This window comes from Nicotiana tomentosiformis, chromosome 2 (genome assembly GCF_000390325.3).
Source record: "Nicotiana tomentosiformis chromosome 2, ASM39032v3, whole genome shotgun sequence".
NCBI classification, from domain to species: domain Eukaryota; kingdom Viridiplantae; phylum Streptophyta; class Magnoliopsida; order Solanales; family Solanaceae; genus Nicotiana; species Nicotiana tomentosiformis.
Window position 1 is genome coordinate 15,191,138 of NC_090813.1, and position 72,089 is coordinate 15,263,226.

Below are 72,089 nucleotides of genomic sequence, written 5' to 3' on the forward strand. Positions count from 1 at the left end.
TAGCCTATCATCACTGACACATATTAAGATCCTTCTGCTTGAACAGATGCTGCAAACTCCGGTGATCGGTGTAGATCTCACAAGGAACACCGTACAAATAGTGCCGCCAAACATTCAAGGCATGAACAATAGTTGCTAACTCAAGGTCATGGACATGATAGTTCTTTTCAAGCACCTTCAGTTGTCTGGATGCGTAGGCAATCACTCTACGGTCCTGCATCAACATCGCAGAGAGATCAACCCGCAACGCATCACAATATACAGTATAAGATCTTGAACCTGAAGCCAATACCAATACTAGAGTTGTAGTCAAAGCTGTCTTGAGCTTCTGAAAGCTCTCCTCACACTCCTCTGTCCATCTGAATGGAGCACCCTTTTGGGTCAGCCTGGTCATAGGTGCTGCAATAGATGAGAAACTGTCACGACCCAAACAGATGGGCCGCGACGGGTACCCGGTACCTTACTCAATCGAGTACCAACATAACATATCTTTTCGTATCATACTATCATAGATAACCGAGCCAGAGAGTCTGCCATGAGATAAGTAGAATACAACATGTAATACCAACTTATACATAAGACATATGGGCCTCTAAGACCAAAATAACCACTCGTACACTGAACATAGGCCGACAAGGCCATGCGATCTTTTACGTACATGACATCTATCTACAAGCCTATAAGAATACATAATTGTCATAAAGGTCAGGACAGAGCCCCGCCAAACCAAACAATACACATCTCAATTGTACTGACCAAACAGGCAACTCCAGAGCAAATGGAGTGCACCAACATCTTCCGCTGAGCCGATCTCCTACTTGGAGGAATCTCGACCTACCTATCGAGACTTGCGGGCATGAAACACAACGTCCCCAGGCAAAAGGGACATCAGTACAAATAATGTACCGAGTATGTAAGGAATAAAAATCAGTAAGTAATAGACATGAGAGAAACATAGAGTAAAAGACTCGACATGTACGTCTGCATAGCTCTGTGGATCATTTCGTTTTTATAATGTCATGCATATGCGTATAAATGTCATACCATGCATAGGTATATGCGTTCATAACATCATCAAGCCTCTGAGGGGATCCCGTCATATCATTTCGGCCACTGTGGTAAAATCATCAACGTATACCAGATGATCATGTGGTGGTACGCATATATATATATATACGCGTATATAACGTCATCTGTTCATGGGTTAATGTATATGTATAAATGCATGAAATGCATAAGAAATATGTTAATAAGATTTCTCGGAATGTCATAAAAATAATATGTATGTCAGATAAACTTTATCAAATACGTATTTTTCTGAGACCCATGAACAAAACATATAATAATAATTCACATGGGGAATCAAGAATATAGAGACCCCTAGTATTTCTATGAATAGAGTCATTTATGAAAGTAGTATATTTTGCTTGTTTCATTTGTATTATTTGAACCATGCCAAAAGAAAGAAGGGATAGCCTTAACATACCTTAGTCGATTCTATTGAGAAAAATTATATTGTACTCCCTTAGAATTGCAAAATCTCACGTTAATTTGAATTGTTGAAGGTCTTGGGCATTGCTTATATGATATATAATATGCAGATGCATATTAGAATGGTTTAACGTTACTTGTGTAAGGAAAGCTTGGCTGAACTCTTTCTTAAGAGATTAGGAAATGATTTTGATCTTAGGATGTTATTCTTAACTTTAGGTGAGCCCCACATCCTAGGTGACTAAGCCCCATAATTTACATAAATAAGCCACCTTTCAACCACAATATAAGAGTCATAACTTTGGGATGGTGGGATGCCACGTATTGGGGGGAGGGGGGATTAAGCTAATCAAAATGTCCTAATTATTTAGCTAATCTTCCCCCAAATATTATTAATTATCCAATCAATTCCTTAATTAACTAGGTAATCTCCCATTACCCATTAATCCATATAATTAGGAATTATCTCAAATTACCTAAAGTACTACTCACTTTTAACACACTTTGTACACCTTACTATCTTGGTCATGTGGTACCTTGTATGGTACTAGTCCATAAGTACCGGATATTATAGCTCGGGCCGTATTTTATCCCAAAATGTCAAACTTTGACGAAATTCCTTTTCTTTGATTTGCTTCCCTTTTCTCCTTCACGAATTTACTCATCACGTGTTTGAAATAGAATAATACTTATAATTTCAAAATAACCTCATTCCCGAATTCACGTCGATTAACTTATGACGAAATTTTAACGTACAAAAATGCAGGATGTAACATTTTATTTTCGACCTTTCATCAATTTCTTTAAGGCGTACTTTCACGTACGAAAATATAGGGTGTAACAGAAACCCTCTACAAATCGACTGTAATACCCCGCCAAACCAAGAAAACTCCAGATCTCCATAGCTGAGGACGGTCTGGGACAACTCTGCACTACTTCAATCTTCTTCGCATCCACCTGGATCCCATCACTCGATACTATATGACCCAAGAATGCCATTGAGTCTAGCCAAAACTCACACTTTGAGAATTTTGCTGTTACATCCAGCATTTTCGTATGTTAAAGTTTCGTCGTAAGTTAATCGATGTAAAATTGGGGGATGAGGTTATTTTGAAATTATAAGAATTATGCTATTTCAAACACGTGATGAGTAAATTCATGAAGGAGAAAAGGTAAGAAAATCGAAAAAAGGGAATTTCGTCAAAGTTTGACATTTTGGGATACAATACGGCCCGAGCTAAAATACCCGGTATTTATACACTAGTGCCATACATGGTACCACATGGCCATGATAGTAAGGTATATAAAGTGTATCAAAATTGAGTAATATTTTATGTAATTTGAGATAATTCTTAATTATGTGGACATTTAGTTAATTGTGGATTTTTGGGGAAAGATTAGCAATTAATTAAGAAATTAGTGGATAAATCTTTTGGATAAGCCCTTGAACTTTAACATGGCAGCAAGTGAAGAAGGGCTCAAAGCCCAAAATGTGACTCTTAAGTCCATAATATAAGGTGGCACATTAAGAAAGTTTATGGCCAAGTCATCTTTAAAGTAGGCCCCACAACCACATTAATAAAAGGCCTCCCTAATTCAATTCATAAAAGGGAGATACTATGTTTGCAAAGTGACAGATGAGAGCCACAAAAAAATTCATACGATTCTTCACAATATTCATAGCAATGTAAGAAGCTTCAGCAAAGCTAATGTTGCAATAATAACGAAATTGATTCAAATATTTCATGCGAAGTCTACCTAATGTTATCGCAATGTATGATTTTGATTCTAAGGGAGTACGGTACAATCTTTCTCAAGAATATCATACGGATTTCTCCCTACTTCGATCTGCCATTACGTATTGTCACAATTGACGCGTGTTAGAGGGATTGTCAAGAGATTCGGCTCGGGTATGTTAAGGCTAAGCCCTTCCATCATTTTGGCATGATCTTGTAATTACATATGTTTGATAACGAGGCATAAAGAGAAGTTCATAGTCCCGAATTTATATACATTATCCTCGTCTCATAAATTACAGTATTCTCCTTATCGGGACTTCATATTTAATTGATTATTGTCTTCTTCCAGTCAGGAGAGTAAAGAGCCTATATATATATATATATATATATATATATATATATATATATATATATATATATATATATATATATATATATATATATATATTATTACAGTATTTTTATTAGCGTCGAGCTATAATCGATGGGCAGACCCCTATTGGGCAACCTCTAATCAGATGGTAAGTTATAAACCGAGCCTACTGTGGCCCGGCGCCTATGAGCGAGCCTAGTTGGGCGAGATACAGAGCCTAGTGTGGCCGAGCACCTATGAGCAAGCCTACTATGGCTGAGCAGTTGTATATATACCGAGCCTTATAGGGCCGGGCAGTTCTTTTACTTACTATATTGAGAGAGTTGAGTCGGTATCAGCAGGTAAGCATATCTTCATATTCTCTTTAACTCCCAATTACTTTCAGTTATTATATTATCAGTTCAGTTTTAACTTTCAGTATATTGCCTTACATACTAGGTACATTATTTTGTACTGACGTCCCTTTTCTGGGGGCGCTGCATTTTATGCGTGCAGGTTCAGACAGACAGACGGGTAGACCTCCTCATTAGGTGTTGCCCGAGTTCAGCTTGATCGGTAAGCTTCATGCCCTTCGGAGTTGCCGGGTCTAGAGCTTTATATACATCTTGTATATATATATGTATATATGTTATGAGTAGTTTGGGACCCTGTTCCGATCACAGTATATCCATCAGTAGAGGCTTGTAGACATATCTTATTAGTTAATGCAGTATGTTGGCCTTGTAGGCCTTTTATGTATATTTTGTTAGTTTTCCAGTCGTAGTAGTTATGATAGCTTTGTCGGTCTAGCTTTATATTGATGTTTAGTCAGCATTCGCAATTGTCTTGCAATGTGACCCATGGCCAAAGTATGAAATTATATGTTCATAGTCCCTTAGTCGCAAGTTGGTACGCAAGATTAGATGAGGCACCGAGTGCCGGTCTCGCCCCCCAGGTTCGGGGCGTGACAAAAGTGGTATTAGAGCAGTTCTGTCCTAGGGAGTCTACAAGCCGTGTTTAGTAGAGTCTTGTTTATAGTTGTGTCGTGCACCACACTTATAAGCAGGGGGCTGCAGGGCATTTAGGACTATCACTTTTTCTTCTTACTCTAGATCGTGTGGTAGAGCTCACTTGTAAGAATTCACATTCCTAAATTTTATTTTATTCATAATACAATGATACCTACATCCAAAAGCACAGTTGGTAAGAGATTAAATGTGGCTGTGGAAGAGTTGAGTCAGAGAAACTCGATTTTTCCTAATGCTTTTGATGAGTAAATGTAAGGTCTTCAATAGACCATGTGTGTACTAAGATGTGTAAGCTTCTTGATAAGGATCCCTAAGGCAAGAATGTCTATCCACTCTTACAGTAAAAAGGAATAAGAGAATCAGAAGGTAAACACAAGTTTCAGCAAGTAAAAGAAGCAAGGTGAAGAAGGGTACGAGGTACCCAGTTAATGAAGATTAACAGTATTTACAATTCAAGCAGAGAAATATAAGCATTTTGAGTTACCTTCAACAGTAACAGAGGTATGTACAATTAGCCACACCCTTCTTAGTTCTGCCCTATGGTGACTAATAGAGGTAGTATAAGAGAAGGAAGGATATCAGGATTCGGCTTGGGGTAGAGTAACCCAGAATGGTAAATGGAATGCTGCCCTGGTATAAAGTGAGAGTGTGATTGTGATAGATAAACGATGATGTTGGGCCTTCGATTGAGTAATGACTTGAAGAGGATTTCATGAATTATACGGGATTAAAATACCCCTATAAGGTGAGTCATATTGGGATGCTATAAAATTTGATTATGAAAATATAGTATCGCCCCTAGGTGGATCAATCACGTGAGCCCTAGAGGCAGTGTTACATAAGAGATCAAGTTAGCGATGGTAGATGATAGATCAACATTAAGGTGAATCAACAATGGATGGACAAAAAGTCACAAAGTATGAGGTGAGATTAGGTCATCATTCTTAATATGAACAGTCGTGAGGAAGCATTAAAGGACATAGATTTATACATATGGGACGAACAACGAACGTAAGCTAGAGTTTGGTAGCAGACCTCAGTAACGATAAATCGAAGTAAAAGTTATGGTATATTATGACCTACTTAGATGCAGTAAAGTCATGCGGATAGATAACCAGGCCAATGAAATAAGATATAGCAATATTCGTAAGTTCGACAAAGTACCGAGCGAAGAACTTCATTATACTTATAGATTCACATAGGGACATCTTATTAAGGTCTGTATATGTTCACAAAATGAGGCCAAGGGATTGGCTAAAAGCTGGAGGAAAAAGGAGAGAAGAGTCGCATAGGCGCACTTACAAAGTCAGAGTCGTACATGTTGCATTATAAAAGATAGCAACAGTTACAAGATTGGAATATTATGTTATCGCAACATGTGATTTTGATTCTAAGGGAGTACGGTACAATCTTTTTCAAGAATATCATACGGATTTCTCCCTACTTCAATCCGCCGTTACGTGTTGTCATAATTGACGTATGTTAGAGGGATTGTCAAGAGAGTCAGCTCAGGTATGTTAAGGCTAAGCCCTTCGTTCATTTTGGCACGATCTCATAATTACATATGTTTAATAACGAGGCATAAAGAGAAGTTCATACTCCCGAATTTATATACATTATCCTAGTCTCATAAATTACAGTATTCTCCTTATCGGGACTTCATACTTAATTGAGTATGTCTTCTTCCAGTCAGGAGATCAGAGAGCCTATATATATAGTATTACAGTATTTTCATTACCATCGAGCTATAATCGATGGGCAGGCCCCTATTGGGAAAACTCTGATCAGATGGTAAGTTATATACCGAGCCTACTGTGGCCGAGCGCCTATGAGCAAGCCCAGTTAGCCGAGATACAGAGCCTAGAGTGGCCGAGCGCCTATGAGCGAGCCTACTATGGCTGAGCAGTTGTATATATATATCGAGCCTTATAAGGCCGGGCAACTATTTTACTTACTATATTGAGAGAGTTGAGTCAGTATCAGCAGGTAAGCATATCTTCAGATTATCCTTGACTCCAGTTACTTTCAGTTATTATATTATCAGTTTAGTTTCAACTTTCAGTATATTGCCTTACATAGTCGATATATTATTTTGTACTGACGTCCCTTTTTCTATAGGCGCTGCATTTCATGCGTGCAGGTTCAGACAGACATACGGGTAGACCTCCTCATTAGGTGTTGCCCGAGTTTAGCTTGACCGGTAAGCTCCATGCCCTTCGAAGTTACCAGGTCTAAAGCTTTATGTACATCTTATGTATATATATATATATATATATATATATATATATATATATATATATATATATATTATGAGTAGGTTGGGGCCCTGTTCCGATCACAGTATATCCATCAGTAGAGGCTTGTAGACATATCATGTCAGTTAGTGTAGTACGTTGGGCTTGTAGGCCTTTATGTATATTTTGTTGGTTTGCCTGCCGTAGTAGTTATGACGGCCTTGTCGGCCCAGCTTTATATTGATGTTTAATCAGAATTCGCAATTGTCTTGCAATGTGGCCCATGGAAAAAATATGAAATTATATGTTCAGAGTCCCTTAGTCGCAAGTAGATACGCAAGGATAGGTGAGGCACCCGGTCCCAGTCTCGCCCCCCGGGTTCGGGGCATGACATTTGCATATAACCTCTTTTTTCTCAGAGTCTAAAGCACAGTTATCAGGTGCTGCTCATGATCCTCCCGAGTCCGGGAGTACACCAGAATGTCGTCAATAAACACAATGGAGGAGTCAAGATAGGGCCGGAACACACTATGCATCAAGTGCATAAAAGTTGTTGGGTCATTAGTCAGCTCAAATGACATCACAAGGAACTCGTAGTGACCATACCGAGTCCTGAAAGCAATCTTCGGGATATCTAGCTCCCGAATCTTCAACTGATGATAGCCTGAACGTAAGTCAATCTTGGAAAACACTCTGGGACCCTGTAATTGATCAAATAAATCATCAATATGAGGCAATGGATACCTGTTCTTCACTGTAACTTTGTTCAGCTGGTGATAATCAATGCACATACGCATAGAACCATCCTTCTTCTTCATAAACAAGACAGGAGCTCCCCAAGGTGACACACTGGGCCAAATGAAGCCCTTATCAAAAAACTCCTATAACTGCTCATTCAAATCCTTCAATTCAGGAGGAGCCATACGATACGGAGGAATAGAAATGGGTTGAGTGCCCAACAACAAATCAATGCCAAAATCAATATCTCTGTCGGGCGGCATACCCGGAAGATCAGCTGGAAACACATCTGGAAAGTCCCTCACTACTGGAACTGACTCAACTGTAGGGGTATCAATACCAGCATCTCTCACATAAGCTAGATACGCGTCATACCCCTTCTAAACCATTCATTGAGCTTTAAGAAATGTAATAACTCTGCTGGGAGTATACTCTAAGGTACCACTACACTCTAATCGCAGAAATCCGAGCACAGCCAGTGTCACAGTCTTAGCGTGACAATCAAGAATAGCATAATGGGGAGACAACCAGCCCATGCCTAAGATAACATCAAAGTCTACCATATTGAGCAATAATAAATCGGCTCTGGTCTCAAAACCACTAAGAGCAATCAAATGTGACCGGTACACGCGGTCCACAATAAGAGAATCTCCCACAGGAGTAGAAACATAAACAATGGAACTCAAAGAACCCTGAGATACGCCCAAATACGGGGCAAAATAAGAGGACACATACGAATATATTGAGCCTGGGTCAAATAATTCCAACGCATCTCTGTGACAGACCGGAACAATACCTATAATGATAGAGTCGGAATCAACTGCCTCTGTACAAGTCGGAAGAGCATAATATCTGGCCTGGCCTCCCCCTCTAAGGCAACCTCGATCTCCCTGACCTCCACCTCGAGTTGGCTGAGCAGGTGGGGCGGTAGCTGGTGCTGGAATCATAGCCTAAGGACCTGGTGGAGCACGCAGTGGATGTGAAGTCTGTGGAGGTGCACCCCTCCTAAGTCTGGGGCAATCCCTCACCATATGAAGAGTGTCGCCATACTCAAAACAAGATCTCGGAGAGTGTGGCTGATGTGACTGGCTCGGGCCAGGTCTGCTAAACTGACCGCTAAAAGAACCCTGTGCAGGAGGTGCACTAGATACTGGCGGTGCATAATAAGGTTCCCGGGGCCTTGAAGGAACCAGAATACCACTGGCAGCTGGAAGAGCTGAATGACTGGGGCAACTTCTATAGCCCTGTTGCTGGGGCACGAGTACCACTATAAGTGCCAGACTCTCGAGACCTCTTTGCCTCCCTTTCCTCTCTCTCTCTCTCCCGAGCAAGCATATCCTCCAATCTCCTAGCAATACTCACAACCTGATGGTAAGAAATATCCATCTCCAACTCCCGGGCCATGCTAACCCTGATACTAGGGTGGAGTCCCTCAATAAACCAACGAACCCTCTCTCGAACTGTGGCAACCAAGGTCGGTGCATGTCGGGGCAAATCACTGAAGCGAACTGCATACTCTGATACAGTCATAGCACCCTAGCACAACTGCTCAAACTCCGCGCGCCATGCGTCCCTGAGGCTTTGAGGGAAATTTTCTCTCAAAAATATGTCCGAGAAATGAATCCATGTAAGTAAAGCTGCCTCAGCTGGACTGCCCAACTCATAAGCACGCCACTACTAATAGGCTATTCCTCTAAGCTGGAATGTAGTAAAAGAAATCCCACTCAACTTTGCTACACTCATAGTACGAAGAATATGGTTACAATCCTCCAGAAAACCCTGGACATCCTCTGACGCCAATCCACTGAAAGTAGGAGGGTGGTACTTCTTGTACCTCTCAAGTCTGAGATGCTCTGCCTCAGAAACTACTGCCCTAACCTCGGGCTGAGCTGGAGCTACCGGCTGCACCGGTATGGTCTCTGGATCTTGGTCTACCTGAACTCGCTGCACTAGGGTACCGGCGATGGGAGTCTGTGCTCCTCCCCTGGTCTGAGATGTGGAAGGAGCAAGGGAATCAATCCAGCCTGAGCTAAGGTGCTGAACATGCTCAGAAACTGGTCTAAAGTCTCCTGGAGAGCTGGTGCAGCAACATGTACCTCAGGTGTCTGCCCTCCAACTGGAGCTACTGGGGGCTCCTCTATGGCAGCTTGTGCGGGTGCTTTGGTTGCACCGCGTGGGCGTCCTCTGCCTTTACACCGGCCCATGCCTTTGATGGCTCTAGTAGAGGGCATGGGTTCCTGGTTATCAGATCCTCCGGTACGGGTCCTCACTATCTGTGAGAAAGAATGGAATACAAAAGTTTAGAATTTCTTTATGTCAACAATTTCGCATGCGAGGAATAACAGAAGGGAAAATTTTCCTAACAGTTCCATAGCCTCCCGAAGATAAGTACAGACGTCTCTGTACCGATCCGCGAGACTCTAATAAAATGTCTTGTGACTCACGACACCTATGAACCTAGAGGTCTGACACCACCTTGTCACGACCCAAACATCCCTCCGAGACATGTCGTGATGGCACCTGGTCTCTACGACTAGGTAAGCCTAACAGATTGCGAAAATATCAATAATGTAAGCAAAACTAAACAGCTAACTGCATTAGATACTAAATAACCAATAATAATGTCTCTCGGCATATACAATAACCAAAACACTAGACGTACATAGTTTCCCAAAACCCGAAACATCATAAGTCACAAGCTATATAAGGAAACTAGTATCTCCATACACCAGACTCTAATAAAAGAAGTACTGAAGGTAAATGACATAGGAGAGAATAGAGGGGGACTTTGAGGTCTGCGGATGCAACAGATGCACCTTGAAGTCTTCGTACAGTAGCAAGCACTCTCAGCTAATTGCGGGGCTGATAAGAAGTACCTGGATCTGCACACAAAATATATGAAGAATAGTAGCATGAGTACACCACAACGGTACCCAGTAAGTGCCAAGCCTAACCTCGATTGAGTAGTGACGAGGTCAGGTCAAGGCCCGCTAGTAAATAATAAATAAGGCAGGATAATATACAATATAATAAGAGACTAGAATTTAACAAAAGGAAACACATCAAGGCAGCAGTACAACACACAGGGGTAAACCGCAGGGGATCTCCCAAGATACTATCTCGTAGTCCCACAATGAATATACAGGGAGCACTCCCGAGGTACCGCCTCGTAGTCTCAAAAGTAAATATACAGGGAGAAATCCCGAGGTACTTCCTCGTAGTCTCAAAAGTAAATACGCAGGGAGAACTCCCGAGGAACCGCCTCGTAGTCTCAAAAGTAAATATGCAGGGAGAACTCCCAAGGAACCTCCTCGTAGTCTCAAAAGCAAATGTGCAGGGAGAACTCCCGAGGAACCGCCTCGTAATCTCAAAAGTAAACACACAACTCAACTGATAAATACAACAGTTAACAACAAGATTTCTACAGTTATACTGATAAAGAACAAGGAAAAAGCAGGAAATCAACTAGGCATGCTTCACATAGTTCAAATGAGCAGTTAAAGCACGTAGACATGTGAAATTAGACTAAACAAGATAACTATACATATTGGAATAACTCAATTAAGAATGAAAATTGACTAATAGTCATTTAAACGGTATAACTCAAATTTAAGGAAAAACAGGTTGCTACTTAGTAAAATAAATCGGGTTTTACAACGAATAGTTTGTGTACTCGTCACCTCGCGTACACAGTGCTCACATATCACAACAGTACCAAATCCTAAGGGGATTTTCCCCCACACAAGGTTAGGCAAGCTACTTACCTCGAACCAAACTCAATCAATCGGTAACAATACCTTTTTCACGAATATCCGACTATGAATGGCTCAAATCTAGCCAAAATAAATTACATACCATAAATACAACTATAAGAAATTAATCTAATTAATAAAATCAAAGTTAAAGCAAGAAATTAGAAAATCGCCCCAAAAAGTCTTCCCTGACCCACGCCTGGGAACCGGGTAAAAGTCACAAAATATGAACACCCATTCCCTCACGAGTTCAGTAGTACCAAAATTATCCAAATCCGATGTCAAAATCTCAATAAAAATCCCAAAATCTTAGTTGAAGAACTTCTTCCCCTTTTCCCCAAAATTTCAACCCAAATCCAAATTTAAATGATGAAATCAACCATAGATTAGTGGAATATAACCATAAATAAATTAAGAATCGTTACCAAAAAGTTTTCTCTGAAAATTCTTCAAAGAATCGCCCAATCTGAGCTCTCAAAGTCCCAAAATCGAAATGGAAAATCAACCCTCGAAATCCTATTTTTTGCCCAACAAACTCGCTTTTGCAGCCTTCAACCGCACCTGCGGAAAACTCATCGCAGGTGCGAAAATAGCTTAAATAGATGGCACCGCATCTGCGAGCTTTGGGCCGCACCTGCAAGCCCGTTCCTGTGACTTGACTTCCGCACCAGTGCACTTCACTCCACATGTGCGATCCCGTACATGCGGTTTCCCCACCGTAGGTGTGAAAATACCAGAAACCAGAAGCTTCAGCCATTTGCCTAAGTCCAAATTCAATCCGTTAAGCATCTAAAACACACCCGAGTCCCCCGGGACCTCAACCAAATATACCAATGTAACGACCTGACTTGTCGTTTTAAGAATTTATGCCTTGTTCAGTGACTTAAAGTCTCGAGCAGCTTCGCAATATGTATTATGACCTGCGGGTGTGGTCGAGTTTGATTTTCGGAAGATTCAAAATTTAATTAAAAGAACAATTCTTATTTATAAGCTTAAAACGGAAAGAGTTGACCGGAGAATTGGCTTTTAAATAAACGACCTCAGAATATAATTTTGATGATGTCAGTAACTTCGTATAGTGATTTCGGACTTCGACGTATGTCCGGATTCGGATTTGGAAGTCCGTAGGACAATTCGATGCATTTCGCAAAAGTTGGAAAATAGAAGATTTTGGAAAGTCCGATCGAAGGGTAAATTTTTGATAACGAGGTCGAATTTCGATTCCGTAAATGAGAACAGCTCCATTTCATCAATTATGATTTGTGTGGAAAATTTGAAGTCATTCCGGATTGATTTGATATATTTTGGCATAAAATATAGAAGTTGGAAGATTTGAAAACTCAAATTTTGATTCAATGCGCGATTCGTAATTTCGGCATTGTTTGACGTGGTCTAAAGCCTCGACTATGTTCGTTTTGTGTTTCAGGATGTGTTAGGTATTTTTGGTTGAGGTCCCAAAGGACTCGGGTAAGTTTCAGAGGAGCTTTAGATCAATCGGAACAATTGGGCAAAAGCTGGTGTTAGGCAGTGTTCTGGTGAATCTGCATCTGCGGAGATTTGATCGCAGATGCGGAGCCGCTTCTGCGAGGTTGAACGTCTCTTCTGTAATGTATGGGGCAGTCAAGTTGCGTCGCTACTGCGAAAAGGGGAGCGCAGGTGCACGATCGCACCTGCGAAACATGGATCGCAGATGCGATGCCCAGCATTTTCGTCGTCCGCTTCTGTGGCATTGATGTCGCTTCTACGAAAGCACAGATGTGAAAGGTCCCCTCGCAGGTGCACAAACTGGGCAGAATGTTAAGGACCAAAAATGGTCATTTCGCCATTTTCGTTTTGGGAGTTTTTGAGCTCGAATTTGGGCGATTCTGGAGGGATTCTTCACAAGCTTGGTTGAGGTAAGTGTTCTATATCCTAAAATGATTATATTTCATAAATTTATGATTATATTCTTAGTTTAATTCAGATTTAAATTGAAGAAATCAAGATTTTTACAAAATCTTCCAAAAACGAAAATTTAAGATTTGGAGGTTGAGCTGTTATTGGAATTCGATAAAATTAGTATGGTTGAACTCGTATCGAAATGTGTGTTCGGATTTCATTAAATTATGTTGGGTTCCACGGGGAGATCCTCGCGTTGACTTTTGTTGACTTTTTGGAAGAAAATTTTAAGTCGACGTATTATTATTCGGAATTATTTTCGAAGAATTTTAATGAAGTTATGCAATTAATTTCGATAGATTTGAGCTATCCGAAGGTCAATTCAAGTAAGAAGGCTATTTTGGAATATCGACCTAACGTCAAAAAAGGTAAGTATCTTGCCTAACCTCGAGTGGGGGAATTTTCCCTTAGGTATTGAGTCTTATGTGCAATTTATGTAATTGAAAACCATGTACGCGATGTGACGAGTACGTACTTGGTTTATATGTGCAAATTTTATTAGTTAAAAATCCTTAGACGCCCTTATGTATTAAATTAGAAATTATTGGTACTTATTAAATCCTCTATTTGTCATGCCTAGATCCTTGTTTGTTGAAATTATTTTTGCATGATGCTTTGGTGTGATTGCCACCTTGATTTTTATGTGAAATATTATTTTGTTGAGTTGTTCACTTCCGGATATTTTGTTAAGAATTTGTACACATTATGGTCGAGCCATGGGCTCCTTATTGTGAAAAATAAGGCATTGTTGATTTTTATGGTAAGTTGTAATGTTTGAGCACTTGATGTGCAATTTGTGATAAGTTGTAATAATTGAGAATTTGATGTGCAATCTATGATATGTTGTAATATCTGAGCACTTGAGGTACAGTTTGTGAGATGTGATTTTGGCACGTTATATTGTGGGAGTTATGTTCGGGTATTTGCATGAGGTTTTCTGCCGTGCAAACTCTATTATAAAATGAGGGCACGTTATATATATATATATATATATATATATATATATATGGGAGGGGAGTGATTTGAGCATGTGGCGAGATAAGGTGGGAATATTATTGTGCGCGTGTGGCGAGACAAGGTAGACATTCACTTTACTATTGCACACGTGGCGAGACAAGGTGGGCTATGTCGGGGATTGAATTGTGATGACTTGTGATGGCCTGGGGGCATTGTTGTTGTTGCATATTTACTTTTGGGACTACGAGACGGTATCTCGAGATTGCCTTTGTTGACATTCTTTGTGGTTGCACTTGTCTTTGGTTATTTTTTTATTTCCGTGATAGGTAAATTGTTGTGTTCTTCTATGATGTAATATTTGATTCTATTATGTGTTTGTTTTTCTTGTTTTAATGTGTTGTCTTTGGCTCTTGTACGAGACTCTGAGGATTTGTGGTTCTAGTCTTTATTAGTTTCAAGGTTAAGTATTTTTGAATAAAAGAAATTATTGTGTGCTTTAGTCCTTATAAGTTTTACATCCAAATCAGCAACTATCGGGTGCTTCATTTTAATTGAAATGTTATTTTATTCATCCAAATGATTTCTAAAATAAATTCATTTCTTTTTAGATTTTCTTACATGATTTAAAAAATTTAAACTTACTTTATCAGAAACAAATTGATCGTGTGGATCTTATATGCATTGATAATGATATTTGGCACGTGAATTGTTCGTGCAGTTATGATATAAAATGAGGGAACGAGGTGCCAGAAAAATATGATGATTTAATTATGGGCACGAGGTGCTGTAGAAATATGAAAAATGGGTTGAGACCCTTATTTACAAAAAATATGAAAATGGGCTGAGACCCGTATTTTTATGATTATGAAATGAGGTGTCACATAGTGACTTTTTAATTGAAAGAATTATATTCAAAATATTTATTTGGAAGGATTCTTATTTAGAAAGTATTATATGAAAGAATTATATTTGATAGATAATTATTTGAGAAAATTATATTTGAAAGAGAGTTATTTGGAAGAATTATATGTGAAAGACACTTATTTGAAGGACTTGATTTAATTGGGTGTAATTATATTTATTAATGGTATTCTTGTTGGCTTGCTGTGCATATCACTGGTTGTTTTAGGTTTCCCTTATTGTTACTTATTTCCTATTATTTTGTATATTATGTTACACAGGCTATTAGACTGGTGAGTGTCTTGACTGTACCTCATTTCTACTCCACTAAGGTTAGTCTTGATACTTACTGGGTACCGACCTTGGTGTACTCATACTGTACTTCTGTACATTTTTGTGCAGAGATAGGTATTGGAGATATCGGACTTGAACAGAATTAAAGCGGGATCGTAAAGATTCAAGGTAGAGTTGCTTGGTCGTCGCAGTCCCTTGGAGTATTTTCATTTCATTGTACTGTTAAATTATAATCAAACAGTATTGTATATTCGGTCCCCGTGATCATTCCATGTATTCAGTTAGAGTTCGTGACTTAGTATTACCAGTCTTGGGAGGTTGTATATTCATATTTGTTCCGCTGTTAGTTTTGATTACTTATTTAATTAAAATAAAATGGCTTCAAAATGTAATTGAAATCGGCTTACCTAGTCTTAGAGACTAGGTGCCATCAGGACGCATGAGGTGGGATTTTGGGTCGTGACAACCAACAAGTCCTAAAACACCATACGAACTTAGTCAAGCCTTTAAATCATATCAAACAATGCTAAAAATACGAATTACCCCTCGATTCAAGCCTAAAGAACTTCAAAGTTCTAAACTTCCACAACCGATGCCGAAACCTATTAAACCACGTCTGATTGACCTCAAATTTTACACACAAGTCATATTCGATATTACAAACCCACTACAAATTCCGGAAGTGGAATCCGACCCCGATATCAAAAAGTCCACTACCGATCAAACTTTTCAAAAATTCAACTCTCGCCATTTCAATCCTAATTTAGCTACAGACCTCTAATTCATATTCCGGATATGCTCCTAAGTCCAAAGTCACCCAACGGAGCTAACAGAACCGATGAAACTCCATTCCAGAGTCGTCTTCATACAGTTCCAACTACGATCAAAATCCTATGACTTAAACTTCCGTTTAGGGACTAAGTATCCCAATTCACTCTGAAACTACAACAACAACCTCCTGGCAAGTCACACAAGCAGAAAAAAGTATGGGAAAAGTAGTAAATAGGGGATCGAGGCTAATACACTCAAAACGACCGACCGGGTCATTACAGACAGTTTGCTTGGGACTTTATTGGAAATAGACAAAAAGTCAAAGCATCATGTTTCTTTCACTTGGAAACCTAATGCTTTATGCATTTTTCATGGACCATACACATTCTTATAATGGTAAATCAACCCTTGAAGGGTAATGACTTTATTTATCCTCTTTTGTAGGTAGAACAAATTAAGAAAGAGAAGACAGAGATAGTGAAGATCTAGACCTTACTTAAGAAAAATATTGAATTGTTGTCGATGTTCTAGGAATCTTTTGGTATCAACATTTGAAACTTACTCTAACTCTTGTAGTGTTGAACTGTAAAACTTATGTGATTGGGTTACAACATTTTGCTTTTATGGATATTATTAGCTTATCGAACAATATAGATTATGAAGTATTTTATTTTTTTATTTATATAAATTCCAGGTTATTACAAATATTTACATCGTTGCAATAAGCACAAATGTCGTTGCCACAGACAATCTAAACTGTCCCCCAATAAGTCTTGCAAACCGTTTCAAGATGTGCGACAAACCGATGCAATAGGTAATTCAAACCGATGCAATAGAAATAAAATCGTTACAGTAGCGTAATGAAACCGTTAGTATATCAGTAAATAAACGTTGCACTATCTTATATAACCGTTGCAGTATATTATATGGTAACGGTTTCCAACTGTTGTAGTAAATAATATGATAACAATTTTCAATCTTTGCATTAAACTCTATGGTAACGGTTTTCATCAGTTGCAATTGAAAAGAATACTCGTTGTTTCAGACAGAGGAAAAAACACTGCGATAGCTGGACTTATAGCAACGGTTTGGCCAACCGTTGCAAGAACCATTGCTCTAGATCTATTGGCATGCGGGCTGGTGGAACGGCTGCTAAACCGTTCCAATAAATCTATGGCAACAGATTACCTATCTTTTGCCATTTTCCAGTAGTGACACACGGGTACCTATCACTCAGTGAGAAGTTAAAATAATGAAATGGATAATTACCTAACTCAAAAAAGCTACAATAGTTTTTGAAAATTCGGTCACAGATTCTCTGTAAAGAAATAACGGAAAGATTTTTCTAAGCCAAGATAATTCTGCCTATTTATGCTTTCAGTGTGTCTTAATTCCATTAGGTTTTAAAGCAGAGATATCTGAAATTCTCATGTGCTGACTTTCTTACACAAAAATTCCTTATACATGAAGAGAGGAAGAAAGTGTTCTTCAGGTTCATATATATCTTTACAATATTATATACGTTACATAATAAATATCATTATCATATTATCTTTTAGTTATATTATTAATATGACAAGATGATGAAAAAGTACTTGGAAAAGATGATGCACTTAAAAGGTACGAAAAAAGGTGCATAAATGAAAAGTACTCTGAGATAAGAAAAGTTTAAAAATCAATCTGAAAGGGGTGAGAAAAGCTAACAACTTTTTTGGTGTTAAAAGGGCTGTCCACTTTCTGCATTAATACTTTAAAGAATTTCAGTCATTAATAGTTTCATGCATGGTGGAGAATCTCACTTTGCTTCCCTTCTTTCCTTGTGACTTGTGTTCGGATGAGAATTCACTATTTAAATTTAATAGGTTCAGTTTTTAAGATTTTTAATACTGAACTCACTATACTGTTAAAATTATGAGTTCAAATCTAATATTTATTGAAATTTTAGTAAATATTTACATAAAAATTTATACTCCATATCGAAAGTTATGAATTCAGTTGAAAGCCTACGTCCACCCTTGCTTGTGTTCCTTTTGATGGACATTAATCTAGATTACTTATAACCTCTTTCACATCTCAATAATCTGATAGATGTGTTTATATCTATAGTTTATGCCGACCAATTTTTTCCTTCTTTTTTTTTTTTAAGTGTTCGTGTGACGTCTATGATGGAGGACGAGTTAATAAAAATGAGATCAACTCGCCGACTTTTAGATTGACAGGTTTCCAAAGAAAATTAGATGCATATAACATTTTAGACAAATCGTAAATCGTAAAGGGAAAGTAAAATGTTATAACAGTCCAATATATAAGATGTGGGGTTGAAGCTCCGAAGCAGGAGCTACCCTTCAAATGCGAGCGGAACTTTCATTCTTCTTTAGGAGAGCTATACCTTCTTTTTTCAGCCCAAAAAAAAAGAGAATCAAATTCCACGTAATTCACAGTTAATCAGTTAAATAGATCGCTAAGGTAGTCACTTCTTTTTCTCCGGTATTACGCTCCGCCAGCAATGAGCAGATGCATATAAATTTTTTCGAATATCATGAATCGCCGTCTGTCTTCTATTTTCCATAGATAGTCCATTTCTTTTCACAAATTCACATGATACGATGTAAGTTTGGACTTGATGCATAAATCAAAGAATAAATTTGTGAAATTTGTTGGATCAAAAGCAAATAATACGTACTATGAAGCTGTGCACTTCCATATTTTTATTTTTTGGACCAATGATACTTGGTGAAAGTGACTATCCTTTTGACTTCCAAGAATTTTAAAGCTTATTTCCTAGCTAATTACTACTCCCCATCCGTTCACTTCTAATTGTCCACTATACTAAAAATATATTCTCACTTTTATTTATCCATTTTATTAAATCAAGAGGAATTGAAGACAACTTTTTCTTCTTCTTATTTTACCCTTATTAACTACTCATTCCCCAAATTATTTTCAAGACCTTTTGAAATACTATCATTATTAGGGATTATATGATAAAATATATACAATAATTATTATTTCTTAATAGACATAAAAAATTCAAAGTTGACAAGTAAAATTGAACAGGTGGAATAATTAGCTTTTGTAGCCTTCTTTTCCTTGGATCAACGGAAATTAAACTCTCATTTATTAGTTCTTCCTGCCTTATCTCTTAAGTTGATAAAAACATATGCCACGTACCATGGGATGATTTCTTTTATTGTGACTGGCCTTAATCTTGGGCCACACCCATTAAGAAATACAAAATTCTAGATAAAAATAGTTAACGTGATTAAATTACCCTTAATTAAATATTGCAGCATAGTTAGTGTGATAAGTAAAACAAATTAAATTTTTTTATATTATATAAATGGGCACTTATTTTGGACCAAAATAAAAAGGTAAATTGGTCACTTATTGTGGATCGGATGGAGTAGTAAAATATGCTGCTACTATTCAAACTTGCTAATATCAACTTTCGATTTTCTCCCAACTTTTGAGTGATGTAATAAATTATGTTTTTAATGTTATTTTTAAAAAATCATTTTTTCCGGAGAACATAACACCAAGCTGCCCAAGAAACAAAGAGCGAAAAGAGACCACAACCCATTTTTTGCATCGCCATAATGCCAAAATAATTTTTTCCTTTTTCTTCTCAAAGAGGAACAAAACGAATTACGTATCTACTTTGTATTCTACATCAGTTTAATTTAAATTTATTTTAAAGTGAAGTGATTGTTAGTAGCCACTATATTAACTTTATAAAGCCGGGTATTAACTGACATATTCCATTCTTATGATATAGATTTGATTTAAAGTGGTGAGGCTTATGCTTTTGGCGCGATAAACTTATTTTAAAGTTAAAAGGGAAAAACTAAAAGAGAGACAGAGAGAGAGAGAGTAAAACAGCACAGCTTAAAGTTAAGAGATTCTCACAAAATTTTACTACCTTTTTCTTTCGAAACTCTCATTTTTAATTAAATCATTTTAGATTATTTTAATTAATATTTTTGGGAATAACACGTTGCTAATATTCTACAACTTTTTCACGTAATGCTTTCTGGAGATAGGAATGTTGGGTTTACGAAGATCATAGTAGTAAGAAAAAGTGATTCTTTTCCCAAAACGAATCACAAAGCATGAAAAGTAGTGCTCGCACTTTTGATATTTCTTATTTCTGTTTTAGATTTTCCTTTTGTTTTCCTGGAAAAAAATCTGATGTTAACAAAGTGAAAAAGTTGATCCTCCTTTGCAATACGTAATCGATTAAAACACTATATCTTATTTTGTGGGTTTCGACATCCAATAAGTACCTTTGCATTTTAAATAAAAGCCAATAAAAGAGGTTAGTTTTTATAAAACAAATAGAAACAAAAGTGAGGTAAGATATTCTTTTTCCCCGGTACTCGAGATTGGGGCCAAATTTCCTTCACTCTGAGGACTCAAACTCCAGACTTTTTGATTAAAAGTGAAAATATCATATTTATTCTACAATATTAACCTTAAGTGGAGATAAGATGCAGTTGAAATTTGCTGAGTTTAAGGTATATAGCGAGATTTAAAAAAAATTCATCGATCATCTTTACATAAATTCATAAGGTGAAGAGTATCTTGAATTAATCTTGGGTTATGCGGATAGACGTATAAAGAGCTTGAAAACTAGATCAAATTTAGTGGGAGATTGAAATTTGAAAGATTCTAATAACATGTCTTTCTTGTTTTTCTCTCAAGCCTTGTCCCTATAGAATATAGAATTATTAATCAACAATCCAAAAGAATTAGATTACTACCCCTATTATTAACTCAAAATGCATAGCTGGAGAGTATATATTTTTTGGTACACTGGGAAAGATAAATAAATTCTTTAGTATATTTCATAATTTAGAGGACTTTATTATATCGCCTAGGAGAATAAACTTTATTATATTACCCCACACGAAATCCGCATCAATAAAACAAGTGAGATGTGCTGAGTATATAAGTAGACAAACCTTAGACCTTAGTGACACATTTGAAAATCTTGCGGTACTAACCATAAATCAGATAATATTACTAGTGGGTTGAGTTGTTACATATATGATATCAGAGACACACTACGTGTAACCTTGAACGATGATGGGTAAACCTTTCAACGGTCAAATAAGTATAAGGTGAACCCCACATCTTTGACAAGGTGGTGGGACCTAGCTCAGCGAGAACGCTGCGTCTCTAAGGGGAATCCCACGTCTTTGAAAAGGTGTATTTGACACCTCTGGTGAATCCCGTATCGACAAAGTACCGGGAGATGCTAGGTATATAAGTAGACAAACTTTAGACCTTAGTGATACAATTTAAAACCGTGCGAATCTAGGCCTAAAGCGGACAATATGTATTGAACCGTTACAATTTCCTTTTAACATCTTTCCAGATTAGTAAATTTACTTCATGTTTGTACCCTTTGTTTGCCAAAAAGTGATCAACACTTTGATTTACCTACCTTCAGATATGTTTAATGATGGCCTTGTTAGCTCCGACAAATATTTACAATCTTAGATAATAGTTGGCTACATATGAAACTATTTGATTGAAGACAAATGTTCAGATGGAATACTCGCTTTCTCTATTCTTAGTTCCTAAAGGAAAAGTCTTTCTTAATTCCTAAGCCAGATGCTAATCGAACAAAATGATTATGTCTACATTTAGAATCTTACAAGAACATAATTATAGTCTCTTGGCTTTCTGATTTATGCTCTCATTAATAAAGCAAATTTCAAAAAAAGAAAGTAAAAGAACATGGAATTTGAACAAAGAAAAAGAAAAAAGAAGAGGGAAAAAAAGGCAAAGGTGAAAACAACAATACTTTTACTTTTGGTCTGTAAAAACAAATTTCTTAAGGAAAGTTCATTGGGAACGGTTTTCTTTGGGAAAAACAATTAACGAAAAGAAGGAAACCTTATCCTTTTTCTTTTATTCCTCCAGTCTAGAAAAGGAAAAAGAATGAGAAAAAATGTCGGTGACATTAATGAAATTTTTCTTTTTTCTTTTTTCGTGTGAATTTTAACATCCTCTGATGCCAATGATTATCACAAATTAAAGCCTGTGAGCATCTCACAGCTCAAGTACTCAAGAAGAAGGGAAAAAAAAAAAATCTAAACATGCAACTTTCTAAGTGTTAGAACTTAGAAGCAGCAAGCAAACTTTTTCACTTTTTCTCTCTCGAAAAATCAATGAAATGACTAAGAAAATGGAAAGTGATTACCACTGAAAAATAGTTGCTAAAACTGAAGTATGCATCTATTCGTTTTTTATATAATCGTGGTGTTTGTATCAGTTTGTACGCATTTCAATTAATTTCACGAGGTATCTCCTACTTTTCACCGGCACAAATATTGAGTAACTATGTCAATCAAAGTTTGGACAGATAAAAAATAATCTATCTATTCGATTCTAAGCATTTTACTGTGAAGATGTGGATTTTCAACCATTTTCCTTTTTAAAAATTTATTTTACACCTTTTTCTTAAGAGGAAAAAAAAAACTTAAACGTTAGAGTATTACTTATTATCTATTATTTCGTTTCAGCATGGAAATATTGAACTCCCACCATTTAATTTTAGCATTTGCTATTTTATTCATCAAATTACAAATTTGGATGTCTAATTATAGAGTCCATTTGTACGGTGAAAGGTGAGACACGACAGACTTTACCATGATAATGTCATTATATGCTATTCTTGGAGTACACTATCAACACTACTTGTTCCTTTTCTCCTAGGAATTCCCAAAGTAAATAGGAGTATATGGTTCAAATCTCATTATTGTTTGGTGTAAAAACCTGGTTACAAGCCTAAATTTTGTATTACTTTTTCTATGCATTTGTGATATGCTTGAATCATTCAAGGCAAGAATAGTAATAGAGAGGGTCCACCCTTCATAATTTTACTGTAAAACAGTTCTAGAAAGGAAGGAACTGATGATGTTTGTTTGTTATCTAGTTAATCATACATATTGTTTGTATCTTTCAAATCATTCAATAATAATGATATCAAGCATCATAGTGATCTTCTTAATCTTCTATTTCTTTTCTAAAAAAGTCATATCATATGTACTTAGAGGCGGATGATGTAATATATGACCTAAATATATATGCGAAAAATCTTTGAAATTTTAATAAATACTAAATCTTAAATAATTTGAACTCATATATAATAAAATTTTAATAAATATTATAAGAACATTAAACTTGAACTCATAAATAATTTAAATTTTAGATTTACCTCTGTTAATGCAATGTAACTATGACGGTATGACGATCATCACGGATAAGGATTTTTACAGGCATTTTATTTCTAAAAGTATTCAAGTTTTGTGGCTCATAGTTTTTTTACCATCAAATGATGCTTCAATATGTGCAATAGCTCGCTATCGCATTCTAATTGGGCAAAATATAAGCATACAGAACAAAGCATGCCATTGATTAATTATATATAATTTGATTGACAAATCGGTATCTAAGTAAGTATATTTGGTAGAGATTTTGGTCCAGTCCGCCTTCGCATTTGTTATCTTTAATAAAACCCGGGTCTATTACAGCTTGTTTGGATGGTTGTTATCTATTGTATTGCATCATATTGTTACTTTAAATATAATATTTGTTTTGATTGTTATTTAAATTATATTGTATCATATCGTTAAATTCGTCGTTGCGTAACTATGAAAAGTGCCACTTTATGTAACGACCGATTTGGTGTGGTCGCGTCGTTACCTTCCCCCCCCCCCCCCCCCCTTCTTGTCCTTCTATATTATTTTTGAGGTCGAGTATTAAGATTGTAGGTTAGGAGGTAGTTGAGTCTCCCTTACTTCGTACCTTTGTGAGGCTAGTCTTGTAGGATTTTTGTCGATGTCATCTAGTGGCAATGTTGTGTCTTACTACTCCTTTGTTTACTATAGTGTCGGGTCTATGTATTGTCTATCGCATTTGTTTTGCATCTACTTTCTCATTTCCATGGTGTTATTTTTCCTATGGTTTCTATTGGTGATACTGATATTGTCTCCTTTTATTTTCTTGAGCCGAGGGTCTTTCGAAAACAACCTCTCTACTCCCTCGGACTTGAGGTAAGTTCTGCGTACACACTACCCTCCACAGACCCCACTAGTGGGATTTCGCTGGGTAGTTGTTGTTGTTGTTGTTGCCTTTCTATAATATTAAATAATTCTATTTCATTCTTTATCATACCTTTTTATATAATAATTATACATCGTACCTCACTTTTTCATTGTAATATTGCAAGTTTATTTTTCATATTGTTGGTTCATGACATCATAAAATGACGGCAAATAATACAATTTATCCAAACATTGTATATATCAAATGATACAGTACAATACAATATATTATGCAACGATATATAATAACCATCCAAACAAGTTGTTAGTTACCAAAAAAACGATAGGCACTTAGTAACGTAATAGCATAAAAGAGGTTTTTAGGCCATGAGATCTGAGGTTGCAATGGTGGAAAGAGAAGTAAAAAAAAATTGGAGGAGAAAAGAATCTTGGATGAAGAATCATTTCTCGATTTGTGCGTGTTATTTTTATACAGAAGTCATGCTAATCTTATCTATATCATTTCAATTTTATCGGATGTCCTAAAAGGATGAATCTTGAACGAAGAGAAGTAAATATATAGTATTAAGGAATTAATTCTATTTGGAAGTTCTATTTACAAAAACTTTAGTACAGAAACAAGAGGTTGTCATAACTCTTTGACCTTCTGTTTGAAAGAAAAGAAACACATGCATAAAGTAAAAATGAAGAAATTAATAAAGAAAATCATCTCATCACCGAATAATAGCTATCTAGATTCTATTCTTCTACAGCTCTTGAATTTTGGAAAAAAATGCATCTGTCCACACTATGAAGAAGCCCAATATCATCAATATTGGACAAATCTTCATCTCTTTCTTGATCATAATCAATGGAGATATTCAAATCCAAAGAAAGACAAGGACTTCTTGTAGTTTCTTCAGATGATTTTTGCTTCACAGTAGGAGAACAAGCTCTTGACTTAGAACTAAAATTCTCACAACTCAAAATGATAATGGCATCATTTAGACTCAATTCTTCACCACTTGAATTTGTGACAATTCCTCTTTCAATAGCTTTCTTGATTCCCCTTTGAGAAAAATAATCCACTTGTTCAATATCTTCTAAGAAGAAAACACAACGAGAATTATTAGAAGAAACTACTGCTTGAGCAAATTTGTCAATGTAGCTCCAACTTTGTTCATTTCTTGACCTTTTGTTCCTAAAATCTTCTGTTGAATCTGCCTTAAAACTGCTCAAAGCAATTGATACAAAATTAGAATATGATCCAAACACAACCTTTGCCAATTCTCTAGCAATTTTCTCCTTGGCTTGAACATCAGGACCTTGGAAAAATAACCAAGTTTCTTCTTTTGCTTCACTATCAATATTTAGTGATTTTTCTTTTCTTCTAATCATTCCAGACCTGCATTGCAATATTGTGGCAGCAATTTCATGGACAATTTCCTTTTGCCATGGGACTATTTCCTCTAATGCATTGGACAAAATGTTCAAATTTTCAGAATTGAATTCCTTCAACTTTGGAACACACTCCATTTCCATAATAACATCACTTGAATTAGAAGCAGAATTAGGGGTAGAGTTTGGAGTAGATGATAATAATGCAACATTATTTCCTTTGTCGTTGTTGTGGTCAGGAATGTAGATTCTTAAACTTGTCTCACATGTTTTCCTATTGGCCCAAAATGGCAAATTATGGTCCAAATTTGCATTTGAAGAAGGAAAGGACAAACTTCTTTCAAAACTTTTAGTCTGTTTATGCATAGAACTGCATGTTGTAATCCACTTGTTGTGCAGCTCTTTGACCGATACACAGTTCTGAATTGGAAAAAGAAAAGTTAGTTTTCTAGAAAAAAGAGAAAGGAAAAGAAGAAGGCGTTGTTTTGATGTGTGGAAAGCTAAAGATTCGAAAAATAACCTGATCATTATTAGGAGTAGTACTATTTCTTTGCATCTCATCTTGAAGCCATGAAGGTAGACTTGACAACGTAGACTCACTGTTAAAAGCACTGTTTTGTGTATCACTGTTAAGAAAATTCAAAGGCAAAAATGAAGTATGTGTTTGATATAAACATTATATTGCTCAAGAACAGCATGCAACCTTTTTTGTTTGTTGGAGAAACTAAAGGGTCATTCACAATTAAATGGGAGGAAAAGAAAGTAAAGGAAAAAAGAAGAAGATCGAGAAACAGCGATGCTTTTGAGGAATGCTTATAGAAAACATAAAAGAGGGTAATGCTTTTCTTCTTTCTAGATCTTTTATCTTTTTCACCACAAAATCTTGGGTTACTCTCTTCAAAATGAATTCCAAGAAACCTAATTTTATCAGTTTTTGGGTGTAAAGTTATGTTGCTCGATTTCTCTAAAATTTTAGTTGCACTCTGTGTGTCGAATGCTAAAAAATGCATAATATTTGAAGGATAAAAACAATATGACTGACAATTTTAGAATATCCGAGGAACATAGTCGGTAAGGCATATGGAAGATGGAATACTAAGTCCAATTTAAAGTAAAAATTCAACAAAACAAAAAGGCAAGAAAAGAATGAATTCATAATTAGTCAGTCAAAAACAGTTATTACCTGTCAGGTTTAAGACTGAGGCCCAAACTGCCACCAGGGACTGTAACAGGATGCAGACCCCAAATAGATTCCAATGAACTGTTACCACTTTTGCATCTCATGTAAGTTTGAAATGTTGCAATTCCCACAAGCCAAAAATTTTCATTTTCCCCAAAACTACATGCCAATCTCCCAAGTTCCATAATCATGTGCTCCACAGAACAATAGTAGCTAATTCTCCCTTGCCCACCACAACTATTAACCCTAAAATCAGCAATCCATTTAAGATCTCCTAAGTACAAAACAACTCCTTTTGCTACTAAACTCTTGACAAGACAAGTCAACTCTCCTATTCTTTGTTCAACTTCTTCTCTTTGGATATTACCAAAAGTTAAAAGTGGTAAACTAATGAACTTCACTTCTTTTAAAACTTGAGGGACATCTCTATTATCAACTTTATTCATCACCCCTTTAATCACACCTTCTAAACTATCAAGACATTCACCAACTATCACAATACTTTTCTTTCTTTTGTTCATTAAACTCTCCACTACACTCATCACATCCTCATCTTTAACAGAAATAGGAGTAATTACTTTACTACTTGTTACTACTTGGCTATTTTCTTTACTTGAATTAGGAGAAGGATTTTGAGAGCAAAGCTCTAAAGAAACAGCTTGTTCCACATTGGTTTTGACTTGAGGACTAGAAAAACCAGCTTCCCTCATAACCCTACTCACACTAGGATCATCTAATATAGAAATAATAAGTTGCTCAAGCTCTATTTTCACAGCTAAAAGAGGCTGTTGTTGATTCTCAATCGACCCTCGCCTTTGGTGGGCTTGGGCTCGCTTGAAGGCAGCAATAAGCGCGTTAGAAATGGAAGGATACTGAGATTGATGATGATGGCCATGGCCTAATAACATGGGGCTAGAAGACGATGCAGGTAGACGATTTAATGCAACGTTGAAGCAAAGCTCTAGGGCTTTGCATTGGAGGGGATGAGAATGAGATTGAAGACAAGCTGTTTTGAATATACCATTTGAAGAAGAAAGCATAGTGTTTGCTACATGAAGAGGTGTTACTTGGGCATGGCCGCGACGTTTAGCAAGTTGCACAGCTTGTTTTACAACAGCTGCTGCTTCAGTTGTTAGAGCTTGTTGTATTGTGCAGCCTCCTGTTCTCATATTTTGATGAATTATTCACTTCTAAAGAAGGAAAAAAGAAGTTGGAAAGTTGTAGGATTAAGGAAGTGAAAATCTTGTTTTCATGTGTACAAAGTTAGGAGTAGCAAAAATAGAAAGAAGCTAGAAACTTGATAGTTTAATTTGTGCTGTATTTGACTGGAATTGAAGAAGAGATCCAAAGAACTCAAGAAAACCCTAAGAAGCCTTTGCAAAGATGTACAGAAGCTGAAATCTATTCTAGGATTGTGTAAAGAGAGGAGAACAGAATTGAAGAAATAATATAAGGGGGGAGGGGATATTTTATATGTATATATTTTACAGTGAGAGTGTGTGTATGGAGAGGGGGGGGGGGGGGTTGTTCTTTTCTTGTAAGTGAGGTAAATTTTGGGGTTCAAAGGAAATTTTGTAGTGGAAAGTGGAATGCATGTGCTGACAAGGAGGATGAATTATACCAGTACTAAAGGCAACTCAGCCTTACTCTGCTTGTATACACACATTATTTTAGTATAAATATACAAATAAATCTACTTTTAGGACATGGAATGTGGAAGTGGAACTCTCCCTTTCATGCAATTATTATACTAGTCTTTAGCTATTTAAATCATAAAGGTAATATAGTATTGGATATATATGAACGCATCAATATTGTACATTTGGAACAGCAAAATCTTGGTCTGATCGTACATCAATTTTTAGTGGTTATAGCATTTTGACATGCACCTGGAGAAAAAGGTACAAGATTGGAAATAGCTAGACTAGATACAACACTAGGTTTAACTTTAACTCAAAAGACGGAATTTCCTCCAAACCTCTCCCTTCTCAAAAGCAAAAAAAAATAAAAGAATATATGAATTTTAAAAAGAAAAATGCTTTACAAAATCTATATCTTAACTTTTTTGAAAAATGTTATGGAACTCTGATAATAGTTTATTAAGGAAATTAATTTCTGACTTTAATGCTTTCGTTCGTTCCTCCAATTAATTAGTAGAAATCTTTGAAATTTTTTAGCAACTAGTTGAAAAGGATTTACATGTGACTGCCTCATGTATTTGAAGGGAAGAGGAGGAGAAATTAGTTTGGGGGTGGGGGTTGGGGGTGGGGGAAGTGTTTCTCATGGAGTATATATATATATGTACTGATCACGCCCAACTATGCCTTATAAAAAGGATTAAGCAGTCGTTACAAATATAATTCGGTTTACAAGTCCGGAGTCGAATCTCACAGAGAACTAAAGCTTAGCTACACCTGTTCAATATTGCTAAGAAACACAAGGCCAAACAATTTCCTAATTATAGAGATGATAATATTTATTTCTAACTAATTAACTAACAACTATTATAAAGTAGTAAAATTATCAACTAACAAGGATGAAATTTGAGACAAGACTAAGGAGGTCTAGAGTTATGATTTCCCCAATTGTCAAAATTTTTTCCGCTACATTTCCTATAAATTTGCCTAAGTCTTCTCTACCGATCATGAGCACTCTAACTGTCGTAACTCTCTCCCGAGTAATTACCACAATTTACTAGATATATTCTCCCGAATTACGCTAGTCGACATTAAGTACAGCTCACTCAGATCGTACCAAGGTTTCGTTATCCCTAATCACACCTTTAAACCTTCTGTATTGATCCCTCATATACGTTTAGGAGTGATGTTATTCAACAACTACCTAAATATGCACTCTCTCCAGAGTAATACATACTAAATAGGCACAACTAATTGAGGGCCCTTCAATCAACCACAAGAATAATATAGTTGAACAAATAGAGAAAATACTACGGCAAATCTATATTAATGTAACAAGAAAATTATCATCCAATAGGTTCCATCAAAACCCTAGATAACAAATTAGCTATTCATAATAGTATGCATAACTACAATACTATAATTCATAATCAATAATGAAAATAGGAAGAAGGAAGTGAAAAACTCGTAGAAGAATTCTCCGCCTTGCTCCTAATGTGTTCTTTCCTCCTTAGGTCGAATCCCCGGTCTAATATCGGTCTCTCTATCCAATCTCGGTCTCTTCTTCAAAAGTGGCATTTTTAGGTTTATTTATATGTGTAGGAAAAGACCTAAACGTGTATGCCAAGTTCTAGTCAAACTCGAAAACGAATTAAGTCTTCAAAACTCGGATTGAACCTGGCCCCAGACCTGGCGTCGCCAGCCTAATGCCTGGTTTAGCCTGGCTTTTGGATGGTCTCGCCAGGATAAAGCTTGGTTAAGCTGACCTTTGCCTGGCCTCGCCAGGTCTCTCCTTTTCAATGTTCTCGAGCACACTTTCAATGTTTATGTATCCTTTTTGCTCTACTTTCATCTCCAATTCACCTACACATAAAATAGACTCCATTATGCGCAAATAAAGTATAATTTATCATTAAAGCATGTAAAATGCAAGGCACATAATGTACGAAACTATGAAATTATAGCCACACATCAATACCCCATACTTAAACATTGCTCGTCCTCGAGCAATCAAACTACACTTATAGACACGACTTTTTTAAACAATTCTCCTAACTCATTACACCAAGAATTTTTAAAATAGTTTAAGCACACAAGTGTGACATCCCCGCCTCAAGATTCGACTCACAAATACCATACTTTATTCATAATTCACTTACTTACTCTAACATGAATGTCAACAACATTATCTTTCCTTTATGAATCATGTGCCCTCACCCAATCAAAGAGCTTAGTTCCACACACAATGAATTTTAAGAACATAGGAACTCAAGATAGACAAAATTCACTTGCTCTCAGAAATAACATTCATATGCCACAAATGATGCACCATAGGCTTGCCCGTAGTGTAATACTCTACTAATCGAGTTCATTCAGTCTAAGATCAAGTAGGACTTTCATTGGTTGTAATGTAGGCTGCGGGTCGGGTAAGATACATTTGGATATGAGTGACTACACCTCCCTTAAGCACTATAATACATATACTTTAACACACATCCCATACTTATGCCAAACCAAACATTCCACCTTCACTTCAATTTATATTACCCCATATTTCTTTAAGCATAAGTATATCACTAGCCACCATCATCAAGACTTATTTTTCATTTTTTTTAAGTGGCTTCGATTGTTAACTCTTTTTTTTTTCTTAATGCACCTTTCTCCTTATTTCAATTGTTCCACTCAAAAGCCAGCCCACCACCCCACACTTTGACCTTTTCATAATTTCTCACAATTCAAGTGCTTATGAGAGGTTACAAGGTTCAAATATATGATCTGTTAAAATAAAGGGGTACGGCTTGTAATGTGGATACCAAAGAAACATGATTATAGGATCAACGAGGTTAACTACGATACATAATATTTAGGTAGGTAAACTTTATATATCTGGCTTAATAAAGAAATGCCTATATCACTTCCTAGACTGAACAATACTACTATTTCGCTTCGCACACACACGGGAAAAGTTATAGACATCAAATGCAGGGCATAGAATACATACAAAACCTCACACAAACATGGCACATCATTCACTCAGGATTGGTTTCATCGCGACACTCGAGTCAAAGTAGTTAAGAAAAATTAAGAATCTACGATTTGAGGTATTTATGCGAGAGTCAAAAACCGAGCCTAAGCGTCACAACCATAGTACTAACTATTCTCAAGGCATAACAAACCTAAAAGATATCGCTGCAATTCAATTCATCTCACACTAGCTCCTACTCCTAAAAAATATAAAACTAACTACACCCGATTCAAACAAAATTTTTGAAAAAGAACCGTGGCATAAAAAAAACCAAGGGGGAATTACTACACTACCTACAAAGAAAATCTTTTTTTTAGACTTAAATCCCTCAAGAAAAAAAATTAATTAATTAAACTAACACAACTAAAATAGCATAGAAATCACCCAGACAATCTCCTCACCCCACACTTAAAATTGTGGATTGTCTCCGATGCACATCATAACTAATAAGAGGGTAAAAGAAACTCTGTGGTAGGCCAAAGGCCGAAGCACTAGCAACTCATGGGGTACTCAGACTTCTCCCATGCTTGGTCCTTCGTACGGGTACCTCACACTTAGTTCCAACCATCTGGTTTGGCATCCTTCCAATAGCTTTGCTTTCCATGCTCCTAGAAAATCAAAAATCGACACTACAAAAATAAAAATAAAAAATAAAAATAAAAGAAACAGTAAAGCTGGGTTGCCTCCCAACAAGCGCTTGATTTAACGTCGCGGCACGACGCGAATCACTTTCTGCCTCCACTTTGAACTTATGAATTGGACCCAAAGTTTTGATTCTGCTCTATGATCATGCTCCTGGGGTGGTAGAACGAATCTGACTGGCCTAATAAAACAATGTAGTATTATGCAGTTCTTGGCCTTTAGATGAGATGTGTATTCCCGACTTTCTGGCAAGAAGAATTTCAGAATGTAGGCACCTGGTTCCTCATTCCTTGACTCCTCAAGTGGCCCGGATGACTCTATTTCTATATCATCATCCAAATACAATGTGAAAAAATGCTTGGAGTGTGGACCAATGCGCTTAACTACATGAACATTGGGACTGTCTACATCCTCAACACTAATCACACTAGAGTCAACTAAATATTTATCATAAATGTCCTTGCTTGACTCTAGTATCTCTTCTACAACATCGACATCCTCAAATTCTAGTTTGATTGATTGTTGGTGTTCTACTATAGACCCCTCTATTGGTACCTCAATTTCTGCATCTAATTCACGCTCTTCTTGGATACTATTCACAATATTGGCTTATTGAGCATTAAGATCTTCAACGAGTTGACTCACTTGAACTTTCAAGTTGTGAATAGTTTCCTCTTGCCTTTCTATCTGCAACTGTCTTTTACTATTTTGTTCCACAAGACACTTTAACATATCATATTGTTCCATAAAGCACTTTTGCATATCCTTGATCTCTTTCAGGTCATCATCCCTGGGTTCTTTATTCCTATTAATTTCACAAAAAAAAGAAGAACCATCAAAGTAAGGGGTTGGGGGAACACAAGAAATATAAGCACAACCATGAAAGTGACCATCTTGACCACCATATATATCACACACATTTCACACATAAGATTGAGTTGGTGCACATAACTCGCTCTCGAAAATATTTTGATAATTTTTTCAAGGGTGGTTTCCACCACTATATGCATAAGGAGGATCAAAAGTAGAATTACCAACATCAAAACTCACATAATTCCAAGATGCCATGTTTTAAAATTAACAAGTGAAACAAAAATAAAATAAAATCAAATCAAATACAAGAAAGCAAAAATAAAAGTTCAAACTTGCAACCTAGCAATATATACACCTACAGCTAAACCGTTAGTTCCCCGGCAACGGCGCCAAAATTTGATCACACCCAACTATGCCTTATAAGAAGGACTAAGCAGTCGTTGCAAATATAATCTGGTTTACAAGTCCGGAGTCGAATCCCACAGAGAACTAAGGCTTAGCTACAATTGTTGAATATCGCTAAGAAACACAAGGCCAAACAATTTCCTAATTATAGAGATGATAATATTTATTTCTAACTAATTAACTAACAACTATTATAAAGTAGTAAAATTATCAACTAACAAGGATGAAATTTGAGACAAGACTAAGGAGGTCTAGAGTTATGATTTCCCCAATTGTCAAAATCTTTTCTGCTACGTTTTCTATAAATTTGCCTAAGTCTTCTCTACCGATCATGAGCACTCTAACTGTCGTAACTCTCTCCCGAGTAATTACCACAATTTACTAGACATATTCTCCCGAATTACGCTAGTCGACATTAAGTACAGCTCACTCAGATCGCACCAAGGTTACGTTATCTCTAATCCCACCTTTAAACCTTCTGTATTGATCCCTCATATACGTTTAGGAGTGATGTTATTCAACAACTACCTAAATATGCACTCTCTCCAGAGTAATACATACTAAATAGGCACAACTAATTGAGGGCCGTTCAATCAACCACAAGAATAATATAGTTGAACAAATAGAGAAAATACTACGACAAATCTATATTAACGTAACAAGAAAATCATCCTCCAATAGGTTCCATCAAAACCCTAGATAACAAATTAGCTATTCATAATAGTATGCATAACTACAATACTATAATTCATAATCAATAATGAAAATAGGAAGAAGGAAGTGAAAAACTCGTAGAAGAATTCTCCGCCTTGCTCCTAGTGTGTTCTTTCCTCCTTAGGTCGAATCCCCGGTCTAATGTCGGTCTCTCTGTCCAATCTCCGTCTCTTCTTCAAAAGTGGCATTTTTAGGTCTATTTATATGTGTAGGAAAAGACCTAAACGTGTATGCCAAGTTCTAGTCAAACCCGGAAGCGAATTAAGTCTTCAAAACTCGGATTGGACCTGGCGTCGCCAGCCTAACGCCTGATTCAACCTGGCTTTTGGATGGCCTTGCCAGGCTAAAGCCTGGTTAAGCTGGCCTTTGAGTGGCCTCGCCAGGTCTCTCATTTTCACTGTTCTCAAGCACACTTTCAACGTTTAAATATCTCTTTTGCTCTACTTTCATCTCCAATTCACCTAAACATAAAATAGACTCTATTATGCGCAAATAAAGTATAATTTATCATTAAAGTATGTAAAATACAAGGCACATAATGTACGTAACTATGGAATTATAGCCACACATCATGTACATAGGAAAATGAAAGAGAAAGAAGAGGTGTGGAAAGGGCATCTGTCCGAGGGAATCAGCAATTCTGTACAATTCTCTTTTAAACTCAAGACAAGGAATAAAGGGTTTCAATATAGTACTAATTTATATGTTACTTTTTATTTTTTGAGATTCAAACTTTTTAATTTTAACGGTATGTTTGAATATATAGAATTTTTAAATTTTTCGAAATAAAATTTATATATTTAAAAACTACAAAAAATATTATAAATCACAATAATTAATAATTCAAAATATTTAAGGGCATATTAAAAAATTACGGTCAAAGAAACTCTCGAAATAGGAATAGCATCTCATAAATTGGGACGGAGCGATGATTAATTGACTACTTATTACATGGACACATGTCTAATAAATTGTTTAAGTTGATCTCATATGTAGTTCTAGGTAAGGATTCACTCTTGCAAACGGCCTATGAAGTTCTAATCAACCTAGCGGCGAATCCAATTATGCACATTCAGTAGAACACTGATGTTTTAAGATGGAACTTATTATATGTGTAAAAAATAAGTATAATTATACAGTTCAAGTATATGTTTAGAACTCGCTCACTTCATTTAGATTATACAATATTTAAATTCTATATCTGATCAACTTGTGTAGTGTCTACCCTAATATTTAGTTGTTTAACGCTCAATCCTTCTTAATTTTCCTTAATTAAGATTATTTCATGTGGAATTTTAATTATTCTACTTCTATGTTTCAGTAACTTGATTACTTATTTAATCTTTCTAGTGAAGACGACCAATCAAATAACGTCCATCGACCATTGTTCTCCAAATAATTAGAGATACTAGTCTAAAACTTCAAATAGTCAATCTGTTTGACGTTCTTCCCTTTACGTTTATAAGGAGGTTTGTGGGGGCGATTTTCATTTTTGTCTTGGACCATGCAATAAGTTAGTGGTCTCATTCTTTAACAGCGTGAGATATTTAACATATAAAGAAGAGCTATTCCACTCTGAATCCACCGCATATACCTTTGCAAAAACCGATAGAGAAACAAAATCAAGAAATAAACCAATTAAGACAAAATGTATAATAAGTATGAACATATTGTACACAATTAACGAAAGATCTCCTTTTTGTTCATCATCCCCATATAAAGTGAGTTTATGCAGGGAATTCTCTTTTTTCTTTTTGTGGGTTTTTGCTGCTACCCTCTGAGAGTGACTTGTGGGATCTCAATTATAAGAATACCCTAAGAATGTTTCTAGAGAGGTCCCAATTAGAAGAATGTTTAGCATTTCAAATGAAGAGACATGACAAAGGGCCCTTGTCATGATCGTATGGGAATGTCTCCAAATTCCAGCCGGCCTTATTTCTCTTTGTTTCAGCCATCTTTAAAAATTAAAGCATATTTATTTAAATAGAAGGAAAAATTGTATTGTATAACCGCTCTCAAAATAATAGTCGAAATATATATATATTTTTAATATTTTTTGTGTATCTATATATTTATGTATGTTATATGCAAATTTTATACAATTTTGTGGCTACTCGATGTAGATAGTTTCAGCCGAGGATTAAAAGTGATATTTACCCTCATTATTATGTTGATTGTTAAGTACCACCAACACAATGAAAACCTCTAATGTAGTGATATAAAGTTTTCAATAAAAATATTTTAGATTATAAGTTCGACTTCTAGTTGCGACATTTCATTTGGCATTAACTGATTTCTTTTGTCTTCAATCCTGCTTCCACCTTGACCCCGATCATCATGGACGAAGTTATGGACGAAGTTAGGGGCGTTCCTTTTTCGAAAAGTTATACTGTATATAAATTTATATGTATATAAGGTCAAATCTTTGACCTTTTCGCGTATTTACTTTTTTAATTTTATGTATTCCTTTGATGAAAATACAACCTCCGCTGATCCCGACCCCTCTACCAAAAAGAAAGAAAAAAAATATTAAAGCAAAGAAAGCCTGTCAACTTCGAAGTATGCATGGAAGTCATTTTTTTCTTTTTCTTGTTTTTTCTTCAAAGTATTGGTGCGGCATGGATAAAATAGAAACTTACTTCCGGTGGTTTGTGTGACAAGAAGGTACTACCAAAACTTAAAGGTATATTTTATAGAGCAATGGTCAGACCGGCTATGTTGTATGAGGCTGAGTGTTGGCCAGTCAAGAGCTCTCACGTCGAGAAGATGAAGGTAGCAGAGACGAGGATATTGAGATGGATGTGCGGGCACACCAGATTAGATAGGATTCAGAATGAAGTTATTCGGGACAAGGTGGGTGTAGCCCCTATTGAGGACAAAATGCGGGAAGTACGACTTAGATGGTTTGGACATGTGAGAAGAAGAAGCATAGACGCTCCGGTAAGGAGGTGTGAGAGGCTGACATTGGAGGGCCTTAGGAGAGGTAGAGGTAGGCCGAAGAAGAGTTAGGGTGAGGTGATTAAGCATGACATGGCACAACTACAGCTGACCGAGGACATGACCCGTGGTAGGAAGGAGTGGAGGTCTAAGATTAGGATAGTAGGTTAGGTAGTCTAGATTATTCATACCGGTAGTGTTAGTACGTTTGGTTAGTAGTAGGCTTATTTGAATTTTGTTTTCTGCTTCTACATGGTTTTTCGACGTTGTCCCGTATTGTTTCTTGTTATTATTGTGGTACCTATGTTTGCCTGAGCCAAGGGTTTATTGAAAACAACCTCTCTACCTCCACAAAGGTAGAGGTAAGGTCTGCGTACACACTACCCTCTCCAAACTCCATTACGTGGGATTATATTGGGTACGTTATTGTTGTTGTTTTTTCTTCTGCCTTGGTTCATTGCAGCTAGCTTGGTAAAGGCATTGTGAGGGAAAGTAAAAGAGCATAAAAAAACAGAAACTTTGCTGTAGTAAATGGTCCAAAACTGAAAGTATATTTATCTTCTTTCAAGGGAAGCTAATGTGCCTTATTTCAGCTGTATCATAGACTCCAGTCAAAAAAACTTTATCTCTCCCCTCTTCTTTCGTGGCCTAAAAAGACATACAAAGGTTGTTTAAATGTAATAAAGAGAGTACTCTTGTAAGCTAAAAAAGGAGTGTTTGAATGAAAGCAAGGAACTCTTTTTAATTAAGCACATACAAAACAATATCACCCATACAGAGTATAAGATTTCTATCTCAATCACAAACTGTAAAAAGTTGTTCTAATATATAGATAAACCAACTGTTATTAAAAGTCATACCATTAGTTTAATTTCTTGGTAGTTCTTTTTATAGGTTGGGCCACTCCGAGATCTGTGATGCTAAAGATAGCTAGCTAGGGACCTTATCTTTTAACTATTAGTCCTGGTTTTTCCATATTTGATGCCTGGATAATGCACATTAAACCTACTTTCAAGTTTGGACTCATCTATGTTATATATATAAACTAAGAGATCCGAATTACTCTTCGATTTTATATTCCATTACCAATGTACTTACCGGAGAATGGTAATATAACAGGATAGTTGTAAATAAAAAGAGGAGATCCTTATAGAGTCATAAAAGATCTATTTACTCCTTTGGACTCGTAACCCACGATGCATAAACTGACTCAATGTTTGGACTGCAAAGAAAATATCTGGTCTTGTAATAGCCACTAACACCAATTCCCCCACGCCGAGGATTGAACATTTGAAGCGTGAGCAATATAACATGAGGGTCCGATATGGGTGAAACATAAATTGGGTAGGTCTGGCTTCGATACCATGTTGAAATGAGCGAGCTAGGTTGAAGAAGAGAGCTTGAGAAGAAAGACGGTTATATAGAGAGAAAATATTTGAGCAAAATATATTCCAACTTAACTTCAATACAACTGTACATATATATTTCTACTATTCCTTAACTGCCTAACTTAAACAGCTTCTGACTCACTTCTAGCTAACAAACCATTTAAGAAACAAAGTACTATACTGTATTTACAATGTACAACTAATCCAGCAGCTAGTATTTTCTGCACATTTGGTCTAAAAATCATATTTGCGTTTCTTGGATTCAGGAAAAAAATCAAAAACAAAAATGACCAGAGATATGTTTCACAAAAATTCTTCAAAATATTCTCTCCAAAAAGTAATCCAAATTAATATTCAATTTTCCTTCTAAATTACTTTTCAAAAGCCATATTTTCAAAATTTAAACCTATCGAGACCCACTACAAATACCAAAGTGTTATAAGAAAAATCAAATTATGGTGGATGTCTACTCTTCCTCCATGATCTTCTCAAATGCTTAATGACACATTCAATGACATATTTCTATGCTTAATGACATATTCAATGACATATTTTTCTTCACTTTTCATGCCTATATAAAGGCCTTGTAATAGATAGAAAAATACACACAATTGAAGAAGAAAATCTCTTCCTTCTCTCTATCTCCATTTCTTGTTCATGTTTTACTAAATTGCTTTTATTTCATAACAACATGTCTTGTTCATGTTTTACTAAGTTGCTTTTATTTTATAACACGTTATCAGCACGAATTGCTCATTTCATGATCTTCTATGTCAAGACTATGTAAATTATAAGCAGGCAATGAGATCAAGTACTTTAAAAAATATCTTGGATGATAATACAAAGATAAGTTTTACATCCATCTAAACCTATTCATATTTTCATATCTTTGCATTAACTTTATATGCAGTGTTTAGTAAAAATATTTTTTTCAATTGTATCCAGTGAAATAAAGAACTGGAAAGGTATGTCTTTATTTGCTACATCTCTTATAGGACAAAGATAATATTCCAACGTATATATATGTTCTAACCTTTTACATACTATGATAGATAATTATTAAGGTAATTTAGTAATAATATTTTTACCATCACATGATGTATTTCATTGAAAGCAAAATTATCAAATATGTAGGTGATTTTACAGTACTTTGTAAATTTGGCATTCGAATATATAATCAATATAAACTTATTATAGTTGTAATTTATAATAGTCACAGTTATGCATTAAGCCTTAAATATTTTTGCTGGAAACATAAGGCCCATTCCTCCGTATTGGATTTTTTTGGTGAAGTTCTTATAGTCTTTGAAATATAAGTGGTTATAGGTTATCTGCACCTTTTCCCTAATTAATTTATTAAAATGTAAAAGTGATTGTATCATTTGAAAAAAAAAATGGCATATATCCTAACTAGCATTTTTGTTGCAGAGGAACTGTTTCAAGATTGAAATAGTTATATATGTCTTCTTGAAAGTTAATTTACTTATGCCTATAATTATAAAGTAATAATATTTTAAAGGCTCGAGTGCGAGTCCTAGTGAATTTTGGCCCTTTATGCCAAAGATTGAGTGTAAGACAATGGGTTCAAGTCCCAACGCACTATGTTAATGAAAAGACGTTGGATTCAAGTTCTAACGCATTATGGCCTAGCATGCCTTTATATGGGTAAGGCATTGGGTTTGAGTCCTAATGCACCATATTGATAATAATAATAACTAAAGAAAAAATAATGTAATTTTTATGAAAAAGCATGAAGCTTGTCCCACTTGATTTGCTCCATTCTTGAAGTGAATGTGATAGCAGTGCATGATAAGTCTAAATAAAGACAAGTGGTTGACCAATGAATGTGGGCGTGCGAAAGGCCAAAATAATAATAGTTATCACTATGGTAATTATAAAAAGGGAGAAATTCTTTGAAGAGAATGTGACTTGCGATAAACATTGAGATTGCATACTCATTCCTGAAAGTGAATGTGAAAATATATATACGATAAAGATTATGCATAATAATGTACTTGTGCATAGTTGGATAAATACTACAACTCACCTCTAAGGGAGGTTTGAGACAAATAAAGATAATGAATATTATTGTGTAGTTACATGAATATATCATTGGTCGCATGCATATGATACGCCAAAATATATTTTGTCATGCCTTATGAAAGTTATTAAAATTAAAATTAAAGCAAGAAATTATTTTGCTTGTGATGATTTTGAACATTACAATTATTATGATATGATTCTCTTTGTGAAGGAGGCATTCATTATATGGATGGTGTAACAAAATATCTTGTAGTACAAAAACAGTTAAGAACTCTGAAAGAACTAATTTGTTACTACCCGGATGAATGAAATTGTTCATAATATTAATATTGTAGTAAGTCTCAAAAGAAATATTTTGATTTACAAATATATTAGCCAAAGTGGTTGGCATATTGAGACTATAAATGAAAAGAAGATTGAATATCTTTATATTACTATAATCATACCGGGTAAATATGAAAGGTTACCTGACTTTTCTTTTATTTGTACTATACAAGTATAAGCATGATGATGCAATCACAAGCCACAAGTAAACTAGAAGTTTACTGAAATAAATATTAGTTGGCATGACCGGTTGACCATCTCGGTTAAATTATGATGCGAAAAAAATTAATTGAGAATTATATTGGCATATATTGAAGAAATATAAGATTCTTCAAGAATTCTCTTGTGCTGCTTATTCTCATGATATACCAGTTAAGGTTAGGGATTGAATCCCTTGATTTCTGGAACGAATAAAAGGTGATAAATATATGGGCTCAGTCACCTTCTATGTGGACCGTTTACTATTATATGATTTTAATAGATGCATCTATTTTATGGTCACATGTGCATTTGTTATCAACTTGTAGTTTGGCTTTTGCAAGATTGATTGCTCAAATTATTAGAGTACAGTTTCAGAATATAAATTATGATGATTTATCTTGATAATACTGATTTAAATCCAAGTTGGTTTAGTAGAAATTGTATGCCTCCAATTATATCTAAACCATTGGTTATGAGAACAAAATTGTCAAAATAAAATTTGGTATTTGATGTATTATTTAATATACAACAGCACTTGTAAACATCTAGCCAAGTTATGATAAGTTTTCCCTATCACAATCGGTTCAGGGTCAGGAAACAAATAATTTTCATCTAGAAATATGAATGTGCTATATGATTTAATTGTTCCACCACAGTGCACAAAGATGGATTCCCAAATAAGGCTAGGGATATGTGTTGGTGATCCCAACAATAGAGGGAGAAAATGGGCAGCTGAAAAAGTAATACATGTAATGAATTATTATGAGTACATCGAGATCCTCGTACGAAAAAATGTGAACTTGAAGTTCAAGTGATAATTCATTTGCAAAATATTGCCGGGCGTATTTGCTGACCCAAAGCTAAATGTCATATTCAGCTGCTAATGCTCCAAATAAAATAAAGTCCATAATGAATAGAGTCCATGGCATGCATAAAGCATAATAGACTAATCAGTTCTAAAGATAAAACTCCTTGAAGAAGGAGAGGAGCAAATGTTCAAGATGGTCATAATAAGGAGGCAAGTGCTCTAGAAGAGCACCACGACATAACACTTCATAAGACCTCATGGGAGAGGCTCGGGTACCTGAAAATAATAAGATAAAGAGATCTCAATAAGTTATGTCTTTATTGAATAATAGTAGAACCGATATAAAATGATCGTCGATGATATTATTAATATAATATAGCGCTTAATATTATTAATATTGACGAGGATCTTGAGCAAATCTGTCATGAAATTTGGACAGATAAATGATTGGCCAAATGAAAAAGACGCAATAAAAATTGATTTCATATGAAAAATATGAAGTTGGACGGATAGTCCTAACACCTGAAAGTATAAAGTCAATTGAGTTATAAATGTGTTCTTGCGCAAAAAAAAAAAAGAAGGTCAAGTCGATAGACATAAAGACGACTTGTGTCACAAGAAGAATTGCAAATAGCATTGATTATATAGAGACATGTTCTCCTGTGGTGAATGTCGCCATTTCAGGTTTTAATCTGGCAATACAAGAAAAACGTGATATGCGTATAATGGAAATCATTGAAGGATTTAAATTGTTCTGAAGCATATTAAGGTTTCCAAGTAATTTATTAAATAAAGCTTCAAAAATCCTTATACGGATTGAAACAATTAGGGCACATGTGGTATAATCGCCTGAGTGAGTACCTATTGAAAGAAGGGTACAAGAATGATTCAATTTGTCCTTGTGTCTTTATAAAAAGATCTGGATCTAAATTTGTTATAATCACCATGTATGTTGATGATTTAAATATCATTGGAACTCCTAGGGAGCTTCCTAAAGCAGTAGAGCTTCCTAAAGTAGTAGACTATCTAAAAAAAGAATTTGTAATGAAAGATCTTGGAAAGACAAAATTTTGTCTTGGTCTAAAAATTGAGTATATGAAAGATGGAATTTTTGTCCATCAATCAACATATACTAAAATGATTTTAAAGAGATTTTATATGGATAAAGCACATCCATTCCGACCTCATAAAAATAATGAAGAGCTTCTTGGTCCCGACGTACCATATCTTAGTGCAATTGGTGCACTAATGTATCTTTCTAACATTACAAGGTCTGACATAACTTTTTCAGTTAATATCTTAACAAGATATAGCTCTGCTCCTATAAGGAGACATTGGAATGGAATCAAACACATATTGCGGTATCTAAAAGGGACTACCGGTATGGGATTATTTTATGGAAATGATTGCAGTCCCGATCTTGTTGGTTATGCCGATGCTGGGTATTTATATGACCCACAAAAGATTTGATCTCAAACAGGCTATGTATTTACATATGGAGGCACTGCCATATCTTGGAGATCGACTAAGCAATCAATCATGACTACTTCATCTAATCATGCTGAGATAATTGATATTCATGAAGCAAGTCGAGAATGTGTATGGTTGAGGTTTATAATACACCTTATTCGAGACAAATATAGTTTGAAGTGTGACAAACCACCCACAATTTTGTATGAAGACAATGCAGCATGCATATCCCAGTTGAAGGGAGGATTCATAAAATAGGATAGGACAAAGCACATTTCACCAAAGTTATTTTTTACACATGATCTTCAAAAGAATGGTGATATCAATGTGCAACAGATCCGTTCAAGTGATAATATGGCTGATTTGTTCACCAAATCTCTACCGGCGTCAATCTTCAAGAAACTAGTGTACAAGATTGGGATGCGAAGGCTCAAGGATGTGAATTGATGCTCTCATCAGGGGGAGTTAATACGCGTTGTACTCTTTTTTCCTTACAAGGTTTTGTCCCACTGGATTTTCCTTGCAAGGTTTTTAACGAGGCAACCAAAAGGCGTATTTCTAAATATGTGTACTCTTTTTTCCTCACTAGGATTTTTTTCCCATAGGGTTTTTTTTTCTAATAAGGTTTTAACGAGGTACATTATCTATGGACATCCAAGGGGGAGTGTTATAAGAAAAATCAAATTATGGTGGATGTCTACTCTTCCTCCATGATCTTCTCAAATGCTTAATGACATATTCAATGACATATTTCTATGCTTAATGACATATTCAATGACATATTTTTCTTCACTTTTCATGCCTATATAAAGGCCTTGTAATAGATAGGAAAATACACACAATTGAAGAAGAAAATCTCTTCCTTCTCTCTGTCTCCATTTCTTGTTCATGTTTTACTAAATTGCTTTTATTTCATAACAACATGTCTTGTTCATGTTTTACTAAGTTGCTTTTATTTTATAACACAAAGCACGTACACATCTTATATTTTCTCACTATTAATTGGCTGTCATTATAAATCTTCTTTAGATATATATCAAGCCCTCTAGTATCAATATTAAAATTTTCAGGAAGAGATGACGAGTACTCCTCATAAAGAAAAGACTTTTTAGGAGAAAATCTTCTTACTGAAGTAGTCAAGAAGTAATAGAAGTAGTTCTGGGTTCTTTTTTACTTTAGTTGTCTAAGATAAAGCACAATTAAAAGCAAAATATGGCATTATATATTCAAAAGCGCTGCTCATTTTTGTACTTTTGAGCTTCACTACGCGTCTTGGCCATGTGGTTCAAAAGCAATGTAACAAACAAATGAAATGTATAGGACACCTAACTACCTAAGATCTTGGGCCGAGTTCGAGTTCTCTGGATGAAAAAGATCGTGGTAGGAAGCGATTCCTCCTTTACGGAGCTTTAAGTGGCACCAATCAGAATTAGTCGGGCCCTAACGTGGATACCATACTACAAATGAGATATCAAAATAATAACGCGTATAGGCATATTTTTCATTTTCTTGTAAAACAAAGGGATTATATTAAGACAATAAAAGTTAATATTACCAGTAGAGCCATATGCATACATACTACTCCCGTATATATGGATTTTTTTGACGTCTTGTATGCATTAATAGTTGTAAGGTTAAACATATACATGGCCCCTTGAACTTGTTAATGTTAAATATAAGTTTCAACGATGAAAAAAATAATAATATATCACTATTGGTGCAGGATAACAAGGGATAAAATAAAGGAATCAAGATGCCCTACTATTCAAGTATGAATTGAGGAAACAATCTATCAACGGGAGGTCTAGAAGCAAAGGAAAGGAAAAGTATCAATGATTAGAGATGAAAAAGGAAGAAGCAACGAAAATTAGGAAAAAGAATCAATCAATGATTTGATAGATGATTGACGGAATCTATTATAGGAAGGTCCCAAATCAAAGAAAAATAAGATTGTGAAGCTCTACACTGGAGATCGTTAAAGCCCGAAATCAAGGGATCCATCGCTGATCACTCAAGTAACAGAAAGATCTGCCTAGCGGAAGAAAAGCTTATCAAGGCCACAAGTCAAGGAAGATCAACGGAAACTTGACCTTATTCGTGAAAAGAATCAATTTATGATTCATTTCAAGGATCAACTTCCTTGAGTTTGTTCCAGGCTTGAAGCACATATACTTTGAACGAACCACTATCACTCTTTTTGTTCTACTCCAAACAAGCATTGTAGTTCTTTTAGATCTGATGCGTAATTAGTGAGGGAAGAAAAAGAGATAAACACTGGTGAAGCATTGTATCAAGAAGAGAGAAGTGACATAGTGACTAAGTTGTTGGTGTAAAGCTACATCAACCATCTTGTAATTGAAAAACTTCAAATACTGAAAGAGAGCACCCTTGCAGCCCAAGGGGAGTAGACATAGGATTCACATTGTATCTGAACCAGTATAAAAATCCTGGTGTCTTTAATTCCTATACTTTATTTCTGTATTATTACTATTCTGTTTTTATCTCTAGTCGACTCATTGGTAAACTAGTCAACTACTTAGAATAGAGAGAAGAAAAATTGACAATTCACCCCCCTTCTTGTACTTTCAATTGGTATCAGAACAGGTCTCACACTTTTTATCTTTTGCTTAACAGCTAGTGAGAAAAGATCATGGCAAACCAAGTAACAATTAGAGCACTCTTTCAAGAAGTGACATTACAAATAAGGCCACCATACTTCAATGGACAACATTTCTCTCAGTGGAAAGTACATATGGAAATATATGCAAAATCCTATGATGTCAAAGTATGATGTGTCATACAAAAAGAAAACTATCCACTGCTAGCAGCAGCTCAACCTCCCACGGATCCTAAAGATATAGACGAATACACAAGATGAGCAAATGGCTGTTGTTCAAGTTAATGCTAAGGCTCAAAATTTGCTCTATAATGCTATAAGTGGAGAAGAGTACGAGAAAATTTCAAGCTGTGATACTGCCAAAAAAATATGGGATAAACTGGAAGTTACTTATGAAGGAACCAACAAAGTAAAAGTAACGCGGATAAACATGTTGGTTCATGACTATGAACTCTTCCAGATGAAAGATGGAGAATCCATTGAGGAAATATTTGCAAGATTTAGCAAAATCATTGGTGATCTGAAAGCCTTTGGCTTACCCTACTCAAGATGTGATCAACTTCGAAAATTCATGAGGAGTTTGCCTACCATATGGCAAACAAAAGTAGTTGAACTCGAGTCCCAAGATCTAATCAAACTTGCATATGATGAAGTACGAGGAGATCTTATAGCATTCGAGAAAACACATCTCAAGAAAACAAATCAGGAAGAGAAGAAGAAAACAGTTGCCTTCAAAACTACAACTGAAGGACCTGAAGATGATATTGATGACGATCCAGAAGCTCTTGAAGAAGAAATTGCCATGGTATCAAGAAACATGAATAGATTAATGAGAAGGTATAGCAATACAAATAAGGGAAGGATGTCATCGAGACGAATGAGGAAATATTATGAACAAGACAAAACTATTGGGAAATGCTTTTAATGCGGAAGGTACGACTATGTTCAAGCTGAATGGCCTGAACTTAAAAGAAATATCTCCAGAGGATTCAACAAAAATAAATCTTTTGGGAGCTGGAGTGATGAAGAAAACTCAGAATATAAGGAAATAGCAAACCCGTGCTTCATGACTATTTTAGAAAATGATATGAACACACACTCGGGATGCTGGACTGATGAAAGCAAAGAAAATACTGAAAACTATTTCATAGCACGAGGTGAAACAAGCAAGGTAAGATCCTGTGAATGTGATAGATGTAATGAATTGCAGGATATACTTGATCTCACCCTAAAGGAGTCTGAATGAATTGAAAAGACTCAATAGGAAAAATAAGTACTGGGAACTCAAACTTGAAGTATGTGAAATCGAAATGGATGTACTTCAATATGAGGTTCAGGAATTGCAAATGCAACTGAATGGCATGTGCAAATCCACTAGTCACAGTTCTGTCAAGTCCAACCAGGCGACTTACAAGTCAACTGAAAAAGGGCCGACTAAAATTGAGTCCACAAGTACTAACACGAGTGATAGATCAAAAATTGGATCAATCAATGTGTGTCATTACTGTAACAAAGTTGGACATTAATATTCCTTTTGTAGATTTCGTAAGTCTAATGTTTTATGATAGATTTGGAAATCCAAGGACAAATTTAATTCCAGTAGAACTAACCAGCAATGACCCAAGCAAGCTTAGGTATCTAAAAGAAGGTGATAATTCTATTTTACAGGAATACCACATAAAGAGTCGCAAAGGAAAATAGTACTTAGACAGTGCGTATTCTAGTCACATGACAGGTGACAAAAACCTATTAAAAAAAGTTACAAAGATAAATAAAGGAAATGTCAAATTTGGCGATGATTCAAGAGGAAAAATAGTTGGAACCGACACATTTCCATTCAATAACAGCTGTGATATTACTGAAGTATACCTTGTAGATGGATTCAACTATAATCTCCTGAGTATAGGTTAGCTATGTGATTTTGGGTACGAAGTCAAATTCAAGAAAACAGGATGTGCCACTGAAGATGAGTCAGGTAAAATAATACTTCCAGGAAAAAGGTATGGAAATGTTTACATTCTTGATGGCATTGAAAACTTAGATAGTTACATCCAAAGTGATCATGGAGGAGAATTCGAAAGCAGGGCATTTGAAGATTTCTGCAATAATCAAGGATATACCCATAACTTTTCAGCTCCAAGATCACCTAAACAGAATGGAGTAGTTGAGCGAAAAAATCGAACTCTACAAGATATGGCTAGAACAATGATATTAGAACATTTCATGCCAAATCATTTTTGGGCAGAGGCAGTAAGCACAACCTCTCACATTCTCAACAGATGTCTTATAAGACCTATTTTGAAGAACACTCCATATGAATTATGGAAATGCAAACGGCCCAACATAGGATACTTTCATCCATTTGGCAGTAAGTATTTCATTCACAATAACGATAAGGACAACCTTGGAAAATTTAATCCAAGGAGTAACGAAGGTATATTTCTGGGTTATTCTATCAATAGTAGATCTTTTAGAGTTTATAATAAATGTACTTTATCTGTAAAAGAGTCAATGCATGTCATATTTGATAAAAATAACACTACGACCGAGAAAGGAATTATTACAGGTGATGAATATATCAACCAAGAAATATCATAGACAATCAAGTCACAAAAGTCAACTGACAGCACAAACGTAGTCATAAAGTCGATTAATGAATTTGCCAATAATCAATTTGAACCACAAAATGATTAAACTACTCCTACGATTGGAACACATCCAAATGAGAGGAGCAGTGAACCAGAATATCCTCACAGGTTTATCATAAGAGATCTAAGTGAAGGAATGAAAATCAAGGGAGCTCTTAAGAAAAAGGCAAATGTAGCACTCATCTCTCAGATCGAACCAAAGAAAGTTAAGGAAACCTTAAAAGACTCCAGCTGGGTACAAGCAATGCAGGAGAAACTCGATCAATTTGATAAAAATCAAGCCTGGGAACTGCTACCTAAGCCTGCAAATGCTGTCGTAGTTGGAACCAAATGGGTTTTCAGAAACAAGCTGAATGAAGATGGAAAAGTTATGCGAAACAAAGCTAGATTAGTAGCCCAAGGCTACTCACAATAGGAAGGAGTCGACTACGATGAAACTTTTTCTCCAGTAGCTCGACTAGAGTCTATACAGATTCTTCTTGCATATACATCTTTCAAAAGATTTAGACTTTTTCAGATGGATGTCAAAAGTGCCTTTTTAAATGGCTTTATTAATGAGGAGGAGTATGTAAAACAACCTCCTAGTTTTGAAGACTCAAAATTTCCTTACCATGTGTATAAGTTGACTAAAGCTCTGTATGGACTCAAACAAGCTCCTCGAGCCTGGTACGAAAGGCTTAGCTAATTTATACTTGATCTTGGTTTTACAAGAGGTAAAGTAGACACTACATTATTTATCAAAATATCATCACAAGGTAATCTTATTATCCAAGTCTATGTTGACAATATTATTTTTGGAAGTGCTAGCCCTTTTTTGTGCAAGAAATTTGCTAATCTCATGCAAAGTGAGTTTGAAATGAGCATGATGGGAGAGCTTACTTTTTTACTTAGACTTCAAATTCAACAATCTGAGGAAGGAACTTTTGTATGTCAGACCATATATATAAAAGAATTGATTCAAAAGTTTGGCATGAGTAGTGCTAAAGAAATTGGTACACCAATGAGCCCATCAACAAGTCACGACAAAGACGAAAAGGGAAATCTAGTTGATGAAACTAAATAACGTGGAATGACTGGCTCTTTACTTTACCTAACTGCCAGTCAACCAAATATTATGTTCAGTGTGTGTAAATATGTCAGGTTTCAGTCAGCTCCTAAGGAATCGCATATGATTTCAGTAAAGAGAATAATTCTTTATCTCATCGGAACTATTTCATATGGATTATGGTACCCACGATCTAACAATTTTAAACTTAAAGATTTTTTAGATGCTGATCTTGCAGGTGATAAGGAAGACAGAAAAAGCACCAGTGGAGCATGTCAATTACTAGAAAAGGCATTAATATCATGGAACAGTAAGAAACAAGGCCCAATTGCATTATCCACAACTGAGGTAGAGTATATTGCCATTGGACAGTGTTGTGCACAGTTACTATAGATGTCTCATCTACTGGATGACTATGAATTATCTTTTAAACCTATTCAAATATTTTGTGATAATTCTAGTGCTATATGTCTCTCAAAGAATCATATGTATCATTCTAGGGCTAAGCATATAGATATTAAACATTATTTCATTAGAGATAATGTCCTTAAGGGAGATACAAAGTTATCATTTGTTGGTACAACTGATCAACTAGCAAACATTTTTACTAAGCCTTTACTTGAAGATAGATTATGCTCCTTAAGAGAACTACTTGGCATTATTTCACTTGATCATAAAAATTAGGACCTATGTGTTAATTTTAATTTTTGTGTGTCAAATATTTTTAGTTTTCTTTTCTTCTGTAAGTAAGCATTAATTAAGCACCTATGATTTCCCTCTCTTTTCCCATCAGTCGCAGCTTTCAAGAAAGTAAAATCAATCATCATGTCCTTTCACTGACACCCTTTCCTTTCTTGTACTCAACCGTCAAACCTTTTCTTTTTAACTCTCTGAACCATCTTCTCTTCTCTTCATTGTTCTTATCGCTCAGAAACCCTACTCCAAAAATCCTTCAATGGCTAAACACTTCAAGAATCCCTTTGCCTCCTCAAGAAACAATACTTGTTCTAAAGGAAAACCCTCTTCTCAGCCTCCAGAACAAGTAGACCTAGGGTCTGACCACTCTCATCGAATAGGAGAAAAAGCTCTTGGCAAAAGGCACATGGAAGACCCCCTTGAATCTTTTACTCTCAAGAAATTCAAAGTAGACCTCTCGAGTTCTCTAGAGTCCGACCTCAATTTCTGGGATAACCCAAATAGATATTTCTTTGTTGTTTTCAAAGACATGCCCATTGCTCACATCAGAGTAATCAATCTTGATGACAAGTAGTCCCTCAATTGTAAGGTAAAAAATCTGTTTGTTTTTCAAGGATGGTCAAAATTTCTCTCTTTATCCCCTCCCAAAGTTTATGAACCTTTAGTGAGGATGTTCTATGCCAATCTTCGTTCTAGCAAGCCTGATAAGTTAGAATTCCTAGTTCTACAAAAACACATTGTCCTTGATTGTGCCATGTTTGACTTAATTTTTCCGTGTAAGTGCTCTGGTTTTCCAATGCTTTTCAAAAATACATGGCTTAAAGATTTTGAAATTTCTTTTGATCAAGCAAAACATTTTATAGCTGAGTGTTCTAATGGTAGGCTATAATTACATGTTTTAATTGCTTATTTTACTCTAATTTACTGTATTTTAATTGAGTTTGAGCTTTAATAGCTAGTGTTTTGCACTTATTATGTGTTTTATGTCCTGTAGGAGTGATTCCGAGTGATGTAAATATTATGGAGCTAATTTGAATGATTTGGAGCTTTGAAGTCTGAGTAAAAGCCTAAAGGATTAAGCCGGGATCGTGTTCGGGGGTCGAGAACCAAGTCTGGATGTCAAAATCGAAACAAAATCCGTACTCTGATAAATTTGCACTAATGCGACGCACTGTGCGGCGCGCTAGTGCAAAAAGTGCCCAGAAATTGTTTTGTGAAGTGTTTTGGAAATTACCACAAATGCGCTGCATGGTGCGGTGCGGCATCCCAAAAATGTTAGAGTGACTTCCCATTTCTCCTAAAAAGAGTAGTTTCATCCGGGGTTTGCTTTGGGCAGCTTAAATACACCAAAACACCATTTTAGATGGACATTTTGATAGATTTTCGATCCAAGGAGGCCAAGGAGGCTAAGGAGGAGTTGTAAGAACAAAAGTACAAGGATTTCATCATTCCTTCCTCACTCAAGATCCGGGTTTTGGATAAAATTTATGTTTTCCTATACTTTAGTTACATTTGTGAAGAACTTCTCCATGTCTATGGAGTAGATCCTTTGGGGTTTTGATGGATTTGGTGTATTGGTGATTATTTGTGGATTATAAATCTTTTTTTATGTATTTGAATCATTTTTGGAAGATTTAATTGTTGCATCTATATTTACTTGTTCTTGTAATCGAAAGAGACATAACTTGTGATATCTTTGCATTATATTCTTGGTTGAGTTCATAGATTCTTCTAAGTAATCGAAAGAGGCTGGTTGAATCATTGATTAAATCTAGTTAGGATAATAATCGAAAGAGGTTTTTCTAAAGACCAATCCATTACGCATTCTTGCATATTTTCATAGTGCTTAAATTGGTTCATCTCGTGATGTTAAGACCTAATCGAGAGAGGAGTTTTTGTTGCACGTTTGAAGTGATAATTTAGTAAATTCGAGAGACTCACTTGAATATTAGATGTGAATAACCTAGAGTTAAATTCCAGAAAACTATCTTGCACCTATCCTATCAAAACCCCATTTTCTCCCAATGATATCTTCCTTTGCTCAGTCCTTGCTTCGATTGTCGTTAGTCAATTAGCTCTAGATTCTTAATTAATTTTAGTATTAACCACATAAATCTCAACTGTTGATCCTATTGAATAGCACTCTAGATACAAACTATGAAAATACTGTTTAAATCTAATCCCTGTGGATACGATATTATCAATCATCTATCAAATCATTGATTGATTCTTCTTCCGAATTTCCGTTGCTTCTTCCTTTTTCATCTCTAATAATTGATACTTTTCCTTTTCTTTGCTTCTAGAGCTCCCGTTGATAGATTGTTTCCTTAATCCATACTTGAATGATAGGGCATATTGATTCCTTTGTTTTATCCCTTGTGATCATGCACCAATAGTGATATATTATTTTTTCATCGTTGAAACTTATATTTAACAATCTCCCTCTTTTTGATGATAACAAAAATAATATATAAAAGCAGTTTACTTCCCAGTTACTGTTAGTGCTTGCTTTGATATAGTCGACCTGTAAGTTATTTTCCATAGACTGATTGTCGACTCCCCCTCAAAAGGTGCAGCTGTTTGTACTGTGCTTCATATGCTTCAGTCGACTTCATATACTGCAGTCGACTCCCCCTCAACAAGTGCTGCTATTTGCCCTGCACACTATATAACTATATGTTCTCCCCCTTTTTGGCATCGCCAAAGAGGGGATATGCATATATACAGAGTAAAATAAGCAGAGACAAGCAATTTAGGCAATTATAGTGTAAGGACTCGGCCGGTCCTTTTGAGTATTTCAGCCCCGTTCGCCCATTTACTGCTCAATTTGTGATTTACAGTTATTGTGTGACTTATCGGGGAAATTGGTTCGGGTCCGGTGAGGTTTCAGAATGAATTGAGACACTTAGTCTCAAAGATGAAAACTTAAGTTGAAAAGATTGACCGAATATTGACTTATGTGTAAACGACCCCATAATAGAGTTTTGATGATTCCAATAGCTCCATATGGTGATTTTGAGTTGGAAGTTTGACCGAATAGTTGACTTTTTGATATCGAGGTCGGAATCCGATTCTGAAAATTTGAATAGATCTGTTATGTCATTTATGACTTGATATCGAGGTTTCGACATCGAATGTAAAAGTTAAAAATTCTATGTTTCATTAACCTTAAATTGGGGTATGATTCATGATTTTAGCGTTGTTTGATATGATTTGAGGTTTCAACTAAGTTCGTATGATATTTTAGGACTTGTTAGTATGTTTGGTTGAGTTCTCAAGGGCCTCAAGTGAGTTCCTGATGGTTAACGGATCAAAAACAATTCAACTTAAAGCATTGCTGGATTTGCTGCCTACTGGTGTGACAGCACTTGCAAAACTTTTGATCACAGGTGCGAAGCTGCATGTGCGCCCAAGCCATTGCGAAAGCGGCCAAGAATGGAACTGGGCAATGCTCGCAGGTGCGAAGAATTTGCCCGCACTTGCGAGGCCGCAGGTGCGAAGGAAGGGGCGCAGAAGCAAAAAATGGTGAGGAAGTCGGGCAGCACAGGTGCGGAATTTTATCCGCAGAAGCGGAGTCGCATCTGTGCTTGGCTCACCACAGAAGCGAAGGCAGCCTCATGGGAAGCCGTAAAAATGGAGTTTTGGCTGCACCTGCGAGACCGCAGATACAGCTAAGTGAGTCGCATATGCGAAAAGCCCTGGACAGAAAATATTCGAAGGGTCCGAGATTTTTGTCATTTTTGACATTTCCAACACGGGTTGAGGTGATTTTTGAGCGAGAATTCACAGAAAATCTTGAGATATGAGGCTTTCGGAGGCCAATTCGTGAGGCAAAGGTATAGCGGAGTAAAGAATTACACGGTTTGAGATAAGTAACACTTCTAAACTTGGTTCTAAGGTTATAAATCCCTGAATTACGTGTTGTATGATTTGTCTGGAGATGACTCACATGCTAGGTGACGGGCGTGTGGGCCTGCATCATAGGAATTGTGACTTAATTGATTCCGTGGAGTTGTATAATTAAATAAATATCATTACCCACATATCCTCCACGTACTAGAGAAATTTAGCTGAGACTCATATTAAAGATCATGTTTAGGCTACACGTCGATATATTTTGGGACCATCATGGGTCGTATTGCTGTTGAATTATTTGTTTGAAAAATAATTTTATACTCAGTCACATCCATCATTTGCATATCATATCTCAGTCCCTGTTGTCATTTATTGATACATCATATCATCATGCCAGGTTGATTTTTATGTCATTAAGAGCCCGAGAGACTGGAGATTCTGAGTGATATTTATGTTTATTCATTTATGCCTGGACCTGGCTATTATAGCGCTTAGGCTGAAGGAGCCCCTCCGGAGTCTGCACCACTCACAGTGAGCGCAGTTGATATATATATATATATATATATATATATATATATATATATATATATATATATATATATATATATATATATATATATATATATATATATATATATATATACCGGAGCCATGCCGTAAGAGCTTGATCCATAGATATATATATATATATATATATATATATATATATATATATATATATATATTGAGGGATGGATCTTCCCTAGGCATGGATCTTGCTCGAAATATTTATATTGAGGGATGGATTTTTCCTGGACATGGATCTTGTCTGAATCATTGATATTCGGGGATAGATCATCCCCTGGGCTGGATTGGCCTTATGCAGTACTGAGTGACTGACTGTCAATTGATAGATATACATATATACTTGGGATGGATCTTCCCTGGGCTGGATTGGCCATATACAGTACTAAGTGATTGAGTATTCTGAGAGTGTGAGTACACAAGGTTTCCATTGTGGTACATCACATACATCATATACTTTGGCATGTATATATAGAGATGTCATATTCCTCATATCATGCAGATTTTATCTATTTTTTCTGTACTGAATTTAACTGTTGAACTGGAAAGTATGCCTACATTTCTGTACTGTTATTTCTGTACAAGATTGTACCCGACTTTCAGCCCAGAGGTTAGTCTTGTTACTTATTGAGTTGGTTGTACTCATACTATACTCTGTACCTCGTGTGCAGATCCAGGTACTTTCGGATACGGTGGTTGCCAGATTTGAGGATTTATCTGTTGGAGACTATCAAGGTAGCTGCTTGGCGTCCACAGACCTTGACTCTCTTTCCTTTCAGTTATTGTTTTGTTCTATATTTTCAGACAGTGTTCTTATCCATCAGACTTTGTTATTATTTAGATGCTTATGTACTCAGTGACACCGGGTTTTGGGAGTGTTTTGTTTCTGAATATTTGTGAGGTTTTCTATTGAGTTCAAATATTATATTTTCAAATCTAAGAGATTATTGTGATTTATTTAGGTTATCGGCTTGCCTAGTATTGAGATAGGCGCCATCACGACAGGTTAGGATTTTGGGTCGTGACATATAGGCAAATATAGCAAATTATAGGCATGCTGAGATTAGCAAAAATAAAGAAAATATCCAGCGACTAGTTATCTAGTCCAAAACATCAAAAGATTGTCTGAAACATCCACAACTAACGACGCAAGAAATAAGGGAGAGTGTTGCAAATCGCCTCCTTCAGACGCTCAAAGCTGGCATTTGCTAAAACTGTCACCCCATCAATCCTGTCATGTACTTCCTTGAAGATTTTGACTGCGTTTTCTGGAAGTTTGAGAATTTTGACCCTTATCTTTGAAACATCGGACCCAGTCTCTTTGGAGATGGAATGGATGTCCCCAATAGTTGATTTAGTTATAGCAAAAAGGTACTTGATGATAGTCAGCTTGTTGACAATAACAGTCAATTTTTCTATAAGATCAGGATCACTTACATTATGATGAGAACCAGAGGTTTTGATCTTTGAATCAGGCTGAACATTCTTGACTGCACCCTCGTATTTCTTCACCCAGGAACCCTTAACACACACATACCCCATTTTGGCAAAGGCTCTTGAGTTGTAGGATTTTGAGACAGAGACAAAGGGGTATTCTGAGATAGAGATGTTATGGGCTTCCAAGAGATTGGTGATAATTACTATAACATAGGGTAGACTAGTGGGGTAATCATCACTTTCAATCATAAACTTTATGACCCATGAGGACAGTTTAACCTTAAGCTTAGTCACTAGACAGTAGACAAGAAAGGTGTCTCGTTGAGAAAATGGGGAGAATGACCCAGTGCGAGGAAGAAGGGTAGTTGCAATTATGTGGGTCAGAACTCGGGTTTTGAAACTAACATCACTGGGACCTACAAACCTGTTGCCTGCACACGGAGGAGAAACCCGTGAAGAACAAAAGAAAAGAAATAAAATAAAAATAAATTCCTGAATTAGCACTATAAACTATTTCAAATACTATTGATTGCCAATCCCCGGCAATGACACCAAAATTTGACCAGCACAAAACACACACTAAAGTTGTGCTCGCTAGTCAAAGATAGTATAGTATAATATCGTATCCACAGGGATTGGATTTAAATAGTATTTTCGTAGTTTGTAGCCAGAGTGCTATCCAGGAGGATCAACAATTGAGATTTATGTGGTTAATACTAAAATTAATTAAGATTCTAGAGCTAATTGACTAATGATAATCGAAGCAAGGACTAAGCAAAAGAAGATATCAATGGGAGAAAATGGGGTGCAAGATAATTGTCTGGGATTTAAATCTAGATAATTCACTTATAATGTTCAAGTGAGTCTCTAGAATTCACTTAATTATCAGTTCAAACGTGCAACAAAAACTCCTCTCTTGATTAAAACTTAACCTTACGAGATGAACCAATTTAAGCATTGTGAAGATATGCAAGAATGCGTATTGGATAGGTCTTTAGGAAAATCTCTTTCGATTATTCTCCTAACTAGATTTAATCAATGATTCAACCGGCCTCTTTCAATTACTTAGAAGAATCTATGAACTCAACCAACAATATAATGCAAAGATATCACAAGTTATGTCTCTTTCGATTACAAGAACAAGCTAATATAGATGCAATAATTAAATCTTCCAAAAGCGATTCACATACATAAAAATAGAGTTATGATCCACAAATAATCATCAATACACCAAATCCATCAAAACCCAAAAGGATCTACTCTATAGACATGGAGAAGTTCTTCACAAATGTAACTAAAGTATAGAAAAATATAAATTCAATCCAAACCCGGATCTTGAGTGAGGAAGGAATGATGAAATCCTTGTGCTTGTATTCTTAGAACTCCTCAATAGCCTCCTTGGCCTCCTTGGATCAATAATCTGACAAAGAGTCTATCTAAAATGGTGTTTTGGTGTATTTAAGTAGCCCCCAAAACAAACCCCGAACATAATTATCCCTTTTTAGCGGAAATGGGGAGTCACTCTAATATTTTTTGGCTATTATGCCGCATCCCACGCCGTACCATGCGGCGCACTTGTGGAAATTTCAAGAACACTTCACAAAATATTTTCTGGGCACTTTTTTCACTAGCGCGTCACACAATGCGTCGCATTAGTGTAAATTTCTCAGAGTACGGATTTTTCTTCGATTTTAACATCCAGACTGGGTCCTCGACCCCGAACACAATCCCGGCTTAATCTCTTGGGCTTTTACTCAGATTTCAAAGCGCCAAATTACTCGAATTAGCTCCATAATATCTACATCACTTGGAATCACTCCTACAAGGCATAAAACATACAATAAGTACAAAACACTAGCGATTAAAGCTCAAACTCAATTAAAGTGCAGTAAATTAGAGTGAAATAAGCGACTAAAACATATAATTATAGCCTACCATCAACACCCCACACTTAAACCATTACTCGTCCTCGAGCAATCAAATTACACTTTATATAGACATGGTCTTTTTAAACAACTCTCATAACTCATCACACCAAGAATAATTAAAATAGATTAAGCACAACACTGTAACATCCTCACCTCAAGAGTTGACTCAACAACACCACGCATTTTTCATAACCTGCTTACCTTCATGAATCAAGTGCCCTCACACAACAATAGAGAGTAGTTTCACACACAATAAAGTTTAAGAATAGTTAGGCACTCAAGATAGAAGATTTAACTCACTCTCAGAAACAACATTCATGTGCCACAAAAGATGTACCATAAGCTTACCCGTAATGCACTACTCTACTAATTGAGCTCATTCAGTCAAGGATCAAGTAAGACTTTATTTGGTTGTAATGTAGGTTGTGGGATGGGTACGATACATTTGGATATATTGACTACACCTCTCTAAGCACTTTAATATATATAATTGACCGTTCAAAATCCCACACTTTTGTCAAATCATAACTCCACCCTTACATAAATATATGTCAACTCCACACTTCTTTAAGCACAAATACATTAAGAATTACCACAAAATTTCAAGTGGCTCTTACTTTTTCAAAACAATGCATATTTCGCCTTAATTCAATAGCTCCACTCAAAAGCCAAACCAACACCCCACACTTTAACTTTTACAAAGTTCATAACAATTTCAAGTGCTCGTGAGAGGTTAGAAAGTTTAAATAGATGGTCAATTCAAACAATTGGGTAATGCTTGCAATGTGGTTGCCAAAGAAACATGATTACATGCTCAAAGGGGTCAACTAGGATACATAACAATTAAGTGGTTAACAACATATAACTAGCTTAACAAAGAAATGCCTATATCACTTTCAAGACTGAATAAAACTAGTATTTCGCTTTACAAACACACATGGCAAGTTATAGACATCTAATGCACTGCACAGAGTACCCAAAACCTCACACACACATGGCACATAACTCACTCAGGATCGGACTCATCAAGACACTCTAGTCAAAGCAGTTAAGCAAAGTTAAGATCATACAATTTAAGGTAGTTATACACGAGTCAAAAACTGAGCCTAAGCGTCACAACTAAAGCACTTATTATTCTCTAGGCATAACAAAGTTAAGAGATATTGCTTTCATTTAAAATCACAGCACAAGATTTCCTACTCCTAGAAAAAAATAAAACTAACTACACCCGGTTCAAACAAAACCCTTGAAAAAGAACCGCGACACAAAGAAAAACCAAGGGAGAATTCAGACGCTACCTAAAAAAACTCTTTTTCCTTTTTCTTTCGACTTAATCCCTCAAGAAACCTGTCGAATGACATCCATCATCGGGAAAAATCAAAAATTTTAAAACTTTCAATCAAATGAATTACAAAAACACACATAATCAAATGAATTACAAAAAACACACATAGACACTTACACATTCTATACATATATACATCCCCACCCCATACTTTAAATTATGTCATGTCCTTATGACACACAAATAAAAAGTAAGAGGTAAGGAAAACTTCCCTGAACATCTAGTCGGGGTTTAAGTCGAAGTTGGGCTCCATCCCTCGCGCCCGAACTAGTGCACTCATCCATGCAGATAGCTTCTTCTCAGCCTTCTTGAGGTATACCCCAAACTTATCTTGCTCACTCATTGCAGACTTCTCTTTCACGCCTTTCACTGTCCACACAACACTAGTAGCTAGCTTCTCCCTTTTCACTCCTGTTTCTACATTCATCTCAAAAGTCACAGTCTCCTCACCCACTCTAAGCATGAGTTTTCTCTCATGTATATCTAATATTGCTCTACCCGTTGCTAGGAATGGTCTTTCTAGGATAAGGGGGCCTCATTGTTCTCCTCCATATTTACCACTATAAAATCTATAGGAAATACAAACTTATCTACCCGAACTAAGAAATCTTCAACTATTCCCTCAGGTATTAGAGTCGTTTGTTTTGCCAGCTGCAAAGATATTGGTGCAGACCTTATCTCTCCAGTCTCCTTCTCCAATTTCCTATAAATAGATGGAGGCATTAGATTAATTGAGGCACTAGAATCACATAGAGATTTATCAAAATTAGTAGTGCCTAAAGAGCAAGGTATGGTAAAACTCTTTAGATCTCCACACTTTTGTGGGAGTTTGTTTTGCAATATTGCACTGCAATGCTCTGTGAGCTTGACCACTAAGGTCTTCTCTAATTTTATCTTCTTTGTCAGGATCTCCTTCAAGACCTTGGCATAAGCCGACATTTGTGAGAGCACTTCTGTGAATGGTAGGTTTACATGAACCTGTTTTAGCACATCTAGAAACCTCTCGAACTGTTTGCCCGGCTTTTTTCTACTTAGCTTTTGGGAAAAAGGTAGCGCGGGCATATGCTTGCTCGCCTCAGGTTCCTCCCTTCTCGATTTTCCTTCTTTCTTCTTTTCGACACCATTCTTCAGCTTCTCCCCACTTTCTTTTTCATGTCTCATATTTTTTTGGATTGGGGTGAGATATTTCAATTCTTGCTCACTTCTCAAAGTTACAGCATATATTGTCTCTTTGGGATTTCTTTCTATGTCAGCCGAAAGTGTTCCTGGGGCTCTCTCAGATATTAGAGTAGCTAGGTGCCCAACCGTTTTTTCCAGTCTTCGAAAAGACACTACTAAGAAATCTAGTTTTAGCGACGGACATATTCTGTAGCTAAATAGAAAATTCTGCTAGCTACGGGCAATTTTGTGACAGATTAGCGATGACGTTCGTAGCTAATTCCAGTTTTTTTTGTAGTGAGAGGTACCCAATTCATTGATAGCCGCATCATGGGAATCAAGCCTCTCATATGTTTTGATAATGAAGGTCTTCATAGGATCTTCCATACTGGATAGATTCGACTGTGGAGATCGATACTGCTGCCTCTACTGATTTTGAAAACCTGAAGCTCCGTGTTCCTGGAATCTGGGTTATTTTGTTGACATGCATTTGCAGTGCCCCCAGGTGAACTCCATGAAAAGCCGGGGTGCCTCTGACCCATTGCATTATAGTTTCCTACAGCATTCACTTCCTTAGTTGAGGCTTGACACTAATGAGTAGGGTGTCCTCTTCCATATGTATCACAAACTGCGTGGTGTACATTTTGCATCGAAGCTACATTTAGCTTTCATATTTCTTTAGCCATAGCATCAAGTTGTACTTGCATAGATGTAGTAGCATCAACTTGGTGAACACCAATTGATTTTCTTCTTTCCACTCTCAGAGGGCCAGTGATTAGCATCTTCGGATAACTCATCAAGAATTATAACTATCTCCTCTGGAGTCTTCTTCATAAAAGGGCATACAACTGCATTGCTTAATATTCTACGCGAGGTCGGTGTCAATCCATCCCAAAAATCCTGGAGTTGCATCCATAGTTCAATTCCGCTATGTTGGTACCTTCTAAATATCTCCTTAAACCTCTCACATGCTTCAAAAATAGTTTCATTCTCTTTCTGACAGAAGTAATGGATTTCTCTTCTAAACTTGCCCGTCTTAGCTGATCAGAAATATTTATCAAGAAGTTTTCTAGTCATTCCCTCCCATGTTCTAATTGATCCATTTGGCAAGTTGCGAAGCCACTGCTTCGCATCATCTTAAAGTGAGAAGAGAAATACCCTTAAATACATTGTATCTTGTTACACCCCATTGTATTGAAAGGTGTTCATAATCTCCTCGAAATCCATCAGGTGTGTGTTTGGATCTTCGTTCATCTTCCCTCTGAAAATGCAGACCTTGCTTCAACTCGAAATTATTGGCTGCAATTGGAGGTGGTCTAACACTTGACAATCCTTGATTGTAGACTGGTCTGGCATAGTCACCTAATGCTCTACCAGGCCTTGGCAGTGCATTCTCGAACTGGTCTTCAATCAAAGGTCGATTTAGATTGAATCTTCGACCCCTATTGTCTTCAACAGTTTCCTCAGTAGCTCGATGGGCTGCCTCAGCAGCTATCTTTGCAACTGCCTCTACCTCATTGTCATCGTTATTAGCCATGTTTTCATGGGTTGAATGTTTTCCCAAGAACCTTACGGTGAACTTTTTCTCCTTCCTTAGTTGCCGCAGGTGTTTTTCCAATTTTGGTTTGTAGGGTATTACTTCTTTACAAGAAGATCGTGTCATATACTACGGACTTAACCTGTTGCATGCACATGGAGGAAAAACCTGTAAAGAACAAAATAAAATAAAAAAATAAAAATAAATTCCTTAATTAGCACTACAAAATCCCCGGCAACGACACCAAAATTTGACGAGCGCAAAACACACAGAAGCTATTATAGGAAGGTCCCAAATCAAAGAAAAACAAGATTGCGAAGCTCTGCACTGGAGATTGTTAAAGCCCAAAATCAAGGGATCTATCACTGATCACTCAAGTAGCATAAAGATCTGCTTAGCGGAAGAAAAACTTGTTAAGGCCACAAGTCAAGGAAGATCAACGGAAACTTGACCTTATTCTTGGAAAGAATCAATTTATGATTCGTTTCAAGGATCAATTCCCTTGGGTTTGTAATCTCTCAAGATTCACGTCAATAAAGAGTCAAGAAGGCCTTGCGAAGTATGTGTGTGTGTGTATATATATATATATATATATATATATATATATATATATATATATATATATATATATATATATATGTTTCAGGCTTGAAGCACTTATACTTTGAACGAACCACTATCACTCTTTTTGTTCTACTCCAAACAAGCATTGTAGTTCTTTTAGATCTGATGTATAATTAGTGAGAGAAGTAAAATAGATAAAACTGGTGAGGCATTGTATCAAGAAGAGAGAAGTAACATAATGACTAAGCTGTTGGATTAAAGCTACATCAACCATCTGTAAACAAAAAATTTTAAATACTGAAAGAGAGCGCACTTGCAACCCAAGGGGACTGGACGTAGGATTCACATTGAATCTGAACCAGTATAAAAATCCTGGTATTTTTAATTTCTGTATTTTATTTCTACATTATTACTATTCTGTTCTTATCTCTAGTCGACTAATTGGTAAACTAGTCAACTACTTAGAATACAGAAAAGCAAAATTGACAATCCCCACCTCTTGTACTTTCAGTTAATGATAACTTGCTTAATAGACACATTAACTATACATCAGATGTTCAATAGATCACTCACTTAGTTAAAATTTCCAAATAATTTATCTTACTTTTCTAGATTACCACTTTTACTCGTTATCAGTAATTACTTTTAAATACCTTTTAACATATTCTGATAATTAATTTTTTTTACTATCAAGAGATGGTGCTTTAGGGGAGAGGGATGGTGAGGAAGAAAGTTGATGTTACGTATAGGGAAAAGTTGCTACAATTTTAGCATGACAGCCTTCTTACAACGTTAAAGTCGATGGAATTACCTACTATATGCCGCTTTTTTCCAAAAAGACTTTCATTATTTGTTTTCGATCCCATTATTATTTGTGGTGACCGGACTTATCTTTCCATGCACTTGTCAAGCATATAATATAATGAGAATATAATTAAATGTGAACAGTTGGCTTTTATACTCTACAATCATCTCTGAAGAATGTTCTTTTGCTCTTGCTTTGATTTTGCTTTTATAAAAGTGATAGAATTTGGCCTTTAAAGTTTTACTGTTAGACTTATTGAACTATTGGAATTATGAACTCGCAATTTAATATCTTAATAAATTCTTACAAAAATACATATATTTTATAATATTAAATATTAAGTTCGAATGAACTCGTAGAAATACATGCTACATCCTCCTCTAATTGTGTGGTTCAGGGTCAGTAAATAGGCTTTCGTGGAAGGGTATTGTGGTAATGAAGGGAATGTTCAGAATCATTCTTTAGTACCCTGGATTATGCTCCTTGTTAGCTCTAAAGTTGTTTGAAAAAAGTTCCAATAAAACAACAACCATGATCTTATGAAACTATGCGTTTGTATAATATAGTTGAGCTGATTTAATTTCTTAAACCAAGTTTTATCTGTTTTGGCTGCTATTTTAAAATAATTAAGACCAAGTTATTATCGCAAAGATATCAGATAAGTCATGCATTACAAATTTACAATAAAAATTGTAATTAGTGACTGTTAGAAGCCTAAGAGTCTATTGCACCTTTTCTATGTTAATAACATCAGAATCCATTATTAAGGACAAAAGAAATTGAAAGAAAGAAACCCTAGAGTTTCTGAAGATAGAGAGAGAGAGAGAGAGCAATTCATTGTTTTTGTGTAGAAGGTTCCACCGACTTGTTACCAAAATATCTCAATATAAAAGCTATTATTTACATAGCTACTATTTACATAAACGTGTGGGCCTGCACTGTTGGGCCGGGTGCAGCTCGTATTGGGCCTGGGCCTGAACTGTCAACTGCAGGGTCTGTGTTAACACCCCCCTCAAGCTGGAGGGTGAAAGCACACCAAGCTTGGAGAGAATACAATAGTGTGGTTGTCCAAGTAAAGCCTTAGTCATGATGTCTGCGAGCTGGCCTGAACTAGGAACAAAATGCAAGGAAATAAGACCAGAATTCAGACATTCACGTACACAATGGCAATCAATATCTATGTGTTTGGTGCGTTTGTGAAAGACGAAATTCTTGGCTATGCGTAAAGCAGCTTGACTGTCACAGTGAATGGGGACAAGACTGTGAATGGACAGACCAAGATCACCCAAAAGTCGAACTAACCAAGAAATTTCAGCAACAGTCTTCCTCAAGACCCTATACTCAGCTTCAGCTGAAGACAAGGATATAGTGGGCTGCTTCTTGCTTTTCCATGAAATAGGACTGCCATAAAGAGTGATATAGAAACCAGATACAGACTTGCGAGAGACAGCACAAGCAGCCCAATCAGAGTCAGAATACCCAAGTAGAGAAAAATTTGCATTGTTGGACAGCAGAATACCCTGAGCTGGATCATTGAGAAGGTACCTCAGGACATGTAAAGCAGCTTGCAGGTGCGGCACTTGAGGCTTCTGAAGAAATTGACTTAAGTGTTGCACAGAAAAGAAAATATTTGGCCTAGTGTGTTGGAGAAAATTGAGTTTACCTATCAATCTTCTATAGGTACTGGGATCAGAAGGTGGCTCTCACATGTCCAACACCAATTTGAAGGAAGAGTCCAATAGAGAGAACAGTAGTGAAGTGCTGGCAATTAAACGCAGCAAGGAGATCATTGGCATACTTCTGTTGAGTCATAAGATAGCCTTGAGAATGTTGAGAAACTTCTAGACCCAAAAAGTAGTGTATTGTTCCCAGGTCCTTGATCTTGAATTGAGAATCGAAGAAGGACTTTAAGGAGTTCAATTCAGAGACATCATCCCCAGCTAAGAGGATGTCATCCACATACACAGCAAAGACCACCAGAGAATTAGAGGTTGATTTGGTGAAGAGAGAATAATCATTAAGACTGGAAATGTAACCTCTAGATAGTAGGGCTTCAGACAGTTTTGAAAACCACTGTCTGCAAGCCTGCCTGAGGCCATAAAGAGACTTCTTAAGTCTGCAAACCAGTGGTAAGGAGGTAGAAGAAGAAGAGATATCAAGTCCGGGATGAACTTTCATGTAAACCTCCTCACTTAGGTCACCATGGGGAAAAGTATTGTTGACATCAAGTTGAAAGACAGTCCAACCTCTCTTGGCAGCCAAGGTCAGCAGGCACTTAATAGTGGTCAGTTTGACCACAGGGGAGAAAGTTTTAGTGAAATCAATGTCTTCCCTTTGAGCATCACCCCTGATAACCAGCCTGGCCTTATACCTTTCAACAAAGCCATCAACTCTTTGTTTGATCTTATAAACCCACTTGCAAGGAATGGCTTTCTTGTTGGGTGGTAGAGGAACAATATCCCAGGTCTGGTTTGCTTCAAGAGCTCTAAATTCTTGTAACATAGCCTCATGCCATGCAGGGTTTGATGCTGCCTGCAGGTAAAACTGAGACTCATGCATATGAAGGTCACTAGGTGCAACCATGGAGGAATCAGGAGAGGAAATAGGAAGAGAAGCTGAATTGCAGACATAGTCATTTAGGTAGGTGGGTTTAGTAACTGTTCTAAGGGATTTCCTAAGAGGAGGAGAGACATGAGAAGGTAAAGAAATTTCAGAGGAGTAAATAGAGCCAGTGGAGTTAGGAGAAGGAGTATTAGAGATGACAAGACTGAGGAGAAGAGGAGAAGGTGCTAAAGGAGGCATATGATGACTGGAAGTAGAAGGGGAAACACCTTCAGTAGCAGAAAGAGTGGCCGAATCAGTAGATGAAGATTCAGCAAAGGGTTGTACAGAAGAAGGAAAAAATGAAGGAGGAGAATAAAATACTGATTTGTAAGGAAAAACATGTTCATGAAACACTACATCTCTAGAGTAAAAAATAGAAAAATTAGAAAGATTCAACAACTTGTAGCCCTTCTTTCCATAAGGGTAACCCAAAAATAAGGAGGAGATGGCTCTTGACTGAAATTTATTCCTGCCCACCTTAGAAGATGTTGCAAAGCAAAGACAGCCAAAGGATTTTAAGTGTTCATAGGTAGGTGGAGTTCCATGTAATTTTTCATAAGGAGAGAGTTTGAGCAAAAGTGGTGACGGCATTCTATTGATAAGGTAAGTAGCAGTAAGTATACACTCTTCCCAAAACTTAAGAGGAAGCTTAGACTGAAATAAAAGTGCTCTGGCAACTTCTAAAAGGTGTTTGTGTTTTCTTTCCACAAGACCATTTTGTTGTGGAGTGTGAGGAATGGTTGTTTGATGAAGGATACCCTCATTTCCAAAGAAATTGATCGCTTCAGTACTACTACCCAATTCAAAGGCATTATCTGATCTAAAGGTATGAATATTGGAGTGAAAATGAATTTTTACCATGGATGTAAATGCCTTAAGGATAGATAGAGCATTACCCTTACAAGAGAGAAGATGTGTCCATGTTACTCTAGTATAACCATCTACTAAAGTAAGAAAATATCTAAACCCATTATATGTCTTAGTGGTATAGGGTCCCCAAATATCAATGTGAACAAGTTAAAAGGGGGCAGTGGACTGTATAGAACTATCATGAAAAGGCAACCTCTGCTGCCTAGCCATTGGATAGATTGGACAGAGGAAAGATTGTTTAGAAGATATTTTGTTAGACAAATAAGGAATAAATCTCATTTTATGAAAAGGCATATGTCCTAACCTTTGATGCCAAAACAAGTCCATCTTATTAATAGTGGGTGTTTGATTACAAGTAGAATCAACATTAATCTGATTACAGGCAGAACCAACAACAATTGAAGGTTGATTGAAACAAGGAGTAAATGAACTTGGCTTATTACAAGATACTGAACTAGGTTGTACTATAGGGGCAGCAAGAAAGGATGGAAATAGATCAGCATCTGGATGCAAATAGTATAATCTCCCAGCAGCCTTACCAATTACCAGTGGCCTCTTCAGAGAAGGGCCATGTAAAAGACAATTGGTTTTGGTAAGTACTGCTATGCAATCCAGCTGTGTGATAAGTTGATGCATAGAAATTAAATTAAATTGGAAAGAAGGTACAAGGAGAACATTGGCCAATATTATATCATGTCTAAGATGTAGTGATCCAGTGGATATAACTTTTACCTTATAACCATTGGGTAAAGTAACAAGAAAGGGTTTAGGTAAAGGTGTGAGATTTTGAAGAAGATGTTTGTGTGGAGTCATATGGTTAGTGGCTCCTGAATCTAAAATCCAAGGCTGTATACCTAGATGTGAAAATGCACATGCATGAGAAACAATATAATCAACATCATAAGCAGTAAACAAATATGCAAAATGAGCAAAACCAGAGTCTTCTGTGGAAGAATCATCAGGAGACATCCCATTGGAGAGTTGAACTTGCTGGAACATACTCAGGAGATGTTCGTATTGCTTCTTGGTGAAACCATGAGCTGAATTGTCAGAGGAGGCAGCAGAAGGGAAAGAAGAAGGGACATATGGAACTTCAGTCTGGACACAAGATGCTGACTTCTTGTTCTTGGTGAACTTAAAATCAGCAGGAAAGCCAAACAGCCTATAACACTTGTCCACAGTATGTCCAGTTTTCTTGCAATACTTGCAAGAGGCAGAATTTGCATTCCTTTTGGAGTCAAAATTAACTCTCTGAGTGAAGTTCCTGCTGTTGTTGTTGAAAGGGGTAGGAGAGGCTAGAAAAGATGCAGAATCACCAGAAAAATTAGGAGCATGTGGTGTTTCTCTCTGGCTCTCATCTTGTTGTAGAATAGAGTAGACTTTACTTATGGGTGGTAAGGGCCTCGTCATCATGATGGTGCTTTTGACAGTAGAGTAAGATTCAATTAACCCATTAAGGAATTGAAATAACTGTTGATCCTCTATGAACTTGGGAAGAGCCCCACATGAACAGGTAGCTCCCACATAGGATGAATTCAATTCATCCCAAAGTGTCCTAAGTTTAGTAAAATAGTTAGCTATATCTGAAAAACCTTGTATAGTTGTGCTTATCTCTCTCTGGATTTGTAGATACTTTGACCCATTGGACTGCCCAAACCTCTCATTTATGTCTTTCCAGACCTCTTTGGCAGTCTTAAAACATATTACACTAGTGACAATTTCTCTCGATACAATGTTTATGATCCAGGACTTTACCATATCATTGTACCTTTCCCAATAGGGATAATAGGGTGATTCTTGGGTAGGCCGGGATATTCTTCCATCTAGGATTCCTAGTTTAGTTTTGGCAGACTAGGAAGTGAGTATGCTGTTTCTCCAAAGAACAAAACCCGTACCATTAAAAGGTACTGAAACCAATAGAAGATAGTTATAGTTCTAGGTGCTCTTTAGGTTATATTAATTTTGTTTGTTAAATGGTAATATTTCACAGTTATTACCAAAAGAAAATTTACAATAAAATTTTGTTTTGGTGACGAAACTCTATAAAAAATTAAAAGATTTTTTGCAAATTTGAGACAAATTCTTCATGCCGTCGCAAATTGTAGCACCAAAAATCTGTACGAGATTTAGCGACAGATTGGCAGTATGTTTTTTGGGTTTTTTTGTTTGTTTATTTATTTATTTATTTATTTATTTATTTATTGCTTCTAAACTATCCAAATATTAAGAAAAATTAAGGTGAGGTTCATTACACTCCGGAACTGATCTTGAAGTATCAATTCCCAAATAGTTTTTGCGGAATTGGAATAAAGCATAAGTGGGAGGTGAATCCAAAATACAATATTGTTTCCAATTAAGTTATGAAAATCCCGGTTTTTTCTACAATATTAATCCGGCGATTAATCCGCCATGGCCTGATAAAGTCTAAATTTTGGCACTATATTCAGTGATAGTTTTGATGGATTATCCTTTACTGATGTACTCGCGTTTGATTTGAATAATACAATGATGAGAAACCTTTTTTTAAAAAAAATAAGAAAATGATTTAACATAAAAAGTATTCTGCGAAACATTTTTCCTATGAAGATTCTGGCTTCTGGGGCGACAAAGTTCATGTCCATCACAAATAATCATTGTTAGGTATCAATGAAATGAGAGCCAAATATATCAAAGGACATATTTTTATCTCTCTAAGAAAATTACAATTAAAAAAACCTTCTCTATTTTCAGTGAGAGAGAAACAATACTTTTTAATACAACTATGAAGTAATAAAAAAAAAAAACAAATAAAAAAAAACTAAGGTCCTTAAATCTTTATTTGACCAATGAAACTAGACTTCATCCAAAATCCCAACATAAATTTGGAAAATCAAAAAAGCAAAGGGTCAAAATCTAATAATTTTGACAAATCAACCTCCTTTGCAACATTAACTCCTCCCTTCACATTCACTAAGCTCTCCAAATAAGTATAAGCTTGAAATGGGGCTCGAAGTTCATGGTTTTCAATAATCTCAACATCTCCTTCAATAATATCATACAAATATAACTTTGTCTCACCTTTTGTATAAACGTATTCTCGATTTTCGTCAAAACACATCTCTTTCCTCTCTTCTGCTACCAATGCCTTAGAATTCTCCCAAAATCCAGCTTCTAATAACAACCCTTGACTAGGTTCAACTTTAAACCTTCTAGTCCAAGTTCTTTCAACATCATTTTCATTCAAAATCCATATATCAAATCCTGCATTCATCCATATATCAACTTTTTCGAGATTTTCAGAATAAATCAAAGCCAACGATTCGTTTAAGTTGAATAGCCTTAATGTTATTGCTTCCCTTAGGTCAACTACAATGCCATGGTGTTCTATAGGTGGTGAAATAAAATTCAATTCGTCACTGCTCATTTCAAAAGAAACCACAACACTACACATTTCTTCGTTTCTAACTTCAACTCCTACCCAATAAATAAAACCTTTTACCACGACCATTCCAGGAGCCATTGGTTTCCAAAAAGGAAGTATAACTAGTAATACACGACCATCACTTGCTATTTTTCTCCAAGAATTCGTGCTCAACGTGTAAACTTCAACCTCGTACTTCCTCCTCGATGTAGCAACGTTCAAGAGTCGAACAACCATATAGTCATCATTCCCTGAGTGATAACCAAACCCTAGATCGGTTACACTGAGTTTACCTAGGGTTGAAACATATGGAGATCTAGGAACTGGCTTGAATGTTTTAATGGCTGGATTCCATATAACAATCGCGACGCCATTATGGTTAACGAGATTCAAGCAGATTAAGCCATTGGCGGAGCCAACAATTCTTGTTTTTTCAGAGGTCAAACCAAATGGTACGTCGAAATGGAGAGGTGGGATGTGGCTTGGTTTTGTTATCGAATGAATTAAACGTACCATGACTTCAAGAGTTTTGTGATGGCGACCCATGATTAGAAGATGGGGTGGCTTTTCTTGGGTAGTTTTGGCAATGTGTTTGGAGATGAAATTAGGGTTCTTAATTAAAGAACAAAAGGGTTTGGATACAGATTTGAAGCGTAACAATGACTTTACTGGAAGTCTCAAGAGAATTTCGATGACAATATCCCTTGGAAGAAAGGAACAAAACATTGTTTCTGGACCAAATTGGTCTGAATTCATGATTATGATAAGAAAAAACAAGGAAAAAATGGAATTTTGAAGCTAAATCATTTGTAATAATATCATGAGAAAAATGAAAAGATATGTTGGTGTTATGTATCTTCAAGTAGGGTGTCAATGTGCACTGACCTTTAACCATTCTTTGGTCTCTGTCTCTTGACCTTGTGCGGCATTACATAATCTTAGGAAGTTTATATTTGGTGGTATCCTTTTATGCACCATTCATTCTATTTAATGGTTTAATTTTAAAGATTGAGCATATTAATTTAATAAAATAAATAGTCGATGAGATTATCTAGTGATTAATATTGAGATCAGGAGATGGGGAGATTATGGGCTAAATAAAGGTATGAATTAGATTTATTTGGTTGTTGGAGGAGGAGAGGCAAGAGAGGACTATTATGATATTTAAACGATTCACTATGAAATGTTAACTAACTTTTATACCTTTTGCAAATAATAGTACTTTAGAAACATTTCAAATTGGATAAAATAATTAAAAAATATTAATATTCTACATATTTTTTTTTATGAAAATCATTTTATTTATTTCTACGACCAAATTAATTAGTTGAGTTTAAATACTACTCATCCAATTAAATTCGTCGTATAATAGTTAAACCTAACAATATGGAGTCTCGTTTTACTTTTCATAATATTCGATTGAGTTCCAATAATAATAAGATTAAATTCATATTAGCTAATTGAGCAAATAAAATTTGTTTTTTAAGGCCAATGATAAACATATTGTTGCATAATATTTGAGTACAAGTCAACATATTATTCTACTCTATTTGAGCTAGTAAAGAAAATATACAAATATATCAAAGTTATGATATGGAATTACAATACTTTTGTGTGATATAATTTTTATTCATTATTAAATTGGCTAAATAGAATCAATATTCATTATTTTCAAGATTTTGTACTTTTTTAAAAAATTCTATAACTCAATATAATCACATACTTTAATAATATTTGTATACTTTTAAAAAACTTATACCCATTGATATTGAGTATATACGTA

At 36.0% G+C, this 72,089-nt stretch overlaps 4 protein-coding genes, 1 non-coding gene and 1 pseudogene across 6 annotated transcripts; 2 read left to right on the plus strand and 4 right to left on the minus strand.

The window, feature by feature from the left end:
- Positions 1–24,690: 24,690 nt before the first annotated feature.
- LOC117280228 (U6 spliceosomal RNA) lies at positions 24,691–24,800 on the minus strand (annotated as a pseudogene).
- A 28-nt stretch (positions 24,801–24,828) lies between these two features.
- LOC104110907 (protein SMAX1-LIKE 3-like) lies at positions 24,829–28,298 on the minus strand. 2 transcript variants are annotated; one of them, XM_009620468.4, is made up of 3 exons: positions 26,830–28,298; positions 26,167–26,245; positions 24,829–26,066 (listed from the first exon to the last, which is right to left on the minus strand). In XM_009620468.4, the coding sequence occupies exons 1-3, from the start codon at positions 27,993–27,995 to the stop codon at positions 25,008–25,010; spliced, it is 2,304 nt and encodes a 767-aa protein (XP_009618763.1). In that variant the 5' UTR covers positions 27,996–28,298; the 3' UTR covers positions 24,829–25,007. The 2 variants fall into 2 exon arrangements, with proteins under 2 accessions (XP_009618763.1, XP_009618762.1); XM_009620467.4 differs by having other exon boundaries at positions 26,167–26,272; positions 26,830–28,297.
- A 17,817-nt stretch (positions 28,299–46,115) lies between these two features.
- On the plus strand, positions 46,116–48,014 carry LOC138904369 (uncharacterized). The gene is made up of 4 exons (XM_070192871.1): positions 46,116–46,687; positions 46,784–47,021; positions 47,757–47,825; positions 47,892–48,014. Exons 1-4 carry the CDS (start codon positions 46,116–46,118, stop codon positions 48,012–48,014), a joined length of 1,002 nt encoding a protein of 333 aa, XP_070048972.1.
- Positions 48,015–59,887: 11,873 nt separating this feature from the next.
- On the minus strand, positions 59,888–60,529 carry LOC138904370 (uncharacterized). Its single transcript, XM_070192872.1, has one exon. The coding sequence runs from the start codon at positions 60,527–60,529 to the stop codon at positions 59,888–59,890; it is 642 nt and encodes a 213-aa protein (XP_070048973.1).
- Positions 60,530–61,448: 919 nt separating this feature from the next.
- Positions 61,449–61,555, plus strand: LOC117274049 (small nucleolar RNA R71). The gene has a single exon (XR_004504113.1). It is a non-coding gene; the product is annotated as a small nucleolar RNA R71 (small nucleolar RNA).
- A 7,967-nt stretch (positions 61,556–69,522) lies between these two features.
- On the minus strand, positions 69,523–71,181 carry LOC104085609 (F-box protein CPR1-like). Its single transcript, XM_009589687.4, has one exon. The coding sequence runs from the start codon at positions 71,060–71,062 to the stop codon at positions 69,776–69,778; it is 1,287 nt and encodes a 428-aa protein (XP_009587982.1). The 5' UTR covers positions 71,063–71,181; the 3' UTR covers positions 69,523–69,775.
- Between the last annotated feature and the right edge of the window lie 908 nt (positions 71,182–72,089).

Excerpts from the sequence above, each read along its gene's own strand:
- LOC104085609 (XM_009589687.4), bottom strand. The coding sequence starts at position 71,062 with ATGAATTCAGACCAATTTGGTCCAGAAACAATGTTTTGTTCCTTTCTT.
- LOC138904369 (XM_070192871.1), top strand. The coding sequence starts at position 46,116 with ATGGCTGTTGTTCAAGTTAATGCTAAGGCTCAAAATTTGCTCTATAAT. Across the intron at positions 46,688-46,783 it reads ATGAATAGATTAATGAGAAG|GTACGACTATGTTCAAGCTG; the intron begins GTATAGCAATAC and ends TTAATGCGGAAG. Across the intron at positions 47,022-47,756 it reads CACGAGGTGAAACAAGCAAG|GTTAGCTATGTGATTTTGGG; the intron begins GTAAGATCCTGT and ends TCCTGAGTATAG.
- LOC138904370 (XM_070192872.1), bottom strand. The coding sequence starts at position 60,529 with ATGAGACATGAAAAAGAAAGTGGGGAGAAGCTGAAGAATGGTGTCGAA.
- LOC104110907 (XM_009620467.4), bottom strand. The coding sequence starts at position 27,995 with ATGAGAACAGGAGGCTGCACAATACAACAAGCTCTAACAACTGAAGCA. Across the intron at positions 26,273-26,829 it reads CTCAGTCTTAAACCTGACAG|TGATACACAAAACAGTGCTT; the intron begins GTAATAACTGTT and ends TTTTCTTAACAG. Across the intron at positions 26,067-26,166 it reads CTACTCCTAATAATGATCAG|AACTGTGTATCGGTCAAAGA; the intron begins GTTATTTTTCGA and ends TTTCCAATTCAG.